The sequence below is a fragment of the Culex pipiens genome, chromosome 3 (assembly GCF_016801865.2).
Source record: "Culex pipiens pallens isolate TS chromosome 3, TS_CPP_V2, whole genome shotgun sequence".
Lineage (NCBI taxonomy): Eukaryota > Metazoa > Arthropoda > Insecta > Diptera > Culicidae > Culex > Culex pipiens.
In genome coordinates this window covers 166,974,465-167,036,813 of record NC_068939.1, presented here as the reverse complement: position 1 = coordinate 167,036,813, position 62,349 = coordinate 166,974,465, and the positions used below count along the sequence as shown (strand labels likewise).

Here is a 62,349-nt window from a genome sequence, read left to right as displayed (position 1 = left end):
TGAAAATTGCGAAGGGGTGATGATTGGTTCCTACCTGGGTGCTGAATAGTGGTTCGCAAAACGACCTCAATTTAGAACTGTCAAAGTGGAACCAATTTACTGTTCGTCAAATGTAGAGAGTATTGTTATCGATCATCAAAAATTGTTTTTTTTGCAAGAATAAAAATGTGTGGCTTTCGAGGAACTGGAGTTGAAGTCAAGAAATCTTTTCAAGTTGCAAGCGAGATCGATTTTTTTTTTTGATTATTCATAAATGGAAGTTGTTTATGGAGTCGATGCGGTTGTATCCATCCAGAAGCTGTCTTAATTGTTTGATTCCGTTTGAAAACCTACTGGTTTAGTGAAAATCTTCTCTGTTTGTTGGATCAGCTTTGCTAAAATTAGTTATGTTTTTTCGCTGGACCAGGAAGAGCTGCAGGATTCCAAAATCAGCCAGGGAATTTATCTGCGATATCGCAGAATGACACTCTCGCCGCAGTTCTTCGTCATACGAGGAAAAGAAAAACCTCTTCTAACCGATCGAAACTTGAAAATACACACAATTTTCCAGCAAAAAATGTCAAAAACTAGACAAAATAAAACACTTACTGCTGATTATAAAACAGCTCATTTATCAGTAAGAAAAAAGTCATGCTTGTGCTTGAACAGCCTAATACTTTGTAAATGTAAACAAAGTGGGATCATTCAAAAATCACGTTACGCATTCTCTCTATTCATCACCCAGTTCAAAATCAGAACATTTTCGATACAGTCATCCCTCATATTCGGAACAGTTTACAGATCGGCCAATGTTCAAAAAATCATAGCAAATCGATAATTCTTGACTTTTTTTTGATAAGGTCCTATAAACAAATGTAAACATTGAGTGTATCCCGCTTACTCCGATGGACTTTGACATAAGGTGTGAAAGGGATACACTCAATGTTTACATTTGTTTATAGGACCTTATCAAAAAAAAGTCAAGAATTGAACTTAATGATTCGCTTTTACCTTCATTTGGAAGCTTTTCTTGCGATCTTTCGAATGCTGTATCGAACAACTGCAAATTTTAACTTTTATATCAAGTTTTTGAAGAAAAACTTTGATCCTTGAAATCCACAAATTCGGAACACTTTTTTGTTACGGATGTAAACAAACTTTGGATCTCTCCAGGAGTAAATATTTGTAGCAAAATAATGACTTCACACACTGTAACCAGTGAAACTCAAGCTTAGTGATTTTTTATCCATGGTCTGATAACTTTTTTTTTGTGAAAATATCAGTTAAATTCAGGTGTTCCACAATTGTGGGAGGCACAATAACATCCCACAATCATGGAACAGACAATTTGGAGGCCTCGTTGGAGGCAGTGTTTTGCTGCTCAGGATAAAATAGTCTGGAAATAAAGTTCAAAAAGTACTACTTTTACTAGTGAAAAAGCAAGATAATGTCCAATTATAGGTCCTAAAAATAGTAGGGTCGAGAGAAAAGCTAGATTTGGCATGCTATTGACAAATTATCACAAAAGTGTTCCGAATTTGTGGGGTTCCGAATATGTGGGATGACTGTATCCTTTTAAAGAGTGACACGGATGAACTTGAAAAAAGGATACTTTTGACTTTGAGTGTCAAACACATAAAACAATCTCATAAATCTATAAATACGGACTTTAGAAATTGTGTTTTTGTGTGTTTTTTCTGTGTACCTTTTTCTCTGAAAAGTCCTCATAAATACCTACAACTTTGCCGAAGACACCAAATTGATCAGAAAGTTCTTTAAAATATTACAGAGCATTTTTTATGGACAGCTTTAAAAATTGTATGGAGACTGTTATGGGCTAGGTTATGGGTCAACCAATGACATAAAATGGCTCTTTGGTCATTTTAAATGCCCCTACACAGATTGAGCTAAATAAAAAAAAAATGGTCGAGATCGACTGATTTCGTATAGAATTGCTCACGGAGTTTAATCGGGTTTTATTGAGTAATTCTCGATTAAATTTTCAAAAGGTCCTATCTGCATAGGAAACCCATGAGGGATAGGTTGTTTTGAAAATTTACTCTAGAATTCACGATTAAAATGGAATTTTGGGGATCTGTGAAAGTCAAAAAGCACCTATTAGTTACATCGAGATCTGCACAAAATTGCGTTTTAAACTCAATTTGGCCCAAAATGCACGTGCGTCTAGATAACACGACAACAACGATGTATAACGGATTATGATTTGTTCGTTTTTTTTTTGTGAAATTAGGTTTAACAGCGTGACGTCACGAGCGCACACGCACACACATTTTTACTTAGACACACGTGCAAAAAATGTAAACAGTGCAGCCGAACTGTCAAATTTCTAACCTAAAAATCGAGTCGGTGTAAAACCTAATAACTGTTTTCGTATGTTTATGTTGTTAACTGATAAGTACAATTTTCAAGCAAAAGAAAACAATCTCGTGACATTATCTGCAATCATAACAAATAAATCTGCATCAGAGTTCATAGGTAGACTGCAAAAGTCTGTAACGAATACGCACACAGAAAAAGCCCAAACTGGCACTGCTGGCGCACAGTCATTACCTGTCATCATCGCCGACATCGTGTTTACCTCCGCCCGTCTCTGTCATCATCATTCCGTCTACCAACCCCACCGAAGCCAAAAGTGACACATTCATCGTGCGGTGCGGCCTGCTTGGATCTCCTTCGTCGCGTCGGCGTTCCCCGGAAGAAAAGTGACCACGGAAAAGCTGATTTTTGTCCAGTTTAGTGCGCCTACTTTGCCGGTGACGGAACGTTGTTCAACTTGCTGAAGAAGTAAGTTTTGGTGGAGTATTTTGGCAATCGGCGTTGTTCCGGCGGAAGATTTTCGACTCGACTCGACTTCAAGCGCAGAAAGAAACACAAAATGGCTGACAACCAGGAGAATGGCTACGACGAGGCGAGCGACTTCAAGCGCAAGAACAACAACAAGCAAGCGCCGGATGCGGACGAGGACATGGACGCCGAGAGCCAACAGCAGTCCCAGAAGGCGCAGGAGTACATCAAGGGCATGATGGCCGAGCGGCAGGCGCTGGACCGCAAGTATCCGATCGCGGACCGGCTTCTGGAAGTGGGTGAGTTGCTTGGGTGGTAGGGAGGGGAAGGGGTGAGGTGGCTTGATGCTTGGCATGGTGGCTACTTGGATTTGGAAAATTTCAAAATCTAAAACATTGAAAATTTTCTTTCTCAGAAATTGAATCCGTCCAGAAATCGGGCAAACCGCCGGCGCGTCGCTACATCGACATCTACCGCGAGAAGCACATCAAGGTCTCGGTGAAGATCCTCGTCCCCATGAAGGAGCACCCGCGGTTCAACTTTGTCGGCAAGCTGCTCGGCCCCAAGGGAAACACGCTGAAGCGCCTCCAGGAGGACACCATGTGCAAGATGGCCATCCTGGGACGTGGCTCGATGAAGGACCGCAAAAAGGAGGAGGAACTGCGCGCCTCGATGGACACCAAGTACGCGCACCTGTCTGACGAACTGCACGTCGAAGTCAGCGCGAACGGACCGCCGGCGGAAGTGCACGCCCGGATCGCGTACGCCATGGCTGAACTGCGCAAGTACCTTATCCCGGACAGCAACGACTTCATCCGGCAGGAGCAGATGCGCGAACTGATGGAGGACCAGGACCCGGAGGTGGCGGTCCCCCCCAAGAAGGTCTACAAACCGAAGCCGATTCCGATGGAACAGCCGTCGCCACCGCCGCCGCCGCAGATTGCCATGTCGCGCCCGCTGCCCGCCCAGAAGAAGGTGCTGTCGATTTTGGACAAGGCGCGCGCCGCCATGGAGGAGACGCACGGACCAAGGTAAGAGGGCGGGGCTATTCTAAAATAATTTGATTTCATTCGATCTGAAATCTTAACAGCTAACAGCGAAAATTAAGAAGTGGGATGGAAGCCAAATTATGTATCTCTACCTCAAAGAAATCAAACTGGTTGGGTACATTATCGAAGGAACTCAAGATGAAACACTGCAAAATCAAGTTGAAGTTGCACCTAAAAATAAATAATTTGAGTTTTGACAAAAAACTTTGTTCTAAGGGCTCTATTTCTGATTCGGTGTCAGTCCAGAAAAACGAAAAGTGTTACGCGTTACGAGACTTTCCCATTAAGATACTTGAAGTTTCCGTCCGTGTTTGGGAAGTGGTCTGCAATAAAAAAATTGGTCGTCGTCTTCCCCCCTTGTAGATTCAGAAATGTATTGCTGTTTGACCATTCGTGCTCAAACTCAATCCAATTCAACGAATCATCTTTGCGGTCAACTTTACACAGTTGGCCTGGCCGCTTCAACGTTTGTGATGATTCAATGCAATCTAATGCAATGGGGCACGGCAAATGTTAATAATGACGAGAGGATGCTGGGCGTTAATCAACGTAAGGCATTTTCCAGGATGCCCTTGAAAGACTGGCTGCGCTAGGGTTAGATTAGATTAGATTAGATGGAGACTGACAACCAGGGTTGTTACGGACGGCGCGGATAGCGCGGATTTGCTGGCTAAATTTGCTCAGGCGCGGATTTCGCGCGGATAACAATTTAAAAAAAAATCCATTGAAAGAGATACACACATAGATTTGTTTACCGAATTCGGTAAAGTCTACCGAATTTGGTAAAGTTTACCAAATTTTTAACTGCTGAACAGTTCGCTAAACTGAAACTTACTGAATTCGGTAGAAACTTACCAAAATTCGGTAATGAAGTTCATTATTGTTTATCGTACAATCGAAATCTGGTAAAATTTGGTTCATTTTGACAGAAGATTTACCGATTTTTCAACTACCGGATTCGGTAAAAAAAATCGAAGTGTTTAGAATTTCTTCTAAGTTATAAGGAAAAATATTATCAGGAATTCGGATAAACTGTTTTTTTGCTGAGTGCAAAAATTTCGATTTCTTACTGAAACAAAATTAAATTTTATTCCGAAACAGTTGCTTGTATTTTCTTAATACACACTTAGATTTTTTTGCCGAATTCGGTAGTTGAAAAATCACCAAATTCTACAATTGTTTTCAAAATGAACCAAATTTTACCGAATTTTGGTTGAACATCATTACCATATTTCGGTAAGTTTCTACCGAATTCGGTAATTTTCAGTTTACCGAACTGTTCAGCAGTTGAAAATTTGGTAAACAAACTTAAGTGTGTAGTTTCTTATTAGTTTCCTAATAATTTCTTACCTATTTTGAAATAATCTTCATAAAGAGATTATTTTGCTAAATGTTTTGTAGAGGATGAATTATTCTGGACTAGCGCGAATGAAGAACTCACTTGATTTGGATTAACACTTTATTACGACTTCTAGGTTAGAACTAGACACGACTGCACCTCCACGGTCCGTGGATGAAAGAGGGCGATATGTGGACGTATGGTCCTTTAATAGACTTGGACATTGTTGGTAGCACTGCTCTGACTGACAGTTCTACCATGACACTTTGATCATGGTGTCGATTTCTGGAAAAGTCAGGGAAAACCTGGAATTGTCAGGGAATTTTATTTTACCTGGAAAAGTCAGGGAAAGTCAGGGAATTTTAAGCTGGGTCAGGGAATTTTGATGATCTTAAAAATATTACTACAAAATTTCATTTCTTTTTGAAAATTAACCCTTGGTTATGTATTTCAATGTCTTCCAGGCCAAACTTTGCAACATTGATAATATTTATTTTTTTAAATTGGTCAGTCCGGAAGGAACGCAAAACTCCATATAAAAAGTACTTAAGAAAAGGGTCACAAGAAAAGGAACAGCAACGTAAAGTTGCATTTGGCACTTCTTCGCGCGTTGCTTGTTTGCAATATGTTTAGGTTTAAAAATCAAATAATTTGGATTTGCTTTGGATTTGCGTGCAACTGAAAATAACAAATTACTAGCGCACACAGGGGGGGACAATATGAGGCAGTTGCCCCCTCAGAGATTTGTTTTAAAATTGATCGTTTGCTCAGCGGTTCGAAGGACCACTGGACTGACAATCCAGAGGTCACCGGTTCGAATCCCGCGGCGGGCGCTCTAAAATTCTTTGTGTAAATATGGGTATTCGGCGCCGTCGCTCCGTGCCATACTTTCATACACTAAGGAGCCCAGGGCGGCGAAGTCCTTGTAGATAAAAAGGAAGACACTAGAGCAGTTCTCTAGGATTTCGGTCATTCGATTTTTTTTGTATTTTTTAATCCGACTGAAACTTTTTTGGTGCCTTCGGTATGCCCAAAGAAGCCATTTTGCATCATTAGTTTGTCCATATAATTTTCCATACAAATTTGGCAGCTGTCCATACAAAAATGATGCATGAAAATCCAAAAATCTGTATCTTTTGAAGGAATTTTTTGATCGATTTGGTGTCTTTGGCAATGTTGCAGGTATGGATACGGACTACACTGGAAAAAAATGATATACGGTAAAAAAAATTTGGTGATTTTTTTATTTAACTTTTTATCACTAAAACTTGATTTGCAAAAAAAACACTATTTTTAATTTTTTTTATTTTTTGATATGTTTTAGAGGACATAAAATGCCAACTTTTCAGAAATTTCCAGGTCGTGCAAAAAATCATTGACCGAGTTATGAATTTTTTAATCAATACTGATTTTTTCAAAAAATCGATATTTTGATCGCAAAAATTTTTCAACTTTATTTTTTGATGTAAAATTGAATTTGCAATCAAAAAGTACTTTAGTGAAATTTTGATAAAGTGCACTGTTTTCAAGTTATAGCCATTTTGCAAAAGGGTCAAACATTCAATATTACGCCCTTTTAAAATGTTAGTCTTGATTTGAAAATTTTGAAAAAAATGTTTTCGAAAAGATCGGAAAATTTCACAAATGTTTCATATTTTGACATTGAAAATCGGACGATTAGTTGCTGAGATATCGACATTGAAAAATGGTGGGCTGTTTGGGTGAGACTTAGAAAACATAATTTTTCCTGTTTTTAAACCTTTGCATTGCAATATCTCAGCAACTAAAGGTCGTATCAACAAAGTCCCAAGAAGCAAAATATAGAAAATTTTCTCAGCTTTTCAAAAATATTTTTTTCAAAAGTGGGCAAACATGTGCACTAATTTAAAAAATGAAAAACTGCGACTATTTCGAAAAAAGTTACATAAAAATGGCTATTACTTGAAAACGGTGCACTTTATCAAAATTTAACTAGAGTAATTTTTGATTGCAAATTCAATTTTACATCGAAAAATAAAGTTAAAAAATTTTTGCGACCAAAATTTCGATTTTTTTAAAAAATCAGTATTGATTAAAAAATTCATAACTCGGTCAATGATTTTTTGCACAACCTGAAAATTTCTGAAAAGTTGGCATTTTATGTCCTCTAAAACATATCAAAAAATAAAAAAAAATAAAAATAGTGTTTTTTAGCAAATCAAGTTTTAATGATAAAAAGTTAATTAAGAAAATCACAATTTTTTTTTTACCGTATATCATTTTTTTCCAGTGTAGTCCGTATCCATACCTACAACTTTGCCGAAGACACCAAATCGATCAAAAAATTCCTTCAAAAGATACAGATTTTTGAATTTTCATACATCATTTTTGTATGGACAGCTGCCAAATTTGTATGGAAAATTATATGGACAAACTAATGATGCAAAATGGCTTCTTTGGGCATACCGAAGGCACCAAAAAAGTTTCAGTCGGATTAAAAAATACAAAAATTAAAATTGAAGAAAAAAGACCTATTTCGTAGAGAATTGCTCACTAGTGGTTGGTACTAGCAATGGTGGCCGACAGCTATAAAGTCAACTTCGTTTTCTTTTCGTTTTCGTTTGCTCAGCATATAGGGACCATAGAGAGAATCATACATTTTGTCAAAAAAATTGAATGATTAAAAAAATCAAAAGTTATTAAATTTCTAACAACAGAAAATTTAAAAAAATCTAAAATTCTAAAGCTCAAAGATTTCAAATTTTAAAAATTCTGGTATTTTGGAATTGTTGATTTGTTAATTTTTTAAATTTTTATTCTAAAATTCTAAAAAAATTGTAAGGTTAGAAAATATTCCAAAATTTTATTTTCCTCAAAATTTATGAACTATGATTTAAAAATGATCCAAAGTAATCTTATTTTGTGTAATCTAAAATGTAAGCAAAATAGTGATGGTGAAATGGTATTAAAAATTAAAAAATTAAATTCAAGAATAGAAGAAATAAAACTTTTTTTAAAAAATAAACAGGGTTGTTACGGACGGCGCGAATTTTACATGGTAGCAATTTTAATTAAAAAAAATATTGAGAGAGATAAAATTACTTTCAACTTATAAAGAAAAATATTATCAAAAATCAGAATAATTTGTTTTTTTTTCGTTGAATGCAAAAACTTTGATTTTTCTTCCGAAAATTTTTGTTTGTTTTTTCTCAATGAGAAAAATGAAGATGAAGATCATGAAGAGATATTTTGTTTAAATGTGTTGTTGAGGATTTCCTAAATAAACTCATTTTTAAACATACTGACTCTGATTATTTAATTTCTTTTAAGTTTTGAGTAATGTTTTTACCCTTATTTAGTGTTCTTTTATACTACATTCAATTTTAAACTTGTGAAACTTAATCATATTTTAAACTCTTCCTGAAGATATAGACATAAGGATGTAACAAAAATAATTATTAGGGCATGTTCCAGTGGGTGTACTGTGCTTATATCCCAAATATGAGCTTGTTTGGACGTAACAGAAGCTGGCCTCCGCCTTTGACTTTTAGATGGGATTCAGCCAGTAGAAATATATTTTTAAATTAAAATATTCTTTAAGAAAAATAAAATAAAAATCAAAATATTGAAAAAACTTCAAATTTAATTATTCAGAAATTAGGAAATAAAATTAGGAATAATAGTATTAAAAAACCCAAAAAAATTATTCCTATTAAAAAAATTAAAAGTTCCGAAATTTTTAAATTAAAAATTTGGAAAATCTGAAAAAAATAAAAACCTAATTTTTTTTTAAAAATAAAAATTTAAAAATCTGCAAAAAAATTAAAAAAATAATAAAAAAAACAATCAAGAGAACAAAACAAATATTTTCTTAAATTCTTAAATTCTTAAATTCTTAAATTCTTAAATTCTTAAATTCTTAAATTCTTAAATTCTTAAATTCTTAAATTCTTAAATTCTTAAATTCTTAAATTCTTAAATTCTTAAATTCTTAAATTCTTAAATTCTTAAATTCTTAAATTCTTAAATTTTTGATTTTTTGAATTCTTAAATTCTGAAATTTTTAAATTCTGAAGTTCTGAAATTCTTAAATTCCTAGATTCTTGAATGCTGCAATTTTTTTTTCATCTTAAATTACAGAAAACCTGATAAAATTTGAAGTAGGGGAAATATACCCATTTTAATCACTCTAAGCGGTTCGACCAATTCTCATCACTTTGGCCGTTTTTCGCTCTTAAATCAACATTTTCAGATGTATCAACTATGGAGGGTTGCTTGCTCACTTTTATTTTAGCTATTTACTACTTTGGAACAGTCAAAAACACTTTATGAAAGCTGTAATTCATGATTATAGTGCTGATAGGCCGATAATAGAAATAGGCTAAAAAAGGGTATAGTTCCCCTACCTATTTTTGGAGTTAATTTTTTCGGTTAGAGAAATTTTGAGAAGAAGATGTCGGAAAATTTGCTTCGATTTTTCTAAGTGTCGCTTTCGTAAGATCATCGAGTATGAACTGTATCTGAAATTTAAAATCTCAAGATCGATGATTTATTACAATTTTTAAATTTTATTGTTTTAATGTTAAAATTTCTGATTTTTTTTGCCTAAATGTTTGTTTTGGCTTTTATATCTAGTTTACCTTATTCTAGCAAAAATACATTTCCAGTGTTTCAAGATTCTGCGTTCTGAGATTACAAAATTGAATTTATTATGAAACTCCTTTATATGTTTGTCGCATAATTATTTTTCTTAAAATGACGCGGATTTTGCGCTGATTGGGATTTGGGATGGCGCGGATTTTTTTTATTTCTCCGTAAAAACCCTGAATAAAGGAATTTGAGAATTCTAGAATTTATAAAATATGGTCTCTTCGGAAAAGTTGTTTCAACTTTAATTAAGATCCAGCATCCGAGATTTCATAGGGATTGGACAACTACAAAAATGTTTTTCCCAAACAACATTCAAGGGCTTACTAGGAGGAATTCTCGTGGTCAGATCGAGCTTAAATTTGAAATCTATTCCAAAACACCCAAATATCTATGTTTGATAAATGATGACTTTTTGAAAAGCTCGAGCAGGTTGTATTTTGTTTTTATTTTTATAAAATGTATTGATCGTGTGAATGATCGTCTGTAGGCTCTGGTCAAGGTAGATAACACTTTTTTTTTTAATTTTACAGCAAAAATATTGTTTTGTAAAATTATTTAAAAAGAGGTTTTCTTCAAATATCCATAAAACCGTTAACATTGTTGAAAAAGACCTAGATCTTTTTTAAAACCGTAAACATGTACTTGAAAAATTCACATTTAATTGTATATTTTTCTTAGTTTTTCAGTTTTTTTAATCTTTATTAAGGTTCTGCACAATTACATAGTTTTGTCTCCAAAACCTTTAGTTTTTTTTTAATAAAAGCACAATCAAAAATTGCATCGGCCTAATTCTTTTGAAAATTCGGCAAAAGGCATCGATTTTAAAATTAAACATGACTTTTTAATTTAAATCAAATTTTCAATTGATTTTTTTGGAAAACTTTTAATTTTAAATTTTTTTTTGGAAATAAAGTGAAATTAACTAATAGCATTTTGAAATTTGCAACAATTTTAATTATTAATTATTTCTAGAGTTTTTTTAAAGGTCCTATAAACTATTGTGTTTCATATGTTTATAGGACCTATTCAAAAAAAAAAAAACTAGATTTTTTGGTAAAGGGCAACATTTCAAATGACATCACAAGATTTAAAAACATAGGACATTTGTATGGTTGCTCATTTTGGATGTTCGATAAGACAAAATAAAAAAAAAAACAAGTTTTTGAACTTTTGCAGAATCCATCTTTAAAAAAATAAAATAAAAAAGTCATTGAAGTATTTCAATATCTTAAATTTCCAATATTCAAAAAGAAAAATGCATGAAACCATAAAAACGCTCTAAACAATATGTTAGTAAAAAATAGAAAATTAAAAAAAATTGGTGGTCTGGAGAGGTCAGGGAAAAGTCAGGGAATTTTATTTTGGGATTTGGATCGACACCATGATTGATAGACCGGCTCTTAATACATAATAGAGACTACAGAGGATTTTATAAATAAATTTATAACTAAACTCTGCTCATTTTTTAACCAGCTCTGAATATTTAGTTCTTTTGTGTTTTGAGTAATATTTTTTTAACCTTATTTATTGTTTAAGTTTTTTTTTTATAAATTCATCTTGTGAATCATATTTCAAACTTTTCCCAAAGATATAGACATTAGGATGTAACAAAAATGGAATTAACACATGATGGACGTACTGTGCTTTTGAATTTGAGATGGGATTCAACTCGTAGAAAGTTATTTTTTTCTAAATTTAAACATTGTTGGGGAAAAATATAAAGATCAAAACATTCAAAAACAAAAACTCCAACAGTCAAAATTCGAAGTTGTAGAAATTAAAAATTCAAATCATTTTTGATTTTAATATTTTTTTAATTCAGATTCAATTTTTTTTTAATCCTGAATTTCTAAATTCAAAATCAAAATAATCTAAAAAAACTTAAATAAAAATACTTTAAAAAATTAAGAATTCAAAAATTTCAAAATTCAAGAATTTAAAAGTTTAAAAGTCTAAATTCTAAAATAAAAAAAAACAGTAAATTAAAAACAATTAGTAGAACAGAAAATGTTTTTTTTTTCAAATGCTTCTATTCTTAAATTCTTAAATTCTTAAATTCATATATTCTTAAATTTATATATTCTTAAATTCTTAAATTCTTAAGTTCTTAAATTCTTAAATTCTTAAATTCGGAAATTCCTAAATTCTTAAATTTATCAATTCTTAAATTCTGGACCTTTAAAAAAAAAGAACTGCAGAATTGTTAATTTCTGATTAATATTTGAAAACATTATATACATATTTTTTGATAGTGTGGGTAAATTACCTACTATACATAAAGCTTGATTTTCAGTTTTCGGAAAACTTAAATATCGAATAAAATCAAAAATTGTAAAACTTTTTTTACGTTTTGAAAACATAAAGAAAATTTTTAAATTGCAAAAAAATTATCCAGGAAATTTAGAGTTATTGCAAAACTGTTAAAAAAATTGTCTCTTCAAACATTTTGCTTAAAATAAGTGGTAAAACATAAAATCATATCAAACTGAATGTTCATTAAAAAAAATACAGTTAAATACTGACCACTAGATAAATACATTGATTAAAAAAACAATATCAAAAATTACAAAATTAAAAAGGGAACTTGGCAATTTTTTTTTATAAATGCCTTGACATTTTTCTAAATTCTTTGAATGAATAATATCAGCAGTTATGTTTAAATAAAAATAAGAACGAAATTTTAAGTTTAGTTATCTTTGACTTTTTGTCATTTCCAGATGAAACGAAGTATTGCTTATTGCGAGATAAAATCACGTTTCTCCATCGCTGTGAGTGACAGGAGATTATTGCCGCCTAACTACCGCAGTGTAAAAATCAGCAAGTTGAACTGAAATTCTGCGTTGATTTGGCTGTCAGCTTGGTTTGTTTTGAATATTTTCCAAAAAGTCAGCTGAAAACTCAAGGCAACCTTTGACAACAGCCAAAAATTTGTTCTGCGGTTGTCATGCGGCTGTCATGCGACCATTATCTTGCGGTCGTATCACCGCGCGTGAACTCTAATTATTGACGCCCGCAGTAATATCAAAAACTATACTTTTGCCAATTAAAAAAAAAAAAAAACATTTAAGTTATAAGTATTGTTGAACTATCGATATTTTTTTCAAAGACTTATTGTTTATGTTTCTACTCTTAATTATAATAATTAATTTCCATTTTTGAAGTTATTTTAAATTGTTGTTTTACAAAAAATGCCTATGTTTGGATGATTTTTAAATTCATTTAATTTTTTTTCGGTGGTTAATATTGACATTTCTTATTGAAAGTTTTTTGTTCGAAATCATGCTTTAGATAAGAAATGCGTATTACTTGAGCATTCTGAGAATGTCTGGAAAAAGTCGGGAATTTGAAAATAGGATTTGAGTGGTCACCCTGGTTTTAGGGGACATCAAGTGCCTACTTTTCATAAATTTCCAGAACGTGCAAAAAAACTTTGACCGAGTTATGAATTTTTGCATCAATACTGATTTTTTTCAAAAAATCGAAATATTGGTCGCAACAAATTTTCAACTTTATTTTTCGATGTGAAATCGAATTTGCATTCAAAAAGTACTTTAGTGAAATTTTGATAAAGTGCACCGTTTTCAAGTTATAACCATTTTTAGGTAACTTTTTTTGAAAATAGTCGCAGTATATTCATTTTTTTAAATTAGTGCCCATGTTTACCCACTTCTGAAAAAAATATTTTTGAAAAGCTGAGAAAATTGTCTATATCTTGTTTTTTTGAACTTTGTTGATACGATCCTTAGTTGCTGAGATATTTCCATGCAAAGGTTTAAAAACAGAAAAATTGATGTTTTCTTAATCTCACCCAAACAACCCACCATTTTCTAATTAATGGTGGATTAATTAATTGTTTTTATTGAAATGTTTGATTTAGTAACAAAGCATTATAGAATTTGTCTAATAAAACCCGTCGACAGCACTTCCACTTTCAGACAAATGGCCCCGGCCCAGCGCTACGAGGAACCGGTGTACGAGCACGGGTACGAACCGACGTACGCGTACCACCCGTCCGGTCCGCCCGCACCCCGCCCCAAGTACGCCCCCGCCCCCCAGGAAGCCCCCGAGTACGAGCAGGAGTACCGCCGTGAGTACTACCGAGAGCCGGCCCCGTACGCAGGTAATTTGTACCCTCCTTCCTCCTACTACCGTCCTCCCTACTGATGACGATGCTGGCCACCTTCGGAACCGTTGTTAATTCTGCCACTTGTGTGGGTTGTTGTGCTGCTGCTGGTACTGCCGCTACTGCTAACTGTGGCCATCGTCAGGAAAAGAGCACTTTCGTCGTCGTCATCGTCGTTGGGTCGAGTCCCGATTTTGGGGGAACTTTCTTGTTGCTCACGCAAAATCAGGGTGCAGGAATTGATCTACTTTTAAACTGGACAACAGCCGAGAGATTTAAACCTCATAAATTGCAACCGATAACCGATTTTTTTTAAAAAGAACATTTACAAACCACCAATTTGGCAATTTTGTCGGATTTGCTGCCTTAAAACTAAAGTTTTTCCACTAATTCCGTTCTCAAATCTGAGGTTCCGTACCTGCGATGCCTTGCAAACTAAACGAAATAACCATCAACAACAACAACAACAAATATCAATTTTAAACCCAAACTCCGCACCAAACCAAACAAAAAAAAATCTTCTCAAACATCTCAACCTTCAAACTAAATTAAAAATCAAATCTTCTTCGTCGTCGTCGCGCAACGCAGCCGCCAAGCCAGCCCCGGTCACGCCCGGCTCCCGCACCTGGAAGCCGTCGTCGTCGTACGTGACGCAGCCGCCGTCCCGCGTCGTCCACCTGGAGGAGGCGACCATGATGAAGCGCGAGCCGGTGCCCCGGTACCGCCACGCGCCGTACACGCGACCGCAGAAGTAAAGATCTCCCCCGCGCGCCGATGGTCCTCCCCACAAAAAAGACGAGCTGTCTGTCCAGCGTCAACTATTTTGAGCATTATTCAAACGAAAATGTAACGAGAAAACATGAAATGGAATAAAAAACCGGTTTGAAATCAATTTCTTGTGGGTCACGTCAAGCGGTATTGGGCAAAATTGTAGTTTGTAATAGTATTTAAGATGGTAAAAGATATTTTTCATAACAGTATCAGCCGAGCTCACTGACTTCGCCAACCTTTAAATTGTATTTGTGGAAATATCACAGCTTCTCAAGCGCTAGATTTAATTTTGGTTTATGTAAAGCCAGGTTTCAAGAATTTGTCGGTCCGAGACGCTACAATCGAGCTATTTTTTATGGGGTGTTGGAAGCTGTCAAAACAATGTGGTACCACTACTATTCACAGCTCTTGTCAAACTTCTGTCAAGTCAAGTCTTTTTGGTCACACTAATGGTACGTTCGTTTGAAGAGCCGGTGCGGCTCTGAGTGCCGCACTCGTCGGTGTCAGTTTTGGTTCAATCGAACGTCATTTGTCAGTGCGCTTGGAACTCGCATGAAACTGAAAAAATATCGAGTGCGGCACTAGAGTTTCAGTTCCAAGATGGCGGCGAAACTCGTGCGGAACTAGCGTGAGTTTCTTCAAACAAACACTTTGACAGCTCTGAGTGCGGCACTCAGTGTGGCACTAGCCATCAAACGAACGTACCATAAGAGTGGCTTCTCACTGAGTTTGACAGCTTAATATTTCAAAGGTTGATTGGCGAAATTTGAAGCTGTCCAACTTTGCGAAAATCTGACTTTCTAGTCAGAAATTTACCAACACATTCAAAGTACGTTTACATGACAGCTGGAGGTTTGTTTGCATCAGGTTTTCTGTCACTTTCTAGCAAAAGTTTTTTGTCATGCGACTTCTAGCTGGTTATTTTGACTGACCGCTCGATATGTCAGCCAACATACTTCGCAGGGCTGTGACAGCTCGAGCTCGATCATTGTTTGCATCAGGACACTGTGACGAGAAGTTCGTCATTTTTGGGTTAAATTATATTTTTTCACTGGATGAAGATGTTGAAATCTATGTGAGATCTGTACTACCCGATTAGAATGAGAGGGAGAGCAAAGAGAGAGTATTCAGTAGCGATCGGTGTGGAAGTGACAAACGGTAGGAAACGGTCAGAGCAGTTTTTTGTCGCGTTCGATTTGTGATCGCGAGTGAATAAATCTTTTTTGAGCAATCAGGACCCTTGATTCAAGCAAAACATCTATGGCCGATAAGGTTGGTTAAGTTGGTAAGCCGGCTCGACACTGCTATTCAAATCTGCAAATTTAAATACGCAAGTTTGAGAAGAGAAAAGTAATCGAATTTTCCATTCCAAAACAATAAACTCTTTGCGAATGAACAAAAAATAATGAATTTTAATGTTTGTATGAGCAAAACATTTTTTTTAAAGCGAATTACAATTGCCAAATTTTCAGCGTGACGTGAACCCCTTTTTAATTTTTTTTTTTTTTGCATTTGGCGCTGGACTCAACGAGGGAATGGTCAAACAAAGACAGTGAAATTCAACAGATTTTTTACTTTTTGAGATTTGGGAGACAGTCATGAAACAAATGAAAAAAAAAACAAAACAACAAATGTTTAAAAGTAAATGTTTAAACCAGCAAAACGACGATTAAAAACCCATTTTAATACCAACATGGCGAACAGTTTTGAGCTCTGATAAATAATAAATAAAAAACACAACAGCCGTTAATATTCAAGTATTGTAAGCAAACAAAGCAAAACTCACATGCAAGTGGTACGAACAACAAAAAAATTAAAAAAATCTTTGAAAAAAAATAATAATATCGCAAAAATTTTAGCAAGTAGAAAATATTCAAATGGAAATAATAAAACCATAAAATATTTGTCGCTTAACAATATAATAAAAAACAAATAAATACACTTTATTGTCCCATAAAGCTTCTAATAAAGTATAACAAAAAAAATTATAATACAAATAAGCAAACAAAACAACTCTATTTTTGTGACAAGATGAAAAAATCAGCGTCATAAAAAAAAACAACTTTATTTGATAGTTTGCACTCCAATAGGTGTTATTCTGGACATTTGGAAGAAAGTCAAAAGTAAATTAAACGACCAAAGGCTGTTTGTATTGTGTTTGCATTGAGGAGCAATTTGGAAACAGTTTTCGTGTCCTCTATTCATCGAAGAAAGGTCAGTTAAAATGCATAACAATTAAACATGAAAATAAAGAGTTGCTGAAATCATAACAACAAAGAAACAATTGTAAGAGAACTACTTTGGCAAAATTAAATAGTTAGTAATAAAAGCAAACAACAATTACAGAAAACATTGTCAAAAGAGAATACCTACAACAAATGCAAAAAGTGAATAATACATACATATAAAGGAAAGTAAAATTCAAGTAAGAGTAAACATACCTGTAATTTGCAACTTTACTCATAAATATTCTTCAACTATTCAATAACTACAACTAAAATTATATGAATAAATCATTATAAAAAGGAAAACAAAAAAACAATTTGTGTGGAATAAAATCTCCCGTGTCAGACAAAACAAAAAAAAACAAACAAATCAAGCTTTTATTCATTCCGTAGCCAAACTAACACATCCATTTCATTTAAACTTATCATTTTTATTTGTCACCTACAAGTCGCCCTTTGTTTTGATTTCGTTCCAGCGCGAGGTTTCGTCCGGGGCTCATATCGGGGTATTTACATGCCACGGAGGGGGCATCCTCCGCCGGCGACAACAACGACATATCAGTGAGATTATATTAGATAGTTATTTAAGAAATACTTTTTACCAATATTATCAGCGTCGTTGTGACTTTACTAATTAAAAAAAAAAGGTTTTATTCAATATGTTGAGAAATTTTGGACTAAACATGTCCTAACTGTCCTGAATATTTAGTTTTAAAAACTTCGAAAAAAGTCAAATTTGAGCTACCAAAAATGGTTTGAAATTCTACTCTTGAAATAAGTTTTTGAAATTTTTCAACAATGGCGAATTTAAAAAAAAACATATCTTATAAGAGTGAACGAATATGAACCACCCTAGTTGCCATAAAAACTAGGTTCGACCACGTTTGTCCACAAACCAATTTTACCTGCATTTGAGCTCACTAAGAGCAGTTTTGATACTGATTAATGCGATATTCATGTAAATTTTCTCATAGAGCATGGTACAAAATCTCATAAAATGACCATTTTTAAATCGCTGTAACATGGGTTTAAGAAAAACCCTTTTGAGATGTTATATTCATATTAAAGAAGAAGTTTTGAGCTTTCAGATGCACCGCAGAGCGTATTTTTTGTGTTCCCCTCGAAAAGATACCAACATTTGAAAAAGGCCTATTAAAAACTTTAAAAACGCTGTAACTTTTTACCACAATGACCTAGCGACTTGTTGACATTTCAAAAGAAGCGTATTTTTATGCTCTAAATATGTCCCGAAGACACCAAAATTGCCAAAAATAAAACAAAAAAGATACGCAATAAAAACACTTTTTTGATGGGCCACCCTACTGCTTTTCATATAAAATGCTGTAGAATGATCAGATTAAGAGATAGAGATTTGGTGTCTTCGACAAAGTTGTTTGAAATGGCTAGTACTACAATACTGTCGAAGAAAGTATACCTCTATCTCATCTAGAAGCGAAGATAGTTTTTGAAAATATTAGAAATTGTTGGACCACCCTAATATTGTTTTGACCAAAAGATGTAGAATTTCATTTTTAACAAATGCTTCTTAGACACCGAAGCTCGAAAATGCATCCCTGAAGCGGAAATAAATTATTCCTGCTAAATTTGCGTTTCCGACCACTGTGCAATGTAGGGAACTAACGCAACCTGCTGCCCTGTCTATTTTCTGCCAGTCATTTCACTAAAAGGCATTTAGCCGAATTGTTTATTTTATAATCCTAAATTGCATTTTTTTGCATATTGTACTTTTAAATTTTGTAAATTTATTTCTTTGAATTTTGCATTTTCAAATGGTAGAATAATCAACCTCAAAATATTTTCCACGCATCAAAAAAATCTTTTTAAACCAGGGATGCCACATATTTTTTTAAATGTCTAAAAAAGTCTGTGTATGTCTGCGCATTTGTCTAAAACTCAAATATTTCAATTTGCATTCATAGAAATCCATCAGAAGTTGCGTATTTTAACATTTGAAGACTAACGAAATAACTGTTGGTTGATGTTTTTACAAAATATTGATTTATTGAAGATTTTTTAAAGTCTGTGCACCTATAAAAATTACTGACACAAGCTCAAATGACTGTGAATCACAGACAAATATGTGCATCTGGAATCCCTGATATAAACAAAAGCTTTCGTAGAACGTAAAATTATGTTTTATTTAACATGTTTTCCAACAAAAAACGTCTTAAATAAGCCTCCTAGATCGGTGTAAAATGCAATTAGCTGCGATAAGCGCTACGTTTCAAACTCTCACTTACTTGATCTAATCTAATCTAACATAAACGCAGCCAGTCCGATGAAAGCATGCTGGGAAGTCTTTTCATTAGAAACCGCCCCAAGCACTTGTCTTGTCAATATTAATAATTCCATTACATCCGAAAACACCCGAAAATGTAATACAAAAATTGAAGCGGCCAGCCCTACTGCGTTGCGTTTACCGCAGAGAGGATTCTGAGAACGGATCACATTTCACAGAATCTACAAGGGAGGAAGGATGCGTGGACATACCGTACCAAACGTCCGCTTTCATACTTCTCACTTACTAAAAATGAGTACAGCCTTGGTGAAAACAAAACAGTAAAAAAGGAGGGTTTGACTGTTGCAACAAAATAGCTTCAATTTTGATTAGGGGAATAGTTCAAGTTGATTTTGAAAATCATCAACACACTTTTTTGTATATCTTTTAATAAATTGTTGGCAGCTTTTTGTAATATTTCCTAAATAAACCAACGCAAAGCGATGTTTCGTCTACTTTATTTTATTACAAGGAACGTCGATCAATAATACTACCGGTCCAACCAATATCTGTGATAGGCACATTGGACAATCGAACTCAACCTTAGAGGTTAACCTAGCGTTAGTGTATAAAAAATAAAGAATTAGCTACAACTAATCACTACTTTTAGTTTTTCTTTTTCTTCGAATCCTTGGACGGGTAAATGGCAAACAGTGCCAGCTGGATTGCGCTGAGCGTCACACCGGCCAAATTTTGCAACTGAAAAAGAAATTGAATTTACTTCATCAAGTCAAACTCATGCATTTGTTTTCAGATTAACTTACAATCACAAACATGTTGTTCAGAATTACGCCGTACAGCAGCCACATAAATCCGACGATCGTTCCGGACAGAATCATCGCGAACGGAAGTCCTTCGGTGCTCTTCTTGCGCATTATCTCGGGCTGTAAACGACAAAGTGTCTCATAAGTCAACTTAACAACACTCACCCCAAACCGGTCTTACCAATCCAAACAGTGGCTGGGCGATCAGCATCAGCATCAGGATGGTCACGATCAGCCCGAAGCGGTCCTCGACGACGGCCGGATTCTCGATCTGGGCGTAGGCTAGCAGGGCAGCCGTTAGGGCCGTAGACATAGCGACCTGCTTCCAAAAGGCCGTGCGATCTTTTCGAGGGGTGTACAGCAGGAAGAACGTGGCGTAGACTGCGCTGATGCCGAAACCGACCACGTTGGCCTTTATCATGGCTGGGTCGCCCATTAGGAGGGCGTGCTGGAGGAAGAGGACGGTTCTGTGGAGGAGCAGTAGGATTAGGCCTAAGTTGCTTTCTTTCACGAATATTAAGAGATGGTCGTTTACGTCGTTTAAGAATTACGATAAAAATTATTTGAACCGATACAATAAGAGTGGTTTTCAACAGCCTTACCCGACAAACTTCGTTCTGCCTTTTTTCGTTTGCTGACGTTTTTAATTTTTTTGCTTATTCAGCCTCCTGTGATCAAAATTTGATTTTACGTATTTTTTTCCATACAATCTGCAGATTTTCCGGAATCGGTTCCAAAGTGGCCAAAGTTCTAACTTTTTGGCGTAAGAACCTTCCTTGGACTTATACGAACCCAACGCAACAAAGAGCACCTCGATCCGACATTCCGACATTTAAATTATTAAATTATTAAATTATTAAATTATTAAATTATTAAATTATTAAATCATTAAATTATTAAATTATTAAATTATTAAATTATTAAATTATTAAATTATTAAATTATTAAATTATTAAATTATTAAATTATTAAATTATTAAATTATTAAATTATTAAATTATTAAATTATTAAATTATTAAATTATCAAATTATCAAATTATTAAATTATTAAATTATTAAATTATTAAATTATTAAATTATTAAATTATTAAATTATTAAATTATTAAATTATTAAATTATTAAATTATTTAATTATTTAATTATTTAATTATTTAATTATTTAATTATTTAATTATTTAATTATTTAATTATTTAATTATTTAATTATTTAATTATTTAATTATTTAATTATTTAATTATTTAATTATTTAATTATTTAATTATTTAATTATTTAATTATTTAATTATTTAATTATTAAATTATTAAATTATTTTATTATTTTATTATTTTATTATTTAATTATTTTATTATTTAATTATTCAATTATTATATTATTTAATTATTAAATTGTTTAATTATTAAACTATTGAATTATTTAATTTTTTAAATTATTCAATTATTAAATTATTTAATAATTAAATTGTTTAAATATTAAACTATTTAATTGTTAAATTATTGAATTATTGAATTATTAAATTATTAAATTATTAAATAATTAAATTATTAAATTATCTAATTATCAAATTATTAATTTATAAATTTATTAAATTATTAAATCAATTAATTATTGAATTATTAAATTATTAAATCTTAAAATTTTTAAATTTTTGAATTTTTAAATTTTTAAATATTTAAATTTTTAAATTTTTAAATTAATAAATTATTAAATCTTAAATTCTTAAATTCTTATTCCTTAATTATTAAATTATTAAATTGATTCTTAAATTCTTAAATTATTAAATTATCAAATTCTTAAATTCTTAAATTTTTAAACTCGTAAATTCTTTAATTCTTTAATCTTTTATTCTTTAATTCTTTAAGTCTTTAATTCTTTAATTCTTTAACCTTTTTTTTTTCTTTAATTCTTTAATTCTTTAATTCTTTAATTCTTTAATTTTTTAATTCTTTGATTCTTTAATTCTTTAATTCTTTAATTCTTTAATTCTTTAATTCTTTAATTCTTTAATTCTTAAATTTCGTAAATTCATAAATTTTGAAATGTTAAATTTTTAAACAATTTTTTTTTAATTTCTAGGTTTTGAATTTTTTTAATGTTTGATTTTTTTTAATTCTGCAATTCATTAATTCTTAGATTATTAGATTCTTATATTCTTGAATTCATTGATTCCCAAACTCTTTCATTCGTAAATTATTATTCGTCCTTTTTGTCAACAATTTAAAAAAAATCCGCTAATTTTGGAGCATTTTTGAAGTCAAATATTAAATCGGAGACCCAAAATTCAACGAACTCTATTAACATTTTTCCAAAGCCAATATTTTTGAACCTTTGATTTTTGAATTTTCAAATTCATAGTTTTTTATTCCGAAAATAACCGTGTAGGAAACTGTGTTTAAATTTTTCAATTTTTTTTTATGGTTTTTCTATTCTGCAATTATTTTTTGAATTTTCAATTTCTGATTTTTTAAATGTTTTATTTTTCAATTTTTGAACTAACAAATTTTAAAATTCTTGATTTCAATTTTTTGAATTTTTAAATTGCAAAATGTTTGAATTCTTTAAATTATTTCACACTTGAACTCTCAATTTTTTTATTTTCAGAATTCTTGATTTTTGTTTTGTTTGTTCCAATATAATTTGTAATACTTAAATTTTGAAATATAAGTATTTCTAAATTATTGATGCTTTGAGTTTTTAATTTTTTTAATTTTGATTTTATCGACAAATGAAAAAAAAAATCTTCGAACCTTGGTGGTAGATTGAACAAAGGCGCGGTCCCCATCTGTCAAAGGACTTGGGTTCGATTCTCGGCATCGGAACATTTTTTATGGTTGAACTTTTCGAAAATAAATCCATGAAAAAAACGCTCTCGGCAGTCTCGGATGTTCCTAATGTGAAATTTACCGCTCTACAATTTTGTCGAAGAATGCAAAGCAATCCGAGTTGATACTGAACATTTACCAGCTCTAACGGTCCATAGCCATTCCTAAACCTTAACTGATTTGTTTTGAAAAGAATGAAGAATAAACTTCAATGGTGGACCTAGGCGAGCAAAGGTTGAAACCCACTAATTTAGATATAAAGTCACTTATTTTCATACCTCAAACATTAATGATAAAGTTCCAAAAATCACTGACTATTTGCATAAAATCTAGCAGGTGAAGATGCCGTTCCAAGTACTTCCACTCGAGAATCCACCGTACCGTCACCGCGCGCCGCAATGACACGGCACAAACGTTGCCTATCATCAATCATACAATACACCTAGTCTTACTCACAGCGCACAACCGCCGATGAACGGCATCGGCGAGAAGCCCGAAGTTCCCTTCCGGCGGATGTCGTTGCACACGAAGCAGCCGCTGAACATCTGCAGCACGGTCACGATCGCAGCCGCATTCCCCACCAGCTCCTTGTACGGCTGCAGCACCTCGGACAGAGCGTCCAGCATTTTTCTTCGTTTTTTTTGGTGACGGTGAATTACGCCCTTGAACCTCAATGAATGGAGCGGAGCGCTGAACGTAGCTTAGCGCGCACGAAGTCGGTTGAACTGAGTCTACTGAAGTGACTGCTGACTGCTAGATTGGGAATCTCGAGCGGGGTGTGCGTTATCTGGTCATTACTGTACGGCGTACAACTACTACTACTACTACGATTGTGTACATTAGACAAAGCTATGACGTCGATCGCTGGATCGCAGAATCTCAATCTGTTCAACATGACGAGTAGTACCGAAATGTAAGCTTATCTTCAGAGAAATAGAATCTCATAGATTTTGTTTTGATTAAATAATGAATTTTCGTTATGCAAATATTTTCTGTTAAAAACCCAACGTTAATAAAAAGAAATAATTCCAATATTGGTAAGGAAGCAATCATGTCAAACTGAGAACATTGGAAAATGTCCAACAAGTTGCCATCGATTCCAACGGTTGACCTAAAATGGCTTCTTATTGTCGCTAGTATGCTATATTGTTGACTTTGTCTACTTCAAATTGATAAAACACCAGTAGCATTGTTATCAACATTATAACGCGTATCGGTTATCTATCGATTGGTTCATGATGACATTTTAAATTTATTTTAAGGTTAGGTCAGCGATTCCACACCAAACCAGTAGGATTTACATCAAAAGTGCTCTGATTTGACTCAAATTTGGTATGGGAGTTCCTTAGTCAAAATCAAACCCCCATTTTTTTTATAAAGAAATTGTGTTTTGCAACTTTCGCGATAAAAAACACTTTTTTCAAAAAAAAAACAATTCCAGATCAAATCTTATCTTGAAAACACACAGCTGCAAACAAATCTATGATATTTTAGGATGTTTTACGAAACATATAGGGGAGAGTGGGGAGACTTGATCCCAAGCCTGTATCTCGTCAGCATGTGGGTAAAACAATTAGCTTTGTTCTAGAAAGTTGTGCGAAGTTGACTAAAACTCATTGTAGAAAACAAAGAAATAAAATAAATAATGTTTAGATTGAGTTACACACATTTTTCGAAGAAGTGCTGCAAAAATCTTCCAAGAGATCTTTTTTCTTTGTTTTGATAAGTATAGAAAACACTCAAAAATTATTCAAAAAAATATTTTTTATACATGAATTGTTTGATAAACATATCAACTCCAGAACCCTTACGCATTTGACGTTAAATTTATCGTCATACTATTTTTACAATCAATTGTTTAAAAAAGTGCGTTTAGGGAGACTTGATCCCAGCATTTTTACAGTCACTGGAATCAGCCTCAAGATTAAATAATTTGGCTGGGTTTTCGTACATAGTTTCCTTTAGTATAGTTGTACATAACTAACTGCAGTTTGAACCATTTTGCAAAAGTTTTGTAAACAAAAATTACCAGCTTTTGTAAACATGGTCAATGTTGGTCTAAAAAAGAAAATTTTAAGTTTTTAAATATTTTACATGCTAAACATGTTATATTTTGAACACAAACGTACAGGTTTAATGTGAAATGGCTGTATCTTATAGAAAATTAAAAGTGTAGATTAATAAGAAACATTTTGCTTAAGATTTCTTCAAAATGTTGGAAGGGGATCAAATTACCCCCAACATTTTGAAAATGCCGGTTTAGAATATTTTTTTAAAACGCTTGGCATTATTCGAAGAGTTTATCTGATGAAATACCCTTATCAGCCAAACATAGTTGAATGTTTAAGCTTTCAATTCATGCAAAAAGATCATAGTTTTGTGAGAAATTGACAGAGTTATGTGCGATACAAAAAAGGGGATCAAGTCTCCCCACTCTCCCCTACATAAATAGGTTGTTTTTTTTTTTTGAAAAAAAAAAACTTGTATCGATTAACCGTGCCACTGTCACTGCCCATCGAAATTGGTTACCAATTTCAATCATTCTGGAGTCCAAATCATGATCTCTAATTTTTATATCGAATGGTTGAGCTTCTGATTGGCGCAAAGCGATTGAATTCGGTATTGAAGTTTGTATCGAGAAAACTATTTTTTGCAATTTTTTTTTAATTTGCAAGCGAAAAGCGAAAGTGACAAATATTTTTTGATAGTTTGTACCGTTTTTAAGATACAGATACAGTCCAGACTCGATTATCCGAAGTTTCGATTATCCGAAGGTTTGTATCGGACTTCGAAAAATCGAATCATGAACAGAAAAATGTTGATCGTTTTTTTTTTTAATTTTCTTGTTTCAAACATCAAATTCTAGTTATGCGATCCCATTTTAGTCAAATTTGAGAATGTAGTTGATTGCCCATTAAATGATAAAATGCTTTTTTTTCAATATTTCTTCACCACCAGTATGGCCGCCATCTTGGATTTAATTTTATTAAATCATACTCACATATCAAAAATTATCATACGACAATCAAAAATAAGACAAAAAAACAATTTTTGTGATTCGATTATCCGAAGTTTCGATTATCTGAAGTGAAGTTTTTCCGAGGCTTCCGGATAACCGATTCTAGACTGTATAGCTATTTTCTGGTATATATTTTCGATTTCTTTTGGTTTTTTTAACCTTTTTAAAATACGTCTTGAAAGAAAATTACCCCTTTACAAAATTTGTTTTAAGAACTGAGAAAAAAATCCTAAAATTGTCTCTCTGGAACTATGAAAATCGGGCCATAAGTTTTCGAGAAAAAAAAAATCGAATCGATGAAAATTAATTTCTCGAACTGTCACCTAAAAAGCATGCAATTTTCAACTGTCGATATTTTATTGGTCTCATTTTCATAATTAAAATTTGGAACAATTGAAAAAGGTTCAAATCTCTTTAATAAAAATTATTTTTTAAACATGCTTCACTTTTAAAAAGGTCTACAAATAGATAATTTTCATAATTTCGTAGTTTGGACCAAATTATACAATTTTTGAATTATGTTTATTGAGAAGATCAGAAATTTTGCAAAATTGTCATTTTTCATCATTGAAAATCGGACCAATAGTTTCCGAGATATCGTCTGTTAAAATTTACATTACATTAAATTAGGTGACAATTCGAGAAATTCATTTTCATCGATTCGAATTTTTTCGAAACTAATTGCCCGATTTTCAAAGTTCCTAAAAGAAAAAATGTAGAAAAATTTCTCAGCTTTTATTTCAAGAAGTATTTTTATAATGCAAGAGAAAACGAAAATAAATTTAAAATTTATACCTAAAAGTAACTATAACTAGAAAAAGGTCTAGGTTTAGGTTTAGAATTTGGATTTTGCTTCAAAAAATTAATTTTAATAATTTTTTGATATGGATTTCGATTTGAAAAAAACACGATTTTTTCAAAAATCATCTCCTAAACCAGATTTTGCACCATTTCGCACTATGGCTAAGAAGATGAATTATTATTCCCGTTGCAAAATCATAGAGAATTACTCTTTTTTTTTTATCTTAAAAGGTGCTTCTAAATCATATTTATGTGTGATATTTGTTTAGATTTTGAGAGGACAGAAATTAGCTAAAATTATGTCGATTGGAGCGTGTTGAAGGAGTCATATTATTGAAGAACTCGATGAGAAATAAACAGGAAATAAAAATCTTTGAAAATATACAGTCCAGTCTTTTGTTTATTTTCTTATTATTCTTAGATCAAATTTGGGTTGTTGATTGTCTTTAAGGCCAATGCAAATATTTTTCAAAGTTTTTGTCACTCGGCTCTGGCCAGGGTCGAGGGGGGGGGGGGTGTCAAAAAATTGAAAAATTGAAATAACGAGTCAAACTCTTAACATTTGAATGCAAAAAGTGTTTTAAAATGCATTTTACACTAGTTAAGTTGTTTTGCAATCATTAGTTTTCAAAAAATGTAAGATTTGACGAAAACAAAAATTTCAACGAAAAAAATCTTTTGTTTAACAAAAGTTATTAAACTTAGTTAAACAAATATTACAAATGGTCGATTTTAAATAATGTAAGAAATACAGAAAATATCAAAGATAAACCGAATAGTAAAATATTATTTTGGGATCTATTTAAATTTGAGGTTTAGTCAACAAAAAATTTAATCTTTGCTAAAAAATTATATGATAAAAAAATAATGATTTTTTTCATCAACAAGAATATTGAAGCAAGAATAAATAAAATCACGCATTTACTAAGAACTGGAAGGTTATTTTGAATTCTTTTTAAATGACACTTTGAACTTGTTATTAGAAATTAATTTTATCAGTTCATATTGGAAAATTGGCCAAGTATCCGAAAACAAATTCCGTTTTCCGATTCGAAATCGTTTATATTGAGAATATAATGAAATTTTGAGGGTAATAAAATGTATCTATTTTTCAATGTTTTTGGTTTTTTTTCGATCTCGTTCAACCCGATTCGTGTAGTCCAGTGTGAAACGGGCCAACTCATGACGTGCTGCTGTTACAATCAATGATTGCGACTTCCCAAATGTATGCCGTCGCCAGCGCGCGCCAACAAACTGCTAATCCATCAACCAAACAAACTGACTGCCGGTATCAGCCCGGTCACCGTTGGTTGCATTTCCACTATCTCCAGCGTAGTAAAGTTGGGTTTAGGGTGGTTCTTGAAAGTATACCATTAGTTTAAATAAAAATAAGTATTTTGGATGAAAATTTTAGCAAATTTAGTTACTTTAAATTACTTAATGCACTAGGCAGAAAAAAGCATTGCAATTCTTAGTAACACCACCCTAACCGAGCAAAATCACGACAAGAGTCTTGCTCAAGTGCGATTTTGTGGTTCAGAGCGCGATCTTCAGCGCGCTCCAGTATTGTAGCCGACTTCTAGCGGAGAGGCAACTCCAATCGTAGGACGTCATGGATTCGCTAGCACGTGGTTTGTTGCCCTACCGGGATGTGATCGGTAATGTGGCCGGCATGCTGACCGTGGCCCAGTTTTTGAGCGGGTGCTTCACGTGTAACAATATCCGACTTAAGGGCACTTCCGAAGGATTCTCCGCGCTACAGTTTGTGCTGGGATGTGGACTGTAAGTAGAATAGATATTTATTTATTTTTTCAAATTTTTAATTTCAAAATTAATTACCTCCTACCAGGACGGCCCTCCAGCTGCGGTACTCCCAGATGGTCGGTGCCGTGGCCATGATCCGGACCAGTGCGTACGCTTTTGCGATCTGCGCCGTGTATTCGGTGTGGTTCGCGGCGTACACACCACGTGGCCCACGGCGATCGGAGTTGTGGCAGCTGGTTCTGCGGACGGTGCTGGTCGTGGGCGGGATTCTGCTGTACGCGGGCTTTGAAAAACCCTCGAAGGTGGAGTACCGGTTCGGGTTGGTGGTGACGGGACTAACGCTGGGGTACATCGGACTGCCGCTGCTGAAGTTGGTGAGTTTAGGAAAATATTGTAGTATATTACCAAACATAATAATTTGAAGAGTTAAACATAAAATACTAATATGGATCAAACCTGTTCAACTACACTGCTAGAGGTTTTTTTTAAAGACTTAAAAAAAAAAAACTCTGGAGTTTTAAACATGATATTCACCGGTTTAGACCAAACGCTGAGGTGAACAAAATGGCTTTAATGCTTAATCATTTTTTCGAAAAAAAAATTTAATATTCTATTATTTTTCAATTAGACTGTTGCAAAGTGTTAATGAAAAAAAAGTTTTAAAATGCATTATACACCTTTCCAGTTGTTTTGCCATCATTAATTTCCAAAATATCTAAGTATTGACAACAAAAATATTTTTGCGAAAAATCATATTTTTACATTGTACCTTGGAATTTCATAAAAAATCATTTGACATTTGAATGAAAAAAGTGTTTAAAAAAGCATTTTACATCTGCCCAGTTGTTCTGCAATCATTAGATTTCAAAATATCTAAGTATTGAGGAAAATTTTATTTTTTGCGAAAAATATAATTTTTGCGGTGCTGACCATAAAAATTCAAAACATTTTTAAACAAGCCCAAACATGCTAAATATGATTATCAATGCAGAAAAATGCATTTTAGATTGTTTTCAGTTGATTAGACTTCTATTTTCATGGAAATTTTGAAGTTTTTTGGAAAAATATTTTTTTTGCCCCCTGATTTTTCAGACCAATTTGGAAGGGGGAAATATTTGCAACGGCCTTATGTGAAAAAAAACACATTTTTCCTCATTGTCACCTAATTAGCCCTTATTTTTTAACTCTTGTTATTCTAAAACTATTGGTTCGATAGTCAAAATGATAAAATAAACTTTTTGTAAAATTTTCTGCTCTTTTCAACAAAAATAATTTAAAAATTTTAACATCCAGTAGGGTGGTCCAAATCCGGACTTTTTTGGGGCTACCCCCTGAAATCAAAGATTGACCCATCACTAGGCTAAATTCCAAATTTGAGCTCATTCTGACCACGGGAACCCCTCCCTCCAATCGCTTAAAGTTTGTATGGGAAAAATCGTCAAAATGTATGGAGAAAAGCAACTGTTTTACTTTTTTACCTGTGGAAGGCGCCATAATTATCCGATTCTTACCATTTCTCAAATGTAGAACCTTCATTAAATTTAGATCAACTTTCCCGAAGACACCATATTTTTAGGATTTTTTCCCGCGAAGTTATTAGCGCCCAAAACTGACCCTTTTTGCGTGGCCAGCTGTAAGGGGCTACCTAACAACGATGTTTATTTCCAATTCGTACACACACGAGCTCTCTCTCAGGTTCAAACTCTCTCACGAGCTTGCTCGCCTGCCTGCCTGCCTGTTTACCTACAAGCGCGCTGTTTCTCTGCTTGGACTTTTGTCATCGTCGTCGTTTTCGTTTACTATCCGCTACGCTGCGTTTCCTGCATGTTTATTATAATTTTCAACTGAAATAGCAGGATTGTTTTGAGATATATTTAGCATATAAATGCTTAAATTATGTCAAAAATAAAAAAACTGCGCTGAAAAAAATAGTTTAAAGAAAAGACAGCTTAGGCTCGATTAGAATTTTCATTCATACTCTTTAAAATTATTTTTTTATTCTTTCTGAAAATGTCTTTCTGTGTTCCTAGACCACCTGCAACAAATATTGCAACTGTTTATCATTTTTTGTCAGTTTACCTATAAATTTTTCGATTCTGGAAACATCTCTTTCTGCACAATCGTTAACTACCTTCAGATCTTGCAGTTGCGGCCTTCCTTTAACGTGGAGGTCCAGAGTGGCAGAGCGTAGTCCAAATTTTTTTTTCTTGTGGGCTGGTAGAAGCGTTCAAAATTGAATTTTGGAAAATGTTAAACCATAGGGATCAAGAAGACATTCTGAATTTTCAGATGGATTAACTACTTTTAAATTTCATCAAAATGTGAATTCACAATGAGTCGATTTGTGAAAACTTCGTAGACCGTCTGCCCCCGTTTTGGTTTGTTCCCACCGCGATAACTCTGACTGGCGTCACTTTTTTGCAAATAGGAAAACATGATAGGAAAGAGCAAGTTCTTACGATTCTTATGATACCATAACATTGATATTTTTCTCGAAAAATATTGGAGCACTAAACGCATGAAAAAAATATTTTTGAAAAACTCGCAGCCGCCAACAGACCACGCGACAGAACGTGCAGCAGTGGACGTACGAAAAAAAGGAGAAACCGACATAACGGTGATAACTGCTAGCCGCGTGGCAAAAATGGTTTTGCCTGGTTGCTTTGTCATTGTTTCTCGTTCGCTGCTGCACCATCGTTCTTCTACACACGGGGCATAGAGGGGAATAATCGAAATTTTACGCAATAAATGAATATCTTCTCGGGAATATTTTTGGGAATTTTGGTGTCTTTGGCAAAGTTGCTCGTATTAGTAGTGCGCATCTTTTGGCACCAATTTTTAGTTCCGAACTTCACCGCATAGGTGGCGCTGAAAACTAACTTTTTACAAGAGGGTCGTAGAGCTTTGGTCTCTTCGACAAAGTTGTGTAATTTATCTTTTTGAACAACTTTTAGAACATTTAAAAATCTCAAAAATAATGGCAAAAAGTTACAGCACTTTAGACAAAATATCTCTGATAAAATCGTTTTTTGTTCTAAAACATCTTTAAACTTATTTATTTATCATTCCAATAATGATAGTTGGTGAAAAATAATTATTGAAGAAAATTCTGCTAAATCTAAAAAATTTTTGATGTCTTATTTTACAAATTATAGAAAAAAACATTGAAAATATGGTAATTTTGGAAACAACTCGGAACTACTCGGAGCCGATTTGCCGAGCATTTTTTCAAAAAAAAAAAATATTTGGTCTTTTTGCCAATAAGTTATTAGCAATCCTCTCCGAAAGTCAGAAATGAATTTCACCTATGTATTATATATTTAGCTAATAAAAATTTCGAGCCTTCTCTATGACCAAAGTTCTTTTTTTTTGCATGTTTGGATTGCCCCTACAAGTTTTCATTCAATTTTGGTCGTTGTCTTGAATTTCATGTAAAAATTTGAAAATCAAAAATCTTGAAAAGAAATTTTCAGATTGATTGGATGCCTTCAGCAAAGTTTTAGAAAATTGTTAGAACAATCCAGCATTCAGAGTCAGGTAGAAAATAATTATTGGACCTGGGGGGGAATTTGTTCTCTTGGCATTTTTTATGATTTAGCTCTTCCATACAATTTGCAATTCTAACTACATTAAAAATATTTTGCAAAGTTTGTGATAGTAACTTGTTTGCTCTCTTCTGAATAAACTATTCATCACTTGAAATAATAGTCATGTGCCAACATCAAGTACGCGACGGAAATACATGTCAATTCAACAAAAAAAAAAATCAAGAGATTTTCAATTTTTAAGTTTTCACATGAGATTCGTATAAGGACAGCGATACGAAGACTAGGTACTTTTATCTACAAGGACTTCGCCACCCTGGGCTCCTAAGTGTATGAAAATATGGCACGGAGTGACGGCGCCGGATACCCATATTTACACAAAGAATTTTAGAGCGCCCACCGCTTTTTTTTAGAAAAATGCTCGGCAAAACGGCTCCTAGCAGTTCCGAGTTGTTTCCAAAATTACCATATTTTCAATGTTTTTTACTATAATTTGTAAAATAAGGCATCAAAACTTTTTGAGATTTAGCAGAAACTTCTTCAATAATTATTTTTCACCAACTATCATCATTGGAATAATAAATAAATAAGTTTGAGATGTTTTAGTACAAAAACGATTTTATCAGAGATATTTTTTCAAAGTGCTTCAAAGTGTTTTACCATTATTTTTGGGAATTTTTCAATATTCTAAAAGTTGTTAAAAATGAACGCTTTACAATACCATATTGTATGACGAGCTTGTTCGACATGGGAATCTCTCTCTCATAACATTACACCTTAGCTTCCATCCACCCCGTATTCGAACTGACGACCTTTGGATTGTGAGTCCAACTGCCTACCAGCGACTCCACCGAGGCAGGACCCAGGGAGACGACTCCTACACCTGGACTGAGCTAACGACCTAACCTTTAGGTTAGGGGCCAACATTTACTTCCCGTCCGACGGAAGGCGTGATCAGACAAATCTCGTCTCGAAAAATGCCACCGGGACCTTCTGGGATCGAACCCAGGCCGATTGGGTGAGAGGCAACCACGCTTACTCCTACACCACGGTCCCGACAACATTAGGGATCTTTATTTATTTTATAAATTTCTAAATGATTGCGTCTCATACCAAATGTATCCCATTTAGGGTATATGAAAAATACCCAACGTTTGTTTTGTTAATTATTAGTGGAACACATAAAAACTCTTTTAGTAAAAAAAAAATCTTATGACGAGGTTGAAAGCAAAATCAAGAAGATAGTAATTGTATAACAGGAATACTAAAACAAAATACAGTAGAGTAATTTTGCGTGTGTAGGTAATATGATGTAACAAAAATGACTTTTTGGCGGCCATTCAGGGCTTCGTTCCGGTGGGCATACTTAGCCCAAGTCCCAAATATGAGCTTGATTGGACGTAACAGGAGCTGGCGCTATGTCTATTTTTGAGGCACTTTGGCCACAAATGCGTTTATCAAAAACATCACTGGCGTGTAGGTCGGATCCCTGCGCATCTTTTGGTATACCGTAAAACGGGGTAACTTTGATAGCCGGGGTGACTCTGATAGGTTTGCGATTTTCCCGTAAAATTAAGAGTACAATTGAAATACGTAAGGGACCATCCAGAAAACCACGTGGACACTTTAGGGGGGGGGGGGGTATGGCGATTGTCCACGATCCATACAAAAAAGTTTTTTTTTGTATGGAAAATTGTCCACGAGGGGGGGGGGGGTAACAGATTCCCAAAAAAGTGTCCACGTGGTTTATGGATGGTCCCTAAGGAATGGTTCAGAAACATACTGACCGTGGTAGAGAAGTGTTCGAAGTACCTCAAGAAGAACTTTTCATAAATTTTTGAAAGGATTATAAAGTTAGTTAACTATAGTTAAGAAAATGTTGATGGAAGTCATTATTTTAAACTTCTCGAAGTGTCATGATTTTCTCAATGAACATGATTTTTAATCGGAAAACGGAATGCATTTTCGGATTCTTTGGACAATTTTCCACTAGGAGAAGGTTAAATAAGTTTGTAAATAATAAATAATATGTGTTTTTGAAACACAATTAAAAAAAATCTCCAAATTTATAGGCAATTTCAGTTGAACAAATTTCATGTAAAATGTGAAAACTTGTGATTCGTGCTTCGAATTCAGTATAAAATGCAATATAAATCGATAATTTTATAAACAAAACTAGTTTTAACAAATTTCAGGCAAAATTTCGACTTTTTAACAATTTTACCTAAAATTTATATGTATTTTGTTAAAAACCTTATAAACTTAGTTAACTTAACATAAACATTGATTTTAAACTATATCAGCTACTTTAGTGATGGTACATTTAACGTACAAATAAAGTTTGAACATCTTAAATATGATTTTAACAAGAAAAACTATGACTATCAAAGTCACCCCGGAATTTAAACTAAGAATTTTTAACGTAACTATTTTTCTAAACACTATTGAAAAAACTTTTTTCCAAAATAGTGCATGGACTTTGTGTGGCCTACCCCAGTACATGTTTTAAAAATAATAATCTTGAGAAAAATCTTATCTGTTGGAAAATATTCTAAAAACAAATTGAAATCCTATCAAAGTCACCCCGGTTTACGGTATATAACATTGAAGTTTGGAGCACCTTGGAGCTCGGTACGGACCTTCAAAGTTTAACATTTTTTTCGAAAAATCGGCCCCGGCAAAATCAAATGGCGTCTCGGGCGTCGCGAGGTGCGACGCATATCTTTTTTGCCGGGGACTGACTGTTTTGCTCCAAAAATTATATAATTTACGGCAAGCTTGTCTGTTTGTTTGTCCTATCGTGAAAATGTTCGCAAATCAATCCCGCTTAGAAATATTTTGTTCTGAACTTGCTCACAGCTAATCTCTTTAACTTATGCAGAGCGTCGACAATCTGAATCTCTTACACCATTTTCATTCTTATTTATATGGCACAAATCACACAAAAGATGTATTTACTCTTTTTAAAAATCTCATTATGTTTTTGGTAATACACAATTTAATCTACCTCTGATTATTGCAACTCCCATTTTTAGCAATATTTTCTTTCTGATTTATCAACTTTTGTTAATTATCAATCTCCTAAAGCTTTTGCATTATTTTTTTTTACATTTCGTTACTGAAATCATAATTCACATTTTTGGGGTCATATTTGAGTTCAAAAATCCATTATAAAATAACGAAACAAAAATATTTTGTGATTTGATAATCCAAAGTGTTTTATTTTTCTGAGGACACTCCCTTATTCCAATTCTTTGGCAAAAATAAAACAGTTTTAAGATTTTTAGGGGTCGCTGTTGAGAGTTGATGTTTGTAAATAAAAAATTGAGAAAATGTTTGGGAAAAACTCTCGCTTCAGGATTTTGCCTGCAGGTAGCGCAATTCTAACCCAACTTTGTCAAGTGTGATTCTTGTACACTAGGGTGGTCGAAATCCGGGCTTCCTCTTGAAATCAAAGATCGCTAGACTAGATTACAGATTTGAGCTCATCCTGACCATGGGAACCCCTCCCTCTAATCGCTTGAAGTTTATATGGGAAAATTCTTCAAAATTTATAGAGAAAAGCAATTGTTTCAGTTTTTTACATGTGGAATGTGCAATAACTGTCCGATTCTTACCAATTCTTGGAACTACACAATAAAACCTTGTGTAAATTTGGAAGGTTGAATATTACTTCTATTATTATTAAATTTTACCTCAATTTTGACTGAAAAAGTGAAATTTCACCAGCCATTCGGAAACAATGCACATTTTCAGAGGTAAATTTACACATTTTTTTCTGACATAAAAGATGTATCCCTTCCCATATGTAATATTACCATGATTTTGTTAATGTGTGTATGATCTTCGTTATGCCGGGACCCGCAGTGTAGGGGTAAGCGTGGTAGCCTCTCACCCAGTCAGCCTGGGTTCGATCCTAGAAGGTCCCGGTGGCATTTTTTGAGACGAGATTTGTGTGATCACGCCTTCCGTCGGACGGGAAGTAAATGTTGGCCAGCTCTAACTTAGAGGTTAGGTCGTTAGCTCAGTCCAGGTGTAGAAGTCGTCTCCCTGGGTCCTGCCTCGGTGGAGTCGCTGTTAGGCATTTGGACTCACAATACTAAGGTCGTCAGTTCGAATCCCGGGGTGGATGGAAGCTAAGGTGTAAAAAGAGGTTTGCAATTGCCTCAACAATCAAGCCTTCGGACACCTAGTTTCGAGTAGGGATCTCGCAATCGAGAACGCTAAGGCAATTTGAAGTTCTTCGTTAAACTTAAAAAAACTTTCCATATTTTTATGATATTTTTCTTAAAAGTTATTAGGCTCATAAATGACCATTTCCGCGCAGACGGATAACTCTATAGTGAGATGGCAATACATCGAAGTGCAAAAGAGAAAAAATGCTGGAGTCATCGTCTAAAAATCGACGGTGCCATATCTCGCCCAGCAAAATGAAGACGATAAAGTATCGTCTTCATTTTGCTGGGTTTGGTTTGAGGAAATATGGGAAACGTGGTCTAAAAATAAAAACGCCATTCCTCTACAAGGATAACGATCTGGTAGTACAAAGGTTCTGTGAAGGGACACAGCGAATAAATCCTAAGATTGGCGAGAGTATTATTCTTATGAGTTCATTTTCACGCCTTTGCAACATCAGCTACAAAGGTTCGATGAATATGAGATGGTCATTTGCCAATATAATCCACCAAATGGGATGAACTATTGCATTGAACGAACGGTTTATTCTACCATTAGATTTTGGTAGGGCTGTTCTCTCAGCTTTCTTTTATAGGTGATTGAAATTCAATTTCCTACAACTCTGTCGAGAGGTGCAAAATGAACCGAGTTAACCTTTCTTGATTTAAAAAAAAATCGGAGTTTGACTACATAAAAATCACCAAATTAAAAAAACCATTTTCAAAATTTTGTTGAACTCGATTCGAACAAATCTGTAATTTCTGCAACGAAAGCATCGCTCCAACTGTTTTGTAGAGATTAAAAACAAGTTGGAACTCATCTAGATATACAAAGAATTTTCTGGAAAAAGAATCGTATCAATTGGTTGAGCAATGGCCGAGATCCAACGAGTTGAAGTTTCCGTTCCGACTTTTTTGGAGGCTTACGTGTTGGAATGTTTAGTAATAAGTTAAAAAAAATTAAATTCAACATAACCGTGTGAAAAATTTACCAGTTCCTGATGTAACATTACACATTTTTACAAAAAAATCATCCGATGGTAGTTCACTAGATTTTCGAACATTTTCAAAACTTTTTTTTTCGTAAAATCACGATAACTCGTGATGATCACAAGAAAACTCCTTATGATTATAAATATTTTTTTTTGTAATTGCTTGCTCTACAGCTTTGTAACACAATGTAACACTCTAAAAATAACACTTGAAAGTTACAAAAACACGAAATTATAAAATGAAATTTTTTGCTCTAAATGAAAAAATGACTGTTGTGGGTTAATGTAGATTCGAAAAGAACATTAAATTTTCCTTAAAATGACGTGTTCAAAAAAATTTACAGTTGAGTTACGAAGAATGGATTGGCCTTTTTTCGGAATTCTGAGTACGCCATCAAATACGCCCCAATTTTACATAAAAGTCACAATGATACCAAATTTCCATCTCATCACCTTTTCAGGCTGCAAATTATTGAAAAACATGTATTTTTTCGCATGTTCAAAAATTGAAGGGGTTGTACCGCCCCTCCGTCACGAGATATCAAAAACGGACCTAGGATTCGTGATCAGGAAAAAAAACCCTTAGGACAATGTTTCACGCAAATCGAAGAGGGGTCGGGGCAACTTCTGTATGAGTTGGTCCATCTCAAGATACAAATTTTCATATATTTACGTACCCACTTTATATGACTTCGCCGCAAAATTGTATTGAGGCTTATGTGAAAAAAGTATGATGCTAAATTGCTTCTTATGACAATGTTGTGGTTCTCTTTGAATTCGCAAATGAGAAATTCTCTGCGAAATCGGTCGTTTTCTAATTTGATTTTTTGTATTTTTTAATCCGGCCTTCGGTATGCCCAGAGAAGCCATTTTGCATTATTAGTTTGTGGTTTGGTTGAGCGTTTTAGCAGATTGCATTACTATGAATACAAAGAGACGAAAGGAACAACTCGTCTCTTTGTATTCATAATCATTAGTTTGTCCGTATAATTTTCCATACAAATTTGACAGCTGTCCATACAAAAATGATGTATGAAAATTATGTATCTTCTGAACGACCTTTTTGATCGATTTGGTGCCTTTGGCAAAGTTGTAGGTATGGATAAGGACTACAGTGAATAAAAATTATACACGGTAAAACATTTTTTGTTGATTTTTAATTTCTCTTTTTGTCACTAGCAAGTGTGACATTGCATGTTATAGGTATAGGAAAAGCGTGGCCGATTTTATCGTGACGTACTTTATGGATGAAGCCTAAGGGTCGTATCAACAAAGTTCAAAAAAGCAAAATATTGAGAATTTTCCCACCTTTTCAAAAATATTTTTTTCAAAAGTGGGCAAACATGGGTACTAATTTTAAAGAATGAATGACTGAGACTATTTTCAAAAAAGTTACCTAAAAATTGTGCACTTTGGGGACCATCCATAAACAACGTGAACACTCAGTGGCGGGGTGTATGGCGATTGTCCACACTCGATACAAAAAAGATTTTTTGAAAGGACAATCGTCCACAAAGGGGGTGGGGGGAGGTTGAGATTTACAAAAAAGTGTCAACGTGGTTTATGGACCATATCAAAATTTCACTAAAGTACTTAACAAAATCTTGTTTAGGAGACATGATTTTAAAAAATCGAGTTTTTTTTTGGGAATATCGAAATCTGAACAAAAAATACAAATACTAATTTTTCAAAGCAAAATCTAATTTGCAATCGAGGAAACATACAATTTGTTGAGGAAATTTCTAAGCTTTGTAAATTGAACAATTAGTTTCTATCGGTCCTATGGTCATATGATCCTATGGTCTAAACTATGGAATAAGAAATTTTATCTAAAACAAGCCTTACCCGATAAACTTCGTTCTTCCTTTTTTCGTTTGTTTACGTTTTTAACTTTTTTTTCTTATTCAGCCTCCTGTGATCAAAATTTGATTTTACGTAACTTTTCCCATACAATCTGCAGATTTCCCGGAATCGGTTCCAGAGTGGCCAAAGTTGTAATTTTTTGGCGTAAGAACCTTCCTTGGACTTATACGAACCCAACGCAATTTTTTTTTATATATTTATTACCTTTTCAAAATCAATGCTTTATTTTAAAATTTTTAATTTATTTTTATTGAAAGAAAAAAAAATAGAAGAATTTTTTTAGAAGAAATAAAATTTAAAGAATTTCACAAAGTTTGCAAAATCCTAAAATGAAAATTGTAAAAATAATCTCAGTATTTCAAAACCATTTAGTTTTAGATATCCTTTTCTTTCAACAAGTATTTTTTAAATGATAAAAACGAAAGAAATCAAAAATGTATACCCATTAGGGTGAAATATGGTTGTATAGAAAACAAATAAAGTTGTCCAAATTAAGTGAGCACAGCAATTTTTCAGTTCCTTTTTGGTACTAAACAACTCCCCAAAGTTTGGTAACGATTAGTTTAGTCCTCATTCTGAGCAAAGCGGTTCAATTTTCTATGGGAATTTGTATGGGAAAACTTTTTTTTATATTTTTATTTTATATTTATATTATCGTATTTGGTTACTCCAGAAGTGCTTTAAAACTTTCCCGAAGAGAGTATGGTGCAGATACAGCATATGTAGACTTTTACTATAGAACTTTTTTATGAAAAATGGCTACTTTTGATAAAGGGAATGATAGACAAAGTTGAAAATTTGAAAATCGTGAAAAATTTGCGAAATCGTAGAGAACTACTCAAAGACAAAATTTTAGCCAAATAAAAAAAATACTATGAAGTCGAAATAAAAATTACATGGACAATTTTTACATCAAATTAAAATGTTCTTAAACTGGCCTGAGTATCAAAATACTTTTCAAATAAATAAATTCATAAATTTTGAGATTTTTCATCTCCAGATATTGTTTTTTGCAGACTCAAGATATAAATTGTCATTTTTAGGCTTTTTATCACTGAAAATGTCATCTTTTGAGTTATACATAAGATGGTGCAAAATAATTTAGAAGTACTGCGATTTTTTCCCAATTCCTTATTATTATGGAAATATGTAAAATATAGTAACATTTTTTTTAACTTATTTTTCAGATGAAGAATCAAATTTAAAACCAACAAAAATTCAATTATTGTTTTTGTGTTGTGTCCACCTAAAAGTGATTTTTTGTATAAAAGTGATTTTTTGCCAATAGAAGTCATGATCAATCTTGATTATATTGTCAACTTGGAAGAAGTACTTATTATTCCAGACTATCTTAAAATAAAAACAAAACTTATTTCTGATTATTTGTAAAAAAATATGCAATTTGGTTCTCATGGCTTTATTGATCATTATCTATCAGTAATTGCAAAAATGTATGGGGAAAAACATCGCTTCAAGATTTTGCTGGTAGGTAGAGCTGGTCTCGCCTAAGTATGATACTTGTAGGAAATTCTTTGTCGGAGGGTGCAATAAGATCCGAGTTGATCCTGATGAGTTATCAGCAATGCGATGAAAATAATCCGGCTCTTATTCGGACCATCTATAAACCACGTGGGCAATTATTTTGGAAATTTCAAACCCCCTACCCCTCCTTCACAAAAATAATATTGTTTGCATGGAGCGTGAACGATCGCCAAAGTCACTCACGGTGTCATCAGGAAAATAGTGAACGTGAATTACACATAAATAATAACTAGAATAATTTTCTTACAGTGAAGAAAAACATATTGAGTTCATTTATAAGAAGTTTGACTAATTTTAATCTAAAAAACGAAGTTGTCGGCCACTCCTGCTAGTACCAATCACTAGTGTCATCCTTTTAGCTTCAATGACTTTTCAACTTACTTCAACTAATATTTTCTCCCGGTAATATCAAATTCTCGATTTCTCCTCTGGTTTCCCTGTTTTCCCGAGGAGGCTACCCTGCTGTAAAGACATTAGACTTATTTTATGAATGACCCCTGTTCAACATTGACCGTTGCACATCTTAGCCAAATATTCCCTAACACCCATCAGCGCAACGATGCAGGGGCCGCAGAGCGACGCGACGCAAATCTACTTTCCTGTTTTTAGCATTCTCTTGGTAGGGCCGTCGTGCGCGCTCGCGCACGCACACACACAGAGCACTTCGAAGCATTTTCAATTTTTAGCCGCACGCCACTCTCGTGCTTCACCTTAAGATACTCATTTGGATTCAGTTTAAAAAAAAATCTAAAGAAAATTCCTTCCTTTTTTATTTAAAAAAAACTGCATGGTATTTCTTGTAACAAAAGCAGATACATTAAAATCCAAAACGTTTGCAATTAGGTTTGGATCAGAACAGATGACGATTCATGGATGAACTAATTCATCAAATTTGTATTCTCTCTCACACGCTCTTATAATATGATATCTATTGTTGATCACATATTGCATTAAATTTTATATCTCAAAACAAACCTGGTATTTTAGTTCAACATTATAATAAACATGCAGGAAACGCAGCGCAGCGGATAGTAAACGAAAACGACGACGACGACAAAAGTCCAAGCAGAGAAACAGCGCGCGCTTGTTGGTAAGCAGACAGGCAGGCAGGCGAGCAAGCTCGTGAGAGAGTTTGAACCTGAGAGAGAGCACGTGTGTGTACGAATTGGAAATAAACATCGTTGTTAGGTAGCCCCTTACAGCTGGCCACGCAAAAAGGGTCAGTTTTGGGCGCTAATAACTTCGCGGGAAAAAATCCTAAAAATATGGTGTCTTCGGGAAAGTTGATCTAAATTTAATGAAGGTTCTACATTTGAGAAATGGTAAGAATCGGATAACTATGGCGCCTTTCACTGGTAAAAAAGTAAAACAGTTGCTTTTCTCCATACATTTTGACGATTTTTCCCATACAAACTTTAAGCGATTGGAGGGAGGGGTTCCCGTGGTCAGAATGAGCTCAAATTTGGAATTTAGCCTAGTGATGGGTCAATCTTTGATTTCAGGGGGTAGCCCCAAAAAAGTCCGGATTTGGACCACCCTAACATCCAGTGAAACCTTTTCATTTCATTTCACTTATTTCGATGTTTAAGCATTACTTGTGTGAAATTACAACCCTAAGCTGAGATGTGGACTATCTTAATATGGCTATTGAATTTGTGATTGAAAATTTCACAAAAAATATGTTTTTCCCTACAGCATGTAAAAAAATAAATAAACAAAAACTTCGAATTTCTTGAATCTTAGATTTTTGCCTTCCTCACCTTACTGAGGAAAGGCTATAAAATCACTCGAAAAATGAACTTTTTAATTCGACCTCCTAGACCTACCGTCATTTATACATATCGACTCAGAATCACCAGCTGAACAAATGTCTGTGTGTTTGGCTGTATGTAGACATGTGTACCGAATCAATGTCACTGGAATATCTCGTCACTGCTTGAGCCGATTTTGACCGTATTGGCCTTATTCGATTCGTCTTGGGGTCCCATAAGTCCCTATTGAAATTCATAAGATTTAGTAAAGCACATCAAAAGTTATGCTTAAAAAACTGCTGCATACAAATTTTACAATTTGCCAAAAAGGGTGGTTTTTGCATGGAAACCTGCCATATTATATATTTTTAGAAAGGTTCTGAAATGACCTTTCTTGTGGATTAAGAATTTTCAAGATCTGACTTACCTATCTAAAATTACAAGCAATTTAAAAAATGCTCTGAATTTACATAACCTCAATCTATTTCCCCACGGCGGTGTATGTACAATCTTGACAAAAAGTCTGTAGGCAGTCTGTTTTTTTTTAAATCATCACTTATTTTTATTAGGACCTCTTTGGTGCTGCGATCACGTTAGGGGCGATCCATAAACCATGTGGACACTTTAGGGGGGTTGGAATCACTCTATAAATGAGAGGAAGGCACCAACCACCTAAAGGTGGATTAAGTAACGTTTTTGATAAAAAGTCAGATAAAAAAGTGATTTTTTTCTGCGGATAATTTTCTTTTTTGGCTTGTCCTTATCATAACTTACAACTTTGCCGAAGACACCAAGTTGATCAGAAAATTATATTTCAAGACACATATTTTCGAATAATCACATGTCCATTCCGTGTAACCAGGAAAATTCGCAAAAATGTATGGGGAAAAGCAAAAATTTCAAAATTCTGCCAAGAGATTAAATGTGTCAGAATTTTAGGACAAACAACATTTTCAAAGACCGTGGAATGATCCGAGTTAACCCTGACGAGTTATTAGCGAAAGAAGAAAGAAAGAAGACGTTTTTGCCTTCCTCATATTACTGAGGAAAGGCTATACAATCACTCGAAAAATGAACTTCCTTATTTGACCTCCTAGACCCACCTTCACGTATACATATCAAATTCTGAGCAAATGTCTGTGTGTGTGGATGGACGTAGAGTTTTTTTTTCTCACTCACTTTTCTCGGAACTGGCTTGACCGATTTTGTCCGGATCTGTGATTTTAGACTCGTCTTCAGGTCCCATAGGTCATATTTTCATACCATTATGTTTAGTTAGGTACTTCAAAAGTTATGCTAAAAAACGATTTTGACTAAATTTGGCAAGATTGTAAAAAGGGTAATTTTTGTAAGAAAAGCTGTCATGTTATACATTTTTAGAAAGGTATTGAAAAGACCTTTCTAACGAGTCCAAGACATTGAAGATCTGACAACCCTATCAAAAGTTTTAAGCACTTAAGTGTTATTTAAACACTTTTCAAAAGATATTTTGATGAAAACGTTGTCCGGATCTGTCATGCGACCCATCGTTGGATGCGTAATCAAAAGACCTTTCTAATGCATCCAAAAAATTAAAGATCTGACAATCTTCTCAAAAGTTAGGAGCACTTAAACTTAAGTGTTTTGTTCATTAGAAATTTTTTTGAAACCGAATCTCAGATATTTTGTTGAAAATGATGTCCATATCAATCATGCGACCCATCGTTAGATGTGTAATCAATAGACCTTTCCAATGAGTGTAATAGGCACTGAGGAAGGCACCAACCACCTTAAGGTGGATTAAGCAAGGTTTTTTATGAACATATTTTTTTACCAACTTTGGCACAGTTACTTATTTTTACCCAAAGAATCAAGCCAAGGGGTATCGAGAAAGAGAGAAGGAATCGAGTCAGGGTTTATCCCTAAGGTCGTTTTTTTATTGTCTTAAAACATAGTGGAAAATTGTGACGTAAAAACGGTGCACTTCTTTAACAAATTTAGTAAAATGCTTTTTGATTGCCAATTACATTTTACAACCTTTTTTGACCATGACCATGGCCATGGAAAAAAATCACTATTTCAACAACAACAAAATCATAGTACCACTCTGTATCAAAAAGCAGGTATTAGACTATGACAAACATACAAACAAACACGAACTTTGACAGTTTGAGTTGTTTGCGAGTTTGCCATTTTGGCAAACCTTCAAACTCAAAAAAGTGCGAGTTTGTTGGTTTGTTTGTCGTAGGATAATACCTGCTTAACTCAACATGTGAGCCATTCTCTTCGAAATCGGCCGATTTCGGCCATTTTTATTTTTTGTATTTTTTTATTTGGCTTAAACTTTGTGTGGACCTTCCCTATGACCAAATAAGCTTTTTTGTGGCATTGGTTCACCCATACAAGTCTCCATACAATTTTGGCAGCTGTCCATACAAAAATGGTACGCAAATAATATTCAAACAGCTGTAACTTTTGAGTGAATTTTCTGATCTTCGGCAAAGTTGTAGATATTTTTGAGGACTATTGAGAAAAAATAGGTATACGGAAAAAAATGCCGATTTTTTAATTCACCTTTTTCACAAAAACTCATTTTTTCAAAATTAGTATTTTTTGATTTTCGAATTTTTTTGATATGTTTTAGGGATCCAAAACCCGCAACTTTTGAGCCATAGTGAAGTTTGGTCAAAAAATCTACCGCCGAGCTATTTTTTTTTAAATAGTGATTATTGAAAAAATAATCATTTAATTTTTTTACCTATTTTTTATGTAAAATTAAATTTGCAATCGAAAAGATCTTTAGCATGGGAAAACCTATATTTTTGAACTTTGCTGTTTGACAAATCCACATTCAACGCTACAATAAAACTGGATTCTTATTTGGTTGGTGCTCTACAACTTTCCCGAAGAGAGTAAGGTGCTAACTTGCTCCTAAAAAAGACACAGCGTCCTCAAAACTAGTATAAAACGTGTTTATTTTTCTAAAATCGCGTTTAGACCAGTTTTGAAAACGCTGGGGCAAACCGAACTTGTACTTATGCGAAGGTTGAGCCCGATCAAAATATTTGAAGTTTTATAATATACTGAAGTCCAGAGAACTGCTCATATGTCTTTTCTCACAAAGTTTATTTTACTGTGTAGCCAAATTATGACTATTTCCGACAATTTTTCCATCTGCCCCTTTAATTTTCATAAGAAAAATATGGAAATTTGATCCGATTTGCACACAAAAAAAAACGACGCCGACTCCAACCGTAACTAAATTAGCCCTTTTCGTCCCTCCAGGGCGAAGTAATTCGGCGTCGCAGCACCGAGGGATTACCCCTGCCGGTGATTCTGGCCAGCAGCGGCGCCTCGGTCCTGTGGCTCCTGTACGGCATCATCCTGAACAACTACTTCATCATTGTGAGTATATTTGCGCTCCGAGAGAGAAATAAAACTTTTGCTGCTGTTTATGTTACTAATTTTTGGTCCCACATCTAACAGGTTCAGAAAGTGATTGCCATCGGGCTGTGCACGGCACAGTTGTCACTGTTTGTGATTTATCCACGGTCCAGCGCCGCTAAACCAGACACGACGAAAACTAGAGGACGACGGACAAAGCGAGATTGAAGTCATGTGGGTTGAACGATTCCTAGATACATAGAATAAATAAATTGTTTAGAAAGATCTTGTCATGTTTGATTTGAATATAGAAAACCACTTTTGTCTGCGTAGTTGCCAAGATTGTATCCAGCTTTTTAAGCGAAAATGGCGTTCGAATGGTGAACGCCCGAAATGTCAAAATCACGCAGTGGTACCAACATTACGAAAAAAGTGTGCCATGGCATGACAGCCACATTTTTTTCTAATGTTGGTGCTCTTGCGCGATTTTGACATTTCTGACGTTCAACATTCGAACGCTATCTTCGCTTAAGGGGTTACATACATGTAGAAAATCAAAAATTTCATATTTCAGAAAATTTAATAAATCCACTTAAAAGATGATTTTCAATCACTCCTGAAAGTTTCATGAAGATATTTCATGATTAAACTGAGTAAGAGACGATTTAAGCTCAAAATTTTGCCATGCGCAAAGCGAACTGTCAAACTTTTTGAGCGTTTTTCTCTAAACACCAATTTGATTTACGGGTGCCACGATATCTCGAGATGGCATGGACCAAATTGGCTGAAATTTTGAGTAAAGACTCCCAAGACATATCCCGTGTGCATGACGAAGCCCGATTTTGAAATTTTGCTTTTTTAAAAAATACAAAAATCAAAAACTGGCGATTTTTTATATGAAAAACATAAAAATATTTTTATCTTTTTTTCAAACAAACTTTTTGAAAATCGGGCTTCGTCATGCACACAGGACCGGTTTAACGAGGCTTCACCAAAATTTTGAGCCGATTTGGTCAAAGCAGTGTGGAGATATCGTGGCACCCGTTTTTTGAAACTGCTAACTTAAAATGGCTATATCTCGGCAATGATACAACCAAATATCTTCAAATTTATTTTGATAATAGTTGAAAATATATATTTTAATGCCCTTAAAACAGATTTAAAAAAAGTTTAAGTGTGTGCCCAAACCAACCTCTTACATTTTTGTCGATTTACATGTATGTAACCCCTTAAAAACCTGGATAGAGAAATGGCTTCTTTGGTCATAGAGTCAGAAGAAGAACTTTGAAATTCAAAAGACTATAAATTCGTTGCAAAAAGGTAGTTGTATCTTTTTTTCTGTGCCTTCGTGACTTCATGCCTAACGTACATTAGAAATTGCAAGCTTCTCCTAGTGTTAATTTACAGTCTATTGTTTTAGATTCAACGTGATTTGAATCTGTCTTCATAAATAATCCCTTCTCGTATTGCATGCGTTGTGCAATTCAACAGAATGTGGATAAATAGAGAAAGATATGCAAAGGGATTTCTTCTTAGATAAGGTACAATACGCTATCATTGACATATTCGTGTTCTTGAAATTAATTAAAACTTTTTTTGGTAAATTGAATATGATTTGAAAAATAATGTTAAGCAAATTCATTGAAAAATTCTAGTTCTCTATAATTCTACCGACATCTTTCACCAAAATCCCTGTAGCAAAGACATATACCATACATTTCCCAGCCTCTCTCCAACTCTTCCAAGTCGCAAATACCTTACATTATATTCTATTAGCAGGATGAGTTACACACACATGCCTTAATGCCTTATTCAGAGGCTCCATCTAAAAGGCCTCTTTTGCCCATAGGCGGGGCCCCACGTCCTGAAGATGTGTTTACCTGTGGCATTTTACGGGAGGGGAGGGATGATCTTGGTGCGATGTGCTTTTATTGCCACTCCACTCTTGGCAGCCACGTGGTCTTGCCTAGCGATGTGAAGGTCCTTTCCCCACAGTTAACCGTTTTGTTCTGGGGAGCGCCGCGTATGTGCTGTGCATACACGACTACGTCGGAGCTATGAATATATTATTAAAGAGGACTCCCCTCACATATGCCACCTACGAAACCCATCTTGTTCGTCACCTCTGGACTGTCATATCGCTGTACCGTTGCGGGTCGATAGCTAAAAGGACATTTTGAGTGTACGCAGCAGCTTCGCATTTTTACCTTTCTTTGAAATTTGAATTTCAATGAGTAGGAACTTGAGGTGCTTTCTATTTCTTTAAAACTCGTTTAACGTGATTTTGAATTTCAACATCATTGTAGAACATTTTTACACTCTGGCAATGATCAAGATAAGTTGAAAATATTAGTTTATGCAACAAGTTGCGAAAAGAGGATTTTTTCAGCACGAATCGAAAATTTATCCAACGAGGTTCACCGAGTTGGATAAATACGACGAGTGCTGAAAAAATCAAGTTTTTCAACGAGTTTCATACAACATTTTTTGCAATTCCGAAAAACACTCATTGAGTGAAATTTTAAGTCAAATTTTCATGTATTTTGTTGATTTATTAGATTAAATAAAAAAAAATGTTGATGAGTGTTACTTTTCGAAACAAGTGCTGAAATGTTCAACTTTTCAGCACCCATTTCAGTGCTGAAAAGTAAAACTTTTCAGCATTTATTTTGAAAAGTGTTGCTATTCGATTCTGTTATTTTTGGTAAAGAAAAGAAGGCTATTTCGTCGTTCAAGAATGACAGGAAAAAAAAAGTTGTTTCACGACGGAATTGCAAAAACTAACTTAATGTGGTTGGTGCCTTCCTCATTCCTTCCTTACCAAAAATTGGTCACTTTAAAGATCAGGGCATAATTGAAATTTCGATAAGTATCACTTTAGTGGTCTTAACTTGAAACAGGGTTGCCAGATCTTCAAACTTTTAGACTTGTTTGAAAGATGATGCATCTGGATATTTTTATATAGATAAGTGAGATCCGGCTTCGAAAAAGGTTCATAAATATCACTTGAATAGCCATAACTTGAGACAGGGATGCCAGATCGTCAATGTTTTGGATCCGTTTGAAAGGTCTTTTGATTACCAATCCAATGATGGGTTGGAAGCTGGATCCGGAAGAAGTGTTTATAATAACTTAAACATACCGTAAACTGGGGTGACATTGATAGTCCGGGGTGACTTTGATAGGTTTTAAAAATGCCCGTCAAATTCATAGCTCAACATTTTTGAGAATTTTGGGTATATTAGCACTAAGGGCTAACTTATGATCGAACATATATGCAAAAATGTGACTGTTATATTGGATGTATCCAAATTAGTGGCCAAATCAAATTTATATCAATGTCACCCCGGGCTATCAATCTCACCCCAGTTTACGGTAACTTATTAATTTATATGAAACCAAAAAGGGTCCAAAATTTGCTATTGAGCAATTCCAGCTCAAATCAGGAACTTGCTGGTACTTTTGTACCCGACCCTCTCCGATTTCAATAAAACTTTGTAGACATGTTATCCTAGGCAGGCATTTTTTTGTATATGGAGCCAATTATTCTCGAAAATGATATTTGAGAAAGGCGTATTTTTTTTAAATATTGTTTATATTTTGTAATTTAAAAATTACAAAATAGCCGAAGCCGTTGCCTCGTATTAAATAGTGGTCAAACACAAACTTGTAGGAAATTGGACGGGCTTTATGTAAAAACACACTGAAAGTAAAATACGCGCCATTTCTAAGAGATTTTTTAAATGTTAAGTTTAAAAGTTAAATTTTAAGGCGATGTCACTTTTTTCTTCGTTCAAAATTGATGAGGAAATAGCCTAAGATGTTACAAAAAGACTCTCGAAAAATGTAGGATGTCTCTCTTAAAAAAATACAAAATTCATTTACTAAACTTTTTTTTTTTGAAGAGTGGTCTAAACGTCATTTTTTTTTTAAACCAACGGTGGGAATCGATTTTTCAGACAATTTTACGTACAAGTTTCCATATTGACCATTGTCTTATGTCCAATCCTTGTTAGGGACCAGGGGGGAGGTAGAGATTTCCAAGAAAGTGTTTTTGAATTTTTGAACGAACCCTAACAGACTTAATTTTTAAGTCTCGAAAATATTTTTAACGGAAAGCTCGTCCAATTTCCCATATGTTTGCCTTTGACATTTAGATAATTTTAGATGTCTCTATCTCGAAACTAATCTAGAAATAAAAAAAAAGCTCGGAAAAAAGCATTACTTTGATGGCTCACAGAAAAAAATGATGGTAATATTCATCACAAATAAAAAACGGAATCGACGTAACACCTTATAATGTGGCCCTCTTAAACCTTGCGGTTTCGTCAACGGATCCACAGGCGTGTATCGTTCTTTTTGCGACAAGACTCCGCCTCCCGGGTCTCCTAAGTGTGAAGGTATGGGCACGGGGAGAGGGCACCGAATATCTATATTTACACTTAGAATTTTTTGCGTCCGCCTCGGGATTCGAACCGGCGACCTCTGGATTGTGAGTCCAGTGCGCGGTCCGATTGATCCACACAGGCAACATCACAAATGGTGACAGATTTTGTGTCAAAAAAAACAAAAATTGGTGAATATTCATAAGTTTTTGATGAATTTTCATCAGGTTCACGTTTTTACACATTTTTATGTAATATAATTAAAAAAATAGGTAATATTCAACCAACCAAATTTTCAACATTCCAAAATTCAACTTTTTTTTCTGTGAAGCAGGCAAACGTCAAAAAACAAAAACAAATCAAAATGACCGCGGGGTCAATGGATGCAACAATCAAGTGTAATAAATAAAACATTTTCTAAAAGTTTTTGAAAAATCTCAAGCCACAATTTTTGGAAACATGAAAAATTTGCTCGAAACACAAATTTAAGCATTTTTCGTTCAGCCCAGTTAGTAAGCAGCATTCGGTAACTGGGCTACATTCTCAGCCCAGTTACCGAACAAGTACTGTATTCTAAATAGTTTATAATAGACTGTAATTTTTTTTTCAATATTGGTTTAAATTTTTGGCACTAATAAATTTTTTGTCACCTGATTTTTTTAAAGGAAATTTTCGAGTGGAGTGGAGACAAAAATTTCAAATAAACTTTGCCATGGCCTAAGTACAATATTTACTAAATTTTCAGATCGACCCTAGCATTTGATACGGTCAAAAATATTTTGTTGGCCTTTCAACTTTGTCCATATCGTCGTTGTCATGCTATCTTGCCGCACGTGCATTTTGGACCAAATTGAGTGAAGAATACCATTTTGTGCTGCCTTTAAAGCAGGGGTGCTCAAAGTTTTTGAATGGCGGGCCAAATTTGAAGCTCACTTGAGCATGCGGGCCATATGAGAAAAAAAAGATTTTTTTAATTTAAATCTATAAAACTAAAAACAAAATATTAGAAAACAAAAAAAAATAATAAAAAGTTTTGTACAAAAAAGCCTACAATCAATTAATTTTTTTATTAAAATCAGAAAATCAAAAAAAAACCAACATAAACATTATTCATCTGCTTTTCATTGCAACTTTCGTTATATTTGTGAAATCACGATTGTTGAAATCGTGATTTCACAAATATAATGAAAATTTTAAAGTTGTATTTAAATTGATTTTTTTAATTATTTGTTAAAATATATTTTAGAAAGGGTGACACAAAATTTGTTAAAGTGTGTTATTTATTTTTTTAATATTGTGCAATATTAACTATAAATATTTGCTTAAGAATTTTTCGAAAATTGTTCATCCAACTGTAATAAAATTTCAATAAATATTTGATGAAAATTTTGACATAATTTACTTTTTTTAACCACATTTAAACCTGTTACTAAAAATGTTAAAATAGGCATAAACTTAACCTTAATTTCCAGAAATTATAAAATCACTTAACGTGAAGACTTCCATCATTGCCATGATTTTTCGTTCAAAGATTTAAATGTTGCGTCCCTATCAATATTTTGACAAAATTCCTTCTACAAGTTGTTTAGAATAGTGCCCTACACATGCTGATTCCTTTTGGTAACGATTATCCTTGCAAAGTTATGGAAATCGTCATTAATCTATGATTGTCAACTAGGACGTCAATGATTGCAGCATATAAATTAAAAAAAATGGATTTAGATCAAAAGTTCCTTCAGTGGCTTCATGAAGGCAACAACCGGCACATGCTGATTCATTTTGGTGCAGAAATTCGTAAAATGGAATTCAATACAGAGCAGTTTAGAGTGATGATCAATTTTCTTTGAAAATGATCAACGGTTTCACCCTAAAGAAGTGTCGCGGGCCATTAAAAATAACCTCGCGGGCCACGTTTGGCCCGCGGGCCTTACTTTGGTCACCCCTGCTTTAAAGCCTCTTAAAGTTTGAATTTTCTTTTCTTTTTTTAATAATAATAATTTCTGAATTTGAAAGTAAAACTAACCATTTGGAAATTACTAAACTATGAGCTTTCAAAAGGTTAATCTTGATCCTAAAATTTCGAACATATTCTTTATAGAAAAAAGCAAAAATATGTCTTGAGTCTTGATGTCTTGAAAAAAGTCCACCACTTTATCAACCTGTGAAGCCAATTTAGAGTGCAATTTTAATTTTGCATCCTAAAAATTACTTTTGGAATTCTTGCTTGAATTTTTTTTTTTTTGAATTTTGCCAAAAATCGGTTTTTAAAATTATAATTCAAATAACAGATTTAGCACCATCCTAAACTCGCAAAAGATGCCTTTTTCCGTCTAGTACATATCATATATCAACTTTTGATGATAACAACAGATTTTTTGTCGTGTGTCTGTAGAAAGGCCATGGGCATTAGTTTATCCCAATAAAAAATACGAAATTAACTGCTCAAATTTTAAAGCAAAGCCAAATCCCACGGCCATGATCTGAGTAATAAACATTTCAGCTGAGATGTAAAATCCTATTGGTCTCGGTACAAGCTGCGAAGCAGTAGCCTCTCGTTTTTTTTTTGCTCCACGTGGACGAGGCGACAAAATCACATTAAGAGCCCCAGCCTCCCCATCAAAGCAGAGCTTTAACTCAACTAACCCGGAGCTGGATTTGTTTCTCTCTCGTTGACATCGTTAGGAAGTAGGTAGCAGCAAGGAGTTATTCTACTGGATTTGCGGTTTAATCTTTAAGAAAAAGTTGTTTGAAAATTATTGTAAGTGACTTCGCTATTTGAAATGAATGTCCCCATTCACCCCACTTTACAGTACACGTGAGATCATCAACGCCTGCAACGAAGTGGCGTTTCCCTATAAATACCGAACGTCTTTGACGTCTCCTCCAAGAATATGTTGCCCGGCTTTTGTGGTTTGGGTTTGTATGGGCCTAAGCTCTCTGAAAGGAGTCGAGTTGAGCTTCTGCAAAATTTATCACTCAATTCATTCCGAAAGGCTGTAAGATAAGTACTCGAGCCGTGAACACAAACCCAGCCACGTTGAATCGACTCACGGCAGCCGGGGATAAACGAGATTTCGAGGCAATTTAGTCAAGTGATTCACTTGACATTAGAATGGCTTTTGTTGAAATATTAACAGGATTCTGTAAATGCTCATTTGATTACTTTTCATGTAAGATAAATTCAATCAAATAAAATGAAGCAATATTCTTGACTTTATACAAATTTTAAAAACAGCTCAAGTCCCTTAACTAACCCACAAAAAATCCCCCAACAATACGTAAAAAGTGCAATTTGAGCCACAAAACAACTCCAGGTCGCTCTTCAAAGTTCCCCATTTTATTTCCCGCCAAAATCCCATAAAAATACCGACTGCCGACTCGACACCGAAATGTGCTCTTCCAACAAGAAAATAAAAAGAAAAATCACGACGACCTGCTCCTTTGGCGGGAAAAGCCCGGTGTGACGTGGGCAATAATTACATTACAGCCCAGGCTCTTTAAATTTTTCGTGACTCGTGAGATTGTCGAAAAAGACAGTGTTTTCTACTCACGTGAAGGAAAGTGAGAGAGAAATACCTACTAGGGGATGACACAGCTAGTTGAGATTTAAAACGGAAACAACTAACGTTGCGGGGAGGAAGCTCTTTTGCTTTTCTTTTTTTACTTTTGCTGCCGGATTGCAACAGCTAGTTGTGAAAATTGTGGCGACTTGGTACATCAGACTTGATGATTGTGGGGTTGAAGGAGAGGCGCTGGATTTAAATGTGAGAGCTTTTAGTTTCACTGCTTTCTTTAACATCGATTTAGAAATAAATACTTTTTTCAAGTATCATGCGTCTCCATTAAAATAAAGATTATTTTGGGAATTATGGAGACACAGATTTTTTTTATATTTTTGCTTTACAATTAACTTATTATTTTATTTTTATATTTGATATCATTCCCTATTCCAATATCACATTGAAATTGAAGTTTTTTTCACTGAATTTGATTTAATGCAATTTGTTTTAACTCCACAACAAGTGTAGAAACCCCTAAAAAAACAAAAAGCAGAAAATAATGTTCATCAGAAAAAAAATATATTGCGTCCTTATTGTAAGAAAGGCTTGATAAAAATATTTTCGATATTTATTTTCTAATAGCTCACAAAATTTCATAAATAATTAATTTTTTGAATGAGATTCCAATTTTTTTTCGAAAAACTCGGTAGCATTTTTTTCTTTTTCCTGTATGGCCAAGGAAGTTGCTGGTTTGAATCCTTAACAACAATGAAAAAATAAAGATACAGTCCACACTCAATTATCCGAAGGGCTCGGAAAATTTTCACTTCGGATAATCGAATCACGAATTTTTTTTTTTTCGTTGTCTTATTTTTGATTGTCGAGCATAAGTTTGACCCCTAAACTACTCTACTGTGATTTAGTTTTTTAAATCCAAGATGGCGGACAAAATGGCGGGGATGAAGTGTAGAAAAAGGGCATTTGGTAATTTTTAAAAAATTCAAAAATACTAAACTAAATCACAGTAGAGTAGTTTAGGGGTCAAACTTATGCTCGACAATCAAAAATATGACAACGAAAAAAAAAATCGTGATTGAAAATTTTCCGAGCCCTTCGCATAATTGAGTGTGGACTGTATCTTTATTTTGATATACCATTCAAAATTGACAAAAAAGGGGTTGCAGATTTCAATTTTGATGTAAAAAAACACTTCGGATACTCGAGTTTGGACAGAATAAAGATTTTATAAAATGGTTTTTTTTTTGGTAAAAAAAAAAGTTATTTTGAATATTGAAAAATCGCGTAACATTTTTTTTCTCAAAATCCACAAAATCTATCAAAATTTCCAAGGTTGTCAATCGATAGAATTATCGCCGATAATATTATCGTTATCGTAAGGACGATAACGATTATCTATCGTTATCGTTATTTCGATAATTCTATTGGCGATAATCTTATCGCCGATAACGGACGATAACTCATTTAAAAAAAAAATCCTAAGTTGGCTTTATCCATCAATATCATGTTAAATTTTCAATGCATTTAATAAAAATATATTTTTTTGATTATGTAGTGAGTTTCAAAGTATAATAACAAAAAAAATCCCAAAATACTGATTTTTTTCGAAAGTACTCAAATTTTCAAAAAATACCGTATTTTTTAAAAATACTGAAATTTTCCTAATTTGAAAAAAAATGTATTTTTTTGTAAAATACACAAATTTTCACTAAATAAAGGTACTAAAATTTTCATAATTTGCAACACTGCCCATAATTGGAAATTCGGCTATTATGCCAAATCAAGTATTCCGAGAAAAACGCGTTTTAGTGTTTGTCACAAACTCTCCGTCAAGGCAATTTCCCATAAGAGTGGCATATTAGCCGTTTGGTTTTTGCATCGGCAGCCAAGTCTAAACACTATTTCAGTGAAATTCAAGTTCCAGGAGATGCGTTGGAACATCCTCTACCGCCTGGTGCTAATATCTCGTTTTTGCCAAAAGTGGATATTAGCCGTTTTTTCAATGGTGGGCAGAACAGGGTATCAAACAAAGCGAAATTCTCTGGTTATTTTTTTAGTAAAGGAATAAAAATTCTAAAACCTCTAAAAGCATTCACAATTTCGCTTCGTTTGACACCCATATTGCAAATTTGAGTATCTTAAAAAATACGGTATTTTGTGAAAATTTTAGCACTTTATTCCAAAAACTCTGAATCAGTAAAAATGCGTGCAAAATTTCAATTCGATTAGGGTACCTTTACAAAAATACGGTATTTTGTGAAAATTCTCTAATAAAAGCATACCAAATTTCGCTTCATTTGATACCCATGATACAATTTATGAAAATTTGAGTATTTTCGAACAAATACGTATTTTTTGTGAAAACTAAAGCATTTAACTCCAAAAAATACTAGTACAGTGAAAAAGTATACCAAATTCCGCTTCGTTTGATACCCATTTTGCAAATTATGAAATTTGAGTATTTTCAAAAAATACGGTATTTTGTGATTTTGTTTAGTATTTATACTTTGAAACTAACCATATTATCAAAAAAAATGCTCTAAAATACAAAAATCAAAAAAAATAAATGCATTTTTTTCGCCATATACCCATATTTCAAATTATAAAAATTTCAGTATTTTCGAGAAAATACGGTATTTTGTGACTTGTTCTAGTAATTATACTTTTAAACGTACCATATTATCAAAAAAACTGCAAGACGGATCAAATACAAATAAATGGACATTCTGATAGTTACAAACCAATCGTTTTTACAGTTTTTACACCTTATGATTACTCGAAAGCTGAATAAGTTTTCGGGAAATCATATGTTTAGGACTTTATTTTGCAAGCTGCTTCACAATTCGTCAGCTGTGTGCTATCTTGTGACATAGACCATTTTGGTCGAAAATGAGTTAATGATGACGTTTTGCTATACTTAACAAACACTACAAGATGCTTTTACCCGATTTTGGAAACTCGCTTCCGTTTCCCGGATATCGCAATACACACTTGTGACACGTCATACATGTTGTTTATGTACACACATACTTTCTAAAGGCAATGCAATCTTTTGTTTTTGAAAATATACTGATTAAGTCGGTTAAACTATTGATTTAAGCCTATTTTAGTTTGTATGGGAATTCTGTGCACACTTGTGACACGTAGTACAATTTTACTTTCGAAACACACTCGTGACACGTGCTTTTCAGATTTTTGATTACATAGTTTACTGTATCTTTTAACTGGTGTAACCAAATTAGTTGAAACTTGGAGCGTTTGTTAAGCGATAGTATACGAACCGATTGCTTCAAAAAAATTGGCTCTATCATTCATAATTTTGAAGTTATTTACCAACAAACTTTAAAAATCGATTTTCTCGAAATGTGTCGTTGTCACAAGATAGCACACAATTTACGAATTTAAAAATCAATTGTGTGCATTTTTCGTACTTGAGTGCCACAATTATGTGTTTGTCAAAATTCAGCTTGATGATATGTTTTAACAGTAAGTTTTAAAAGCATACGAGCTAAGTTGTGAGTTTAGTTTTGTTTTGTTTCTGATTTTAGTGAATAAAATTGTTTTTTTAGCATTTTTACCTTTTTATAAAGCTAATAAACCCCAAAACAAAATCTAGTTTTCCTCACACCAGTGTTCCTCACTAAACCAGAAAAAAAACTTCCAACCAGCATGTCCTAATGGTGTCGAGTACCAGTTGCTCGTTCAACGTTTGTGGAACATGACGCTGAAAAGCTCCTGTTCGTCCTCGTCGACTTTCAACGAAAAAGGGACTTCAACACCATCCGCCAACACAGACAGATAGTCTCACATTCAGTGCATCCTCCGTGCCTCTCTCACTCTCACACAGCTCCTGATGCTCTCGACCGTTAAAAAGCTGTATTTGAACTAGAGACGAACGTCCGCTGTACGATTATACGGTCCTGGTCTGATGGTAGAAGGTGTGCAGCTTGAATGAAAATGTTTATGATTCAGGAAGAAGCTTTTCCCTTTCAATCGGTTCTGGGTGAAGAAAGCTCACCGAGTGGGGTTTTGTTGAGAACGGAATCAGATGAAAAATAACATGTTGCTTGCTCTGAATACGATTGCTTTGAAAAAAGAGGACACGATCATTGAATGGCAAATTGCTTGTTAAGAGATGAAAAAACACAAACAATTTTTCACAGTGCCTGACTACTCGAAAAGTAAGCTGTTCGTCGATTGCCTCCATGCTCGTATGATTATAATATCCGTTGCCTTCCTCCTATTGGCTCATTCAATACAGCCGCAATCGGTTGATGTTCTCGGCGTCTGCAATTGGATTTGTGGCTTCACTGTGTGGCTCAATCATCGTGATGAGATTTTCATGTTTTCGGTACACCTCCTTTTTGCAAATTAAAGCCTCCTCCAGGTACTGGGTGATAAGTTGTGAGGTTAAAATTTTCAATCGATTTGGTTGAGTTTAATTACGGTGACATATTTGCTATTTTTTAAGACACTGTAAGTCAAACTTTTTTCAATTGTAAACTTTATGATAACTTTGATACAACGGCTAAACATTTTTAGAGCTGATTTCAATAACTTTTCATATGATAAAATTAAATTTTAGTGCATTTTCGGCCACAAAATAATTTTCAAAAAAAAACAATTTTAAAAGCTAAAGAATCATTCGAAGAAAAATCCATGAAGAGCAATTCTCCACCAAAACTGGAAATGCATTTTATTTGTATTTTTTTTATTTAATTCAAACTTTGTGGGGATCTTCTCTATGACCAAAAAAGCCATTTTGAGTGATTGGTTCGCTCATACAAGGCCTAAATACTAGGGTGTCCCAAAAAAAATGAAAAGTTGTCAAATCTTTGGTGCTCACCCCTAGCGTGATATATTAGGATGTCAGGAACAATGTTTTAATACAACAAAAAAATCCCAAAAATGGTATACAAATCGCGCGCGGAGCTTGAATGAATGCATTTTTCGAGTATTTTTGTTACTAACATTTCATGAAATAATGAGATTTTCTCACAATGTGACGTAAACAACATATTAATAAGTCGTCAGCTTTGTTCTATCTTGTGACATAGACCATTTTGGTCGAAAATGAGTTAATGATGACGTTTTGCTATACTTAACAAACACTTCAAGATGCTTTAACCAGATTTTGGAAACTCGCTTCCATTTCCCAGATATCGCAATACACACTTGTGACATAGACCAATTTATTATCAAAATGATCGCGCACACTTGTGACACGTCATACATGTTGTTGGAAAATGTAGATTTTTTTTCTTGTTTTTCACAAATTTATGTTGATACACATTTTTTAAAGATTAAACTATTGATTTAAGCCTATTTTAGTTTGTATGGGAATTCTGTGCACACTTGTGACACGTAGTACAATTTTACTTTCGAAACACACTCGTGACACGTGCTTTTCAGATTTTTGATTACATAGTTTACTGTATCTTTTAACTGGTGTAACCAAATTAGTTGAAACTTGGAGCGTTTGTTAAGCGATAGTATACGAACCGATTGCTAAATGGTGGTTGTCACAAGATAGCACTCAGCTGACGAAGTACTACTCTGTGATCTTCTCGATATGAACAAATAAAGCTCTAATGGGTAACTATTTTTGAAAAAAATATTTTTTTATAAATGAATTTGTTTCATTTGACTATTCAGATAAAAAAATAGGTACATGAAAAAAATGGCTGATTTTTAAATTAAATTTTCTTCGGCAAAATAAATTTTAAAAAATCCGTTGTATTTATTTTTATTTCTTTTCGAAATGTTTTAGAGAACAAAAAACCTTTTGAGCCACGGAGAAGTATTGACAAAAAAAATTGCCGCCGAGTTATGATTTTTTGAAAAAATATGTTTTTGGTAAAAATAAAAATTTTAGCCATTTTTTTTTACTTTAAATTTTAATGTGAAATTTGATATGCGAAAATTTGTAATCAAGAAGTACTTAACAGATTTTTTGATAAATTGCATCGTTTTCAAGATATAGCCACATAAAGTTTAATTTAACTGAAAAATCACGTTTTTCGAATTTTTATGAAAGTCCATGGTTGTCCATCCCTGAAATGTTTTTTTAAAGGTTCAGAAAATTTCCAATCAAATTTCCTAGAAGACATTGAAGATAAGACCTATGATTGCTGAAATACAGCGAATGAAAGAAAATGAAACAAGGAAATTGAAGTAAAATTCACAGAAAAAATTATGGTAACATTCATGGGGACAGATTTTGTGTCAAAAAATGTGTAATATTACATCAAAAACTGTTGAATTTTCATCAAGTTTACATGTGCAGAACAATTTTTAGCTAAAATTGCTCAAAAAAGCGGTAATATTCAACCAACAAAATCTTCAACCTTCCAAAAATGCATGCGAACAATCTTTTACTACACGGAATCACCGATTGAGCAGAGAGACAATCCTGCTGCAGGCTAATGAAATGACAGTTGAGTAATTCTCTGAGACTTTGGAAAACGATTACAAACGATTTCATTTGAAAAGCTGTGTGCTATAGGGTGGTCCCAAAAACGGACATTTAAGTCAATTTTCGCAAAAACCACTTTGTTAAAAAAAAATGCAGAGATATGATAAAAATAAAAAATACGAAAATGAGAAAAAAAAAACAGCGATAACTTAAAAATTTCAGCGATGATCTATAATTTTTTGGGTACCAAAATTTTCGTAATTGAAAGGCAAAACTTTTGGTACCCAGACATATTTGAATTGAATTGCACACTGAAAATCAGAATGTGTCAAAAAATAGTTCTTTTCCCTTTTGGATATGTTTTAAACGTTAAATACTATATCTTTTGAGCTATGTTGAAAGTTGAAAAAATGTAATAGCATTGGATTTTTAAAAAACTTGAAAAAAAATGTAGAAACAATTATTTTAACTTTATTTTCAGAATTCAATCAAATGTTCGATCAAAAACTACTTTACATAAATTTGGATATCGTTCACCATTAAAGTGACTTTTTTCTTGTAGATCGTCGGAATAAATGTTCCGGTCAAAATTCAGCCAAATCTCGGTTCGCCACACTCCATCGTTTCCAATGACATTTTTTTATAAACGAAAAGTTGTTGTTGAACTTGGAAAACTTGTCGAGTTCCAAGTTATGGACATAATCCTATATGGGTTACGGAGATAAAAGAAAAAAAAACTGTATCGGTGACGAATTTTTTAATGTGGATAATGTAGCAAATAACTATGAATATTTTGTGAAATTTTGCCATCTCGAAAAAAAAAATATTTTTATTGAAAATGCCCATAAACGTTTAGTTTTTACCACATTAAATGTTACGCATTATTTTAAAATTTTAAAAATATTTTTATTTGAAAAACGTTAAATTTAACGAAATTGTCATATTTTCAATTTGAAAATCGGAAGCATATTTTTTTCAGCACTTTTGACGTTTCTTGTTTATTACTATTGTTTATTAAAAAATGTTTCTGTTTTGCACTAAGGCCACTAAAGATTAAAAATATCCTAGATCGTGATTGAAACAGTACTCACGAAAGCGTGACGAACCCTTCGCTTTTCATTACGTGCCAATTTTGGAAGCTCTAAGTGTATCACATGGAGTGCACTGCTGGATGTGCTGTGCAGTTCTGCTGATAAGCTTCTAAACATCTGCACGTAAGCACAGTACAAATTTTGTGGTAAGATTCCCTTCAGTGTACATAAAAATATTCATTTAAAAATCTTTTTTTTTTCGAAAGATCTTTAACAAAAAACAAAATAATAATTTTTGATATAAACAAAAAAAGTTTAAAAATGTGCAGCTCTTAAAACTTGAAACAAACCATTTTGCCCGTGAAAAGTTTTTAAGCAGCTTTTTATAAATTTTTCATCTGTGAAGCTGCAATCTACTACCAGCATCACACTCTCAGCTCGAAAGGATTTTATGTGTTTGGGCAGCAGTGCGAAAGAGCGACCCACTGTAAACAAACATCCCAGGAAATATCCTTTTTAACTTGGCACACACACACAGAGGAACACACATGGTACATACAGTGAGTGATGCTCCTGCTTGCGTCATCAACAACGGTGCCGGCATCCTTTACGTACATGTCATTGAAGTAGCGTTACATTATAATCATGTGAAATTTTAATATGAAAAGTGAACAACGGTCTTGGTTGGAAATGTGTAATTTTCTTGAATTTGTTTTGTTCAACATATTTTTTTAATTATTGGAAAATTTTTGTGCCTTGCGTAATTTCTGTAATTTTTTTAATGTTCAATATTGAAATTATAAATTGTGTAAAAATTTGAATTACTAACAAAAATTACAAAATTATTTCTCCAATAAAACGATGACGACACCAAACCTCAACCAGTCAGTTTGATATGGCAAATTACCACCACACAAGAGTCCTCCAATCCCTCCACAGTATACGGCTTATTTCTCGATCTTGGCCCCAATACTGACAGCGTGCGCACTCAAGAACGGTTCGTCTGTGTGGTTGTGCCTGTGCGGGTAGGATATTCTCATCGCAACCAGCTGTTGAACGACCAAAGTGCCTCCCCCCGAAACCCGAAGTGAGCTTCAATGACACAGACTGTAAAGACGTGTTGCTTGCGAGGGCTTTCGCGGTGTTTGTTTGCGTTGGTATTATTTTGTGTGTTGATGCAAGCAAGCATCGGGTTTTTTTCTGATAAGAGTAGCGTTTTATATGGTACATTTTTGATAAGATAGTAGGTACCTTAGTTGGGCAAAAGTGAGTGAGCGATAAAAATGGGTGGTTTGTTGCAGCCCGGAGGTGTCATCCTCCTATTAAAATGGGAAGATAACACGAATTAAGTAAAGACTTCGTGGTGAAATCGTTTACGG

At 33.7% G+C, this 62,349-nt stretch overlaps 3 protein-coding genes across 5 annotated transcripts; 2 read left to right on the top strand and 1 right to left on the bottom strand.

The window, feature by feature from the left end:
- The first annotated feature begins 2,603 nt into the window (after positions 1-2,603).
- On the top strand, positions 2,604-19,819 carry LOC120418647 (KH domain-containing, RNA-binding, signal transduction-associated protein 2-like). 3 transcript variants are annotated; one of them, XM_039581103.2, is made up of 4 exons: positions 2,604-3,083; positions 3,200-3,815; positions 13,737-13,921; positions 14,513-16,392. In XM_039581103.2, the coding sequence occupies exons 1-4, from the start codon at positions 2,876-2,878 to the stop codon at positions 14,677-14,679; spliced, it is 1,176 nt and encodes a 391-aa protein (XP_039437037.1). In that variant the 5' UTR covers positions 2,604-2,875; the 3' UTR covers positions 14,680-16,392. The 3 variants fall into 3 exon arrangements, with proteins under 3 accessions (XP_039437037.1, XP_039437044.1, XP_039437029.1); XM_039581110.2 differs by lacking the exon at positions 14,513-16,392 and adding an exon at positions 17,397-19,819 and having other exon boundaries at positions 2,607-3,083; positions 13,722-13,921; XM_039581095.2 differs by having other exon boundaries at positions 2,607-3,083; positions 13,722-13,921.
- Positions 19,666-23,556, bottom strand: LOC120419585 (sugar transporter SWEET1-like). The gene is made up of 4 exons (XM_039582315.2): positions 23,263-23,556; positions 20,165-20,450; positions 19,984-20,103; positions 19,666-19,918 (listed from the first exon to the last, which is right to left on the bottom strand). The coding sequence occupies exons 1-4, from the start codon at positions 23,430-23,432 to the stop codon at positions 19,826-19,828; spliced, it is 669 nt and encodes a 222-aa protein (XP_039438249.1). The 5' UTR covers positions 23,433-23,556; the 3' UTR covers positions 19,666-19,825.
- A 4,647-nt stretch (positions 23,557-28,203) lies between these two features.
- LOC120418568 (sugar transporter SWEET1-like) lies at positions 28,204-45,872 on the top strand. Its single transcript, XM_039581014.2, has 4 exons — positions 28,204-28,408; positions 28,476-28,764; positions 45,523-45,642; positions 45,724-45,872. The coding sequence occupies exons 1-4, from the start codon at positions 28,239-28,241 to the stop codon at positions 45,847-45,849; spliced, it is 705 nt and encodes a 234-aa protein (XP_039436948.1). The 5' UTR covers positions 28,204-28,238; the 3' UTR covers positions 45,850-45,872.
- The last annotated feature ends 16,477 nt before the right edge of the window (positions 45,873-62,349 follow it).

Coding starts and splice junctions, on each gene's coding strand:
- LOC120418647 (XM_039581095.2), top strand. CDS start 2,876: ATGGCTGACAACCAGGAGAATGGCTACGACGAGGCGAGCGACTTCAAG. Junction 3,084..3,199: donor GGACCGGCTTCTGGAAGTGG/GTGAGTTGCTTG, acceptor TTTCTTTCTCAG/AAATTGAATCCGTCCAGAAA. Junction 13,922..14,512: donor AGAGCCGGCCCCGTACGCAG/GTAATTTGTACC, acceptor CGCGCAACGCAG/CCGCCAAGCCAGCCCCGGTC.
- LOC120418568 (XM_039581014.2), top strand. CDS start 28,239: ATGGATTCGCTAGCACGTGGTTTGTTGCCCTACCGGGATGTGATCGGT. Junction 28,765..45,522: donor GACTGCCGCTGCTGAAGTTG/GTGAGTTTAGGA, acceptor TCGTCCCTCCAG/GGCGAAGTAATTCGGCGTCG. Junction 45,643..45,723: donor TGAACAACTACTTCATCATT/GTGAGTATATTT, acceptor CACATCTAACAG/GTTCAGAAAGTGATTGCCAT.
- LOC120419585 (XM_039582315.2), bottom strand. CDS start 23,432: ATGCTGGACGCTCTGTCCGAGGTGCTGCAGCCGTACAAGGAGCTGGTG. Junction 20,451..23,262: donor TTCATCGGCGGTTGTGCGCT/GTGAGTAAGACT, acceptor GCTCCTCCACAG/AACCGTCCTCTTCCTCCAGC. Junction 20,104..20,164: donor CCCAGCCACTGTTTGGATTG/GTAAGACCGGTT, acceptor TGTCGTTTACAG/CCCGAGATAATGCGCAAGAA.